The following is a 72,089-nucleotide window of genomic DNA, read 5'->3' as shown; positions in this document are numbered from 1 at the left end:
TCCTTCTCTTAGATAACAAAATAACCTAATACCTTTATTTACTCAATGGCAGGTACTATATGCCACATTTCAATTCGTCAGAAAACTTAACATGGTGGATTACACTACGCCAAACAAATAACTTCACAACTACATGCCTCATTCTTAGATCCGCTAAACTTGGGGTGTGACAAGTACTAATTTGTAATATTTGTGATTTGTATAGGCTAACCATGAGCATAGACTTTATCCTGCGAATTGGTATAATCCATGCTTTAGTTGTTTTCTTGAAAAATTGGTCAGTTGAGTTAATTTTAATATGAGCTTACTAAGCAATAATTGCTTACATCCGTCCTGTTAGATTCTTTTTAGATAATCGAAAGTCATTGTCGATTGGAAGTCAAGTCCGAGCTCACACAATCAGTTTAATGACTCGGTAGAATTTTGACCATTTTTGGGTAGGTTATAAGTTCCATGTAGTAGGTGTTTTGATTTCATATATATATTCAAGTTGTGGTAGGGTTTGGCTATGTGAATAATGATGAGGTATTTTGCTAAGTTGGTACTTTTAGTGATTAAGTATGTACATATTTAAGGATATTTTGGCCATGTTTTGTATGGTTTGTTTTGGTATATGATTGATGAAATGGTTCAAATATTAGGCATATGTTTTATGAATTGATGGTTGTTAAATATGAATTTGAATATGTTTGAATTAAGGTGTCAAATGTAGCATATTAGTTAAACACTTAGGATGTATGAGATAGATGTTGTTTTAGGTATATTTTGATGACTTTGAGTAGGTTTGAATGATGGTTTAATATTGCTTGTGGCCTAAGGAAATTGAATTAGGTAACTTGTGGAGAAAGTGTCATTTAGGTGCACACGGTCATGTGCCATGCACGGGTGTATGCCATGACCGTGTGGTCTATGTGATTTAAGTTTCAATTGGCACACACGACATCAGTTAGTTACATGGTTTGGAGACATGATCGTGTACCTCCTCCCACACGGTTAGTCAATACGACCATGTCCTATAGATTCACACAGCTGTGTGATTTTCATTTTTACCTCACTTTTCTCAAATGTTTCAAATGAGTCCCTACTTTGTTTTAAATTGTTTTATAGATTTGTTGAGCTCGATTTAATACCGTTAGGATATGAATGACATGATTACAAATTTGATAGTTAACAATTGTTTGGGAATGTATTGCATTGATATAGCATAATTATGTTATGTATTGTATAGTAGCATCTCGTAACCCTAATCTAGTAACGGAGACAGGTGAGGGGTGTTACACAAACCAAATCCCCAATTATGTTATCAACCTTCTTAGGATTTTTGCATAGTTAACATCATAAGAGGCAAATTGTGTACCTAGATCTAGAAAGCCACCTTAGAGAAATCAATATCTTGAACACCCATATCTGGTTCCCACTTCATTAGGACAAAGAAACACCCCATCACCAACCAAGGACTCTCACGTAAAGCCTTCTCCATCCAAGCTGAACTTTAAAAATTTATCGTATACAAACTAATCCCAATTTCTACAACTGATTCCACTTCATTTGAAGACCAAATATTTTGCAGCACATTACTGACACTCCTCCGATACAATTTCTTATCATAAATAACCTTACCAATCAAAGTACAACTCACCATACGGTCAACCTCCGCCCTATCTTCTTTTAAATTAATAGAGAAATCACTCTCCATAACCTCTACCCTCTTGACCCATAATGAGTTAGAAAATTAATGAAGTGCAAGCCTTCTGTAACCCTTGTTAAAGGCCAATAACACTGCCAACTTCCACAAAAGGAAATGAAAGAAAAACCTACAAAACAATAAAACAAACAATCGAAAAAGAAGAACGACCAAATTCTTAAAAACAAACTCAAAAAGTCCTAAAGGAAAATCCTAAGAAACCAAAAACAAGACAAAAGAAACAAAAAAAAATACTCGAGATCTTACTCGAAACAACTCACAAAGAGAAAAAAAAACCTTTAAAGAAAATATAGGCTAAATTTTTAATAGGATCCTTTGTTTTTAATATACTTTTCTTATTTTATAAAATATTTATTCAAATGAAATAATACAATTTAAAATACTAACATTCTAAAATTCAAATATGGCTTATACTTCCTACAGTGAAACTAACCCTAAATATCAGATTTTTTTTTGTAACAAGAAATAAAAAGCTTCAATTACAAGCTAATAGTAATATCTATGCTGGGTAGCATAACTCGTCTATCTGTCTATAATTGATCATCAACCTGTGAAGGGGAAGCATGAAATATTCTTAAGCCAATAGGAGCATCTTTCATCAAACCAGCTAAAATATCAGCAGTCAAATTCACCTCTCTTGGTACTTATTTAAAGAGCACTCTCCATTCGCGTTGGCAAAGTTCCTGGATTCGCACAACATCTTTAATAGCTTGCACACTATTTTTCTCAATAATAACATTTGCCCATTAGGCTTCCCAGGCAAAACAGAGGCCATCATATATTGCCCAAAGCTCAGCTTGTAGTACACTACATGTACCAATACTTCTTCCTATTCCCCACATCCAATTACCATGCTTATCACGTGTCACCGTTGCTGAACCCAAACTCAAGTTGCAAGCGCCATCTGTATTTATTTTAAAGAAACCAATAGGTGGAGGGGCCCATCTTTGGCTTCTTATTTGATTCCCATTACTCCTTCTCGAACTTATCTATCTCTACTTAATGGACCTTGCCCATAACCACGAAGAATGAATCAAACTGCTTATGTTGCAATGGTCATCTTGAAACACGCACACATTTCTCTGTTTCCAAATTTTCCAACAAACAATCCCAAACAAAGATGGCCAATCCGCATCCTAGAGAGTAACCTCAAGTTTATTTTCCATGTTTAAAGTCAGCCAATCCTCTAAGGAGTAAGTGAAAAACTTATCTGAATTCTGTGAGGGATTAATTGATTCCACACTTCTTTTTCCTTAGGAAAATCTTATAAAACATGAAGACTAGATTCTTCTGTATTCCCATAAATCTTACATGATGGTATTTTGACAATCCTTGTCTACACCTTTCCAAATTAGTAAAGAGACGTCCCTTATACACAATCCAACTAAAATGTTGAACACGTTGTAAGACATTCAAATACCAAACAAGATTCCATTTTTCTTCTTGCATTTTCAATGAGTTAATTGTTAGCTTACTGTAAGCCTCATTGATGCTAAATTTTCCATTAGCTGCCCAGCTCGAAATAACATCATCATAGCCTGTTAAAGAATTCAGAGTCAAAATTCCTCTGATTTAAGATAGAATATCCTCATTTAAAAAACACCTCAAGTATTTCCAGTGCCAAATACCTTCTATATCCACCGCCTCATGAAGCATAATAGAAACATCAACCAGAGAGGGAACCAAATCATGGTTTATAAGCGGCCCTATTTCAGAAATCCAATTGACAGTCCAAAATTTTATACAATTCCTATCACCAACTGACCAAATAAAATTTTAACGCAAATTGGGTCAAACCTTCGCAAGCAATCTCCAGACAAGAGAACATTTGCTTCGAGAAATGTCTTTAGAAAAATCCTCCAAGAGCTTGTACTTAGAATGGAGTACCCTTACCCACAAAGCTTGCTCATTGGTTAGGAGATTAAATCCCAAATTAAGCAAAAAAGAATCATTTTGTTCCTTAAGTCTCCAGATACCTAAGCCCCCATTATGCAAAGGTTGACAACAATCTCCCTATTTTACCAACACTGGTTTTTGAAAGGTTCCATAACTCCCCCAAATAAATCACTGAGCAATTTTTTCAATTTCTGTACAAATACTAAACGAGATTTTCACAGTTTGCATAAAATAATTAGAAATCGACAATAAAACTGGCTGAGCTAAAGTTACTCATCTCACCACAGATAGTGTTTTTGGCATTTCAACTGTCCAACTTTCGTCTAACTTTGTCCACAATGAATTTGAAAGAGTTCACTGTTATTCATCAATGAATGAGAGGTAGTCCCAGATAAATCCTCAAATCATCAGTCTGGCAAAAACCAAAAACACTACAGATGGCATTAGCATGGTTGGAGTCTATGTTGCTAGAGAAGAGCCAGTGGTTTTAAGTCTATTGACTTCATGTCCCAAAACGTCTCTAAAAGTGTTGAGAACATTTTTTAAGACCTTAGCCTAATCAATATCTACTTCAGCAAACAAGAACAGGTCACCAACGAATAAAAGATGTGATAAAGGAGGCCATTCTTACCCTGAACAATTGGTTTCCACAGTTTATTCTCAACATTCTTATGAATTAAATGACCCAATTTTTCCTTACAAAGCACTAAGATATAAGGAGACATTGGACATCGGTAACACCCCTAACCCGTATCTGTCTCTGAAATAGGGTTACGAAGCATTACCGAAATATACAGATCAAGTAAAATGATATTTAATTTTATTTCAAGTACATTTTCATGATAATTCGTCTCGAGTTCAGATTATTTCATGTCGGAACTTTGCCCATTGAATCATTTGAAATGTTAGTGTCACACGAGTAATACACTCAAGGTGTACAAATCTATAATCATGGATGAACATATTTATCAAACAAATTCCATGTTCATATATTATCATCTCGTATTTCCATATATCATGTATCATCATTTTCATGTATTTCAGGTAGATACGTGTTTTAATTCATTTCATGTTCATATTTTCTCATGTCAGGATTTTGCCCGTTGAATTTATTTGAAATATCGATGGATACACAGGTAGTACACTCGAAGTGTACAAATTAGAAATCTGTCAATTCATGTTCAAGAGTGCTCTTTATAGCACATAATCGAGAAATCTTCTCTTAAACCATATAACAGGAAGCTCGCAAAGAGCCATTAATTGGGAAGCTCATAAAGAGCCTATCAGGAAGCTTATCCAGGCTATATAACAGGAATCTCATAAGAGTAATAATCAGGAAGTTCATAAAGAACTTTTAATTAAGAAGCTCACGAAGAGCTTTTAATCAGGAGCTCCGGATAACCATATATCAGGAAGTTCAAACGAGCCATATCTGGACGCTCATAAGGAGCTGTGTTTGTGTTCGCAATATATGCAGGATCACAACCGATCATATAACAGGACGATCACAATGAGCTGCGGTAGTCCGCAACACATGCAAGATCACTATCGATCAGGATGCTTGTAGGAACCATATAACGGGAAGCTTGAGAGGGCTTATAACAGGATGCTCGTAGGAGCTGTGGTGTGTCCGCAACACATGCAGGACTACAACCAATTGGGAAATTCTGTATCCATCGAATTCCATTATTCAAACGAGATTTAATATTTATCGGGCTTTTTCGGATATGTAATCAATTTCATATATTTAGCATTTATACAGTTCACATACACAACATTCAATTAAAACATATTAATATACATAATTTAGTTACACGAACTTACCTCGACAAATATTCGTGTACGCAAAATTTACTAATCCAACATTTTCTCTTTTCCTCGTTCTAACTTCGAATTTGGTCTATCCGAATCTATATGATGAATTTAACATTAATTCATGTTCATTTCAATTCAATCCATATCTCAGAAAAATTACCATTTTACCCCTAAAATTTTAATTAATAACGATTTCGTCCCTAAGTTCGAAAAATGAAATTCATGCAATTTAATCCTTATTCCAAGCCTAGCCGATTTTTACATTTAAAATTTACAGCCCATGTATTTCATAAAATTCGGAATTTTTTCATGAATTTTATATCTTTTCAATTTAGTTCCTAAATCATAATTTCATCAAAATTCGCTTTACAAAAGTTGTTTATCAACAACCTTTCATTTTCTATCATAAAACTTCATAATTCATCTATGTTCATCCATGGAAAAACCCTAGTACCTTGATAACTTTGCAAATTAATCCTGAAGATAGCTAGATTAAGCTTTTACGATATGAGAAATATAAAAATTATTAAAAACGGGCAAGAATAATTACCTAATCAAGCAAAATAAGTTGGCTTGAGCTTAGGTTTCCAGTGCTAGGGTTTCCATGCTTTTAATTTGGGAAAGATGATATAAATGATGATATTTTTATCTTTTCATCATTTATTATCTTTTATTATTTCACTTTCTAATTTCATCCTTTTCTTTATTTTATTTTCCATGGATGAATCATCATTCTTAATTACTAAGTTTTTTTAATGGTCTATTTACCATATAAGGACCTCCAATTTAAAGTTCTATAGCTATTTAATCCCTTTAGCTATTAGAACTCAACTTTTGCACTTTGTGCAATTTGGTACTTTATCAAATTAAACATGTAATCGGTAAAATTTCTTTACGAAATTTTTATATGACATTACTATCATACTATAGACTATAAAATAATATAATAATAAATTTTTTTCCGAAATTGGATTTGTGGTCCCGAAACCATTGTTCCGATTTTATCGAAAACGGGCTGTTACAACATCCTTGTCTAATGCCTCTCCTTGGAACAAATTAGACTGAAGGTTTTCCATTCCATAATATCTGCATGAAAGCCGAAGTACTACACTCCATAATCACCTCGTTTAAATTCGAAGGAAATCCAACATCCAACAAAGTATCACTAATGAAATCCCACCGAATTCTATCGTAAGCTTTCTCTAAATCCACTTTAATTGCCATCCAGTATTTCTTCCCCTTCTTTATTTAAATATCAGAAATTTAAAATTATAGTAATTAACATGGTGGAAAGATCTCCCCTGTCCTTGTCAAATTCGATATTGATTAAATTGATTCTTCTAAAAAAACAAAGTAGTTTAATCTCTAAAAATTTCAAAATTGTGCAACTAAGGACGATCATTTTTTTTGCCAGCTTTTAATAATTTTAATTGGTATAATAACAATTTTAGCATTTAATATTTTCATATTTTGTCAAATTGGTTCCAATTTAAAAAAAAAAACAAATTTAACCCTTAGTATTTACACCTTCAATCAATTTGGTTTTGATTCTAAAATGAAAAACTATATGAGAATAAAATATATATAAAAAAATAAACTTCAAATATATATAAATTTCAAATTTTCTCAAATTTAAAAAAATATATTTTAAAAATACTCAAAATTTCCAACTATGTGTTTCAGGCAATTTATTCGAAATCCTGTTAGATACGAATGACCCATTGGAGGTGAATGCTGGAAGCAATGGTTTAGATCCGCAATTGTTGGTAATCAAGACATATTATATTATTTCACTTCCCTTTGCTCTCTAATTTTGGAAAAAGAAAAGTGCTGCTGGTTTGAGTTTGGGCATGATCCGATGGTGGTAAAGTTAAAATGTTTCCAATTTCCATTCCCATATTGAATGCTCTTCTTTTTACATATATAAATGGCGTTGAACCTATCTAACGGAGGAACCTCAATTTCTCAAAACCCATCCAATGTAGAATTCAAAACCCAATTTCTCAAAACTTTTGCTTTGTTGAGATGGGCAACTAAGCCAAACCCAGACAAACACCTCAATTGATTAAAAAAAATTACTTTTATGGGATTTCTTAACCTCAAGAAGGGGAAGAAAAAGGAAAAGTAAAAGCAATTAATATGGGAATGGAAACAGATTAATTATGTTGATTGGAACTAAATATGAGAAGAAAAATATAGTCGATGGAGGAAAATAATAAAAATAATCAACGACTTATTACAAAAGAGGTTGGATGTCGATGGAATACATTACCGTCTTAAAGTGAATCTAAAGAAGCTTCCTTGAATCTTTACGATTTTCAGATATTAAGAAGAAAAAAGAAACATTATTTGTGAAAGTATTTAGAGCTTTAGAATTCAAAAATAAGATGGAAGGATCCAAAGATAGGAGGCAGAATTGCTATGGGTGCTGAAGATTAAATTGTATTTTTTATTGATTTTTATATATTAAATGTTAAATTTATTAAATTTTTAGGATTAAAATTAAATTGTTAAAATATGTAATTATTATATTAATCAAAATTATATAAAATTAACCCTCAGTTACTATTTCCCAAATTGAGTGGAGTGAAAGAACTTTTTACCGTAATAACGCATTAAACGGAAGTGTTTAAATCTTTGATAGTGAAAGCCCATCAAGAACCTGATGGAAATAAATTTCCCGTTCTCAACTTCCCGACAAAATCCGTCACTCATGCTCCCAACTCCTCCAACCTTCACTAAAATGGCGTCCATGGCCTTCCCCGTTGTTCAATCTCCTAGAAACTCAACCCCCATTTTTTCCAGTAACAAAGAGCAAACCCAGAATTGGAATGCCTTGAAATTCGTCAGAGGCAAGAAACTCTTGAAGGATCTTAGCACTTGGGGCATTGGTGGCCCTTGCAATTACTTTGTTCAAGTCTTTCACCAAACCCATCTGCTTTCTGCCATCAGGTTTCATTCTTCTTGCTATCTTCAACCTTATCTTAATAAAGTAGAAATGGTAATTTATTTGAATTTGATTCTTTTGACAAGGCTGAAAGCTCTTTGATTCAATGACCAACATTTTAGATTTCAACTGATACGTAATGCAGATATTGTCGTGAGTTTTCCATTCCATACGTTGTGATTGGCAAAGGCTCAAATTGTCTGTTTGATGATCTGGGTTTTGATGGTTGTGTGCTTCTAAATCAGATTGACTTCTTAGAGAGGATGGAACCTGGAGTTTATAGGGCTGGTAGTGGTTTTCGATTTAATCACTTGGGAAGTCTGAGTTGCAATGAAGGATTTACAGGTCTTGAGTTTGCAGCAGGCATTCCTGGGACTGTAGGAGGTGCAACTTACATGAATGCTGGAGCAAATGGTCAGGTATGTCTCTAATTCTTAACTCCAATTTGGTTCGGTCATTGTCGAGCTCTAGAATTGGAGTATTCTAATTTGGAGTTCGAAGCTCGAGCAAAAATAATTGAGTTTGAAGTTGAAGGTAGAGAAAAGTTATTTGATATATAAGTTTGAAATAGTTCATCATACTCGATTTGGATTTTGGGTTGCGAATTTTGAATGGAACTCGAGTTCAGACTTCAACTTATCTTGAGATTAAACCCTAACCATTAATGGATTTTTGTTACTTTTCGTGGTTGAAGAAGCTAAAAAGGATCATTTGTTTTTGAAGGAGACTGCCAATGTTATTGAAAGCGTAGACATTGTTACAACTGAAGGAAATTTTCGGACACTGAACAGAATTGATCTCACTTTCGGCTACCGATCATCATCGTTTCAGGACATGGACAACTTGGCAGCAATCGTGGCTGCTACGTTCCGGTTAGAGCGCTCAGGGTCAGCTAAGAAAAGGCAACAAGAGCTTTTGAAGAGGTTGCCTGTCTTTTAAAGTCAAAACCTGTGTATGAAAAAGGTTTGCTTACTGATAAACAATTGTTATTTGCAGGCGAAGAGCAACTCAACCAGTAAATGAACGCAGCGCTGGGTCAGTGTTTCGGAATCCGGTGAATTTGGGTGTTTCAGCAGCTGAGTTGATTGATAAAGCTGGATTGAAAGGGTGTAGCATAGGAGGAGCAATGGTTTCCAATATCCATGCCAATTTCTTAGTTAATAATGGTGCCTCCACTTCTCAAGACATGCTCAATCTCATTGCTTTGGTGAAGGATAAGGTTGACAGCAAGTTTGGAGTTCAACTTGAGGAGGAAGTACTCTACTTTCACCCCTACTGGAATTATGCCAACTGGGAAAGGTAACCATTCATGTATTTGCTTTCATAAACCTGGAGAAACAGAGACTTCAGTAGCTCTAAACAAATTGGTATTTTTCAACAATATTGTTATCAAATTATCATTAATAAAACAACGCTTGTTCACTGTTATAAGATTGAGCAGTTTGAATATCCCCAAAATTCCTCCCCTCTTGTCCTCTATCCAACTCCATCCCCCGGATCTTCCCTCAGCCAGCAACTAGCAACCGGCACCGCCCTCTGCGGTGAAGCCCACAACGAGCTATCCCAACCAAAAACCACCTCCTGTGCTCCTAGCATTAATCTAACAGGACAAAATCCTTCCCCGTGGCCCAACCTACCGCATAAAAAATAGAACAAAGTAATCTTCTCATATTGGAACTGTGCATCTGTGGATCTATTATGCTAAAAGACTACACGCTTCTTCCTTTTCAACGGAACCAGGACATCTAATTTAACCCTAATACGCATAAACTTCCTTACTCTCCTTGTTATTAACGCAACATCATACTCTAGAAATTGGCGAATAAAGTTTCCAATCTACGCGCCATTCCTTCGAACATGAAACCCATCGGCAAATTATGCGCTTACACCCAAAATAAGGCATGAATGAGAGGGACTTGCAAAGGATCTTTCCCCCTTCTCTAGTTAATGGAAAATAATTAGGTGTATGTTAAAAAACCAGGGCATTCCATCCATCACCCTCCTCAGATCTATCATATTGAAAAATCAAAACAGGACTCGCTTTTCCCCAATATCCGTGCTGGATACTCCCCCCAACAGATGCCACAGATCTACCAAAATATTCCTCATAAATGGGAAATGAACCACACTATTCGTTAATACCCGCCCCACCAAACATAGGCTATAATACTCTTCTACCACATCTTTATCCCCCAAAGCTTGCACCGGCTCTTTCTTATCTTCTGCTATATTGAGATTCACCATTTCTTCCACCATTTTACAAGGAGACAGAGAGAAAACCAAACAGACATGCTACAAGGTAGACTTTCTTTTTCTTTCTAAATTCAACTTATTTTAATTCAAGAATTAAAATTATTTTAATTGGACTAACTTACCAATAAATGTCAAAAAAATTACGTGAATAGGCCGATTTTAGGAAAAATTACGGGAATAGACCATTTTTTGGAAAACACTTCCAGTTGGAAGCATTTTCAACGTGTTGCCTGAAAAACGTTTCCAGTTGGAAGCACTTTCTGCCAAGTCAACTGAAAACACTTCTAGCTAGAAACATTTTTCCTCTGATTTTTCCAATGCCAGACCTTTTTAAAATTAGGGTTATTAGTTTTTAGGGTTAGGGTTTTGGGTATATAAAGTAAGGTTTTTTGAGTTTAGGGTTTAATAATTTCTTTTTTTTTGAGTTTTTTAATTATTTATTTTGTAATAATTTTTTGAGATGTTAAATAATAACTATTTATTTCAAAATTTAAAACATCGTATTTACACCAATCGTATATTCAAATTGGAAAATTGAATTGGATTCATAATCGAAACCTGGTCTACTCGCGAGGGATGAAATATTAGTTATTAATTTTTTCGCTTTCTTAATATTTGTTTGATCCAATTTTTTAGTAAATTGTTTATTCTCTTATCTATTATTTTCAAATAGTTAAGTTTAGAAAATATATCTCAGGAATCCTGGGATATATGATGAGTTTCTTGGAATAAGGCTGGGGTTGAAATTTATAGAGAGAAAACACTCCAAGTAGGACGCACTTGTAAGAACACTAGTACACCCCATGGTGCAACCGAAAAAAATTAAATTTGGCGATCACATCCAGGGATCCATGTGCGAGAAACGAATCGGGGTGAGAAGGGTATGAACGATTACTTTTAATCGTCTGAAAAACTACAGATAATTGTTGTGAAATTGATTACGCAATTGTATGTCGATTCCAAGCCGCTACAAAAAGTTTCGGTCTCTACATAATCCACCTGGTGTCGCAACGAACGACAAGAACTCTCTTAAAATTTTCAGAGAGAATTCACTATAGAATGGCTGCAAGACCTCACTCTTTTTATTTCAAGTATATTAGGTTTTCTTAAAAACCCTATATTTCCTAATCTGGGAATAGTTGATATTTTTAATATGAATCAAAATTCATTATAATAATTAACCGAATGTAATAATTATAATTACCATAGTTATAGTAATGTTTGATCGAAAAATTATAATTACAATAATTATAATAATATTCGATCGTAAATTATAATTACAACAATTATAACAATGATTTCGATAAATTATGTTTAGTTAAATTTTATACAAATCAAATTCATTTATATTAATTTAATCATGTTCTCATTATGTGTACAACATGCTTGTACATATAATTTGTTCGATATTTAAATGCTCAATTAAATTAATTCTATAATCAATTTAATTCATGTGACAGCTAAAAATATTACCAACTATGTTTGGATTCCGTTCGTTTTAACCATAGAGTGTGACCTTGTATGTTCTTGTAGTGTTAGCAGTAATACTAGAACGATTCTAATATTACAAATAATGAGTGGCATCTAGCAATGCATCATTGCTACCTAAGTTATAAGAAGTCATGATTCAACATAACCTCTCTGTGATTAACCCTTCATGTATTAATCCTTTTGTTCTTTCTATCTAGAATGGACACAAGTTATGGAATAGTCACACTTGCATCGTCTATCGAATGTTTCTTGATATCCTGAGTAGACTATGATAAACAAATAAGTATGATATCTCATATCAACTTATTCGAGCATGGTCATGCATTTATAGTCTCATTCAATCAAGTAGCCTAAGATATTGCTCCCATTATGTAGGAAGGGCAAATCTTATATTGATCAACCATATCCCACTACATAGATTGTAGTATATCCAACATCAGCCTTTATAGAACAACCAGTTACGGTGGATGTTTGATTGTATCAAAATATACGACTCATGATGTTAAGATAATGATGATTTTAAGTTTGAGGATCGTATACATAGTAATCACTATGAGTAACGTTGTGACTATTACATAATAATCCAAGAAACATACTCATAGCGGGTTAGTCCAATATGTTGTTCACACATATACTCATGTATTGATTTTGACATGCCATGTCAATGAAAACACTTTGTCATTAATAAACTACACGTTAGTCTTAATGCATTATTGTTGTCCAAGCTCACAATAATACTCGACTAAGGACCTTCTAAGAATAATCATATTATTCTTAAGATATTATTATAAAATAGTTTATTTATATACATAGAAAAAACTGAAATAATAATGACAATGCCTTATATTAATAAACGAGGTAAAATAAGTAAGTTATTGCAATCATATCATGATTGGTCTTTGGGCATACTCTAACAACACTATCATTAGAAACATTGAAAGTGTGCCCACTTGAAAGTGTTTTCAGACAGTGCATCCTACTTGGAGCGTTTTCTCTTTACAATTTTTAACTCCCCACTAGGCCTAGAGAATTTTCTGAACCAACTGCAAGTCGCCTTTAGTTTATAAAACCAAATTAATTCAACATCGAGTGGCATAATCCATTTACGAGTAAAGAAAAATTGTAAGAAGATCATAAGAGGAGAAGTTCACATATAAGGCATAAGTTGGAGCAATTATATAAAGTAGCATTGATTTTTGTTGTTCATATTTAATTACAACACTATTTCTCTACATGATAATTTTGTGTCGAACATGTGGAATAGGTTATCTAGATCTAAAAATGAGTGGACGAATGAATGCTTTTGTTTACTACGATGGTGAAGTGCATGACACCGAAAATGGTGTCATTTTTTTATCAGAGAACACAACGCGGTTAGCTTTTAACTAGAACATAGAATTGCCATAACTTTGGAAAAGAATTAGGCAAAAAATTATCAGATCCAACCAGATTAGAGTATTGTCCCTTAAATATCAATTTTGTGCTTCAGTCGACCCTATCAGATATGACGCTTTCAAAATCAAAGGTGCGAGGGGGTTAGAGGCGATAGTGCAGACGCATATTGGAATTGGATCACCATTTCTCGAGTTATATGTGGAGTTTACAAGGACATATAAGGTCCTCGGAGGTCGACATATGTTCCTATTCGAGAGGCTAGAATGGAAGAACAAGTTGAGAGTCCAACGACACAGTTGTGTGGTGGGTTCACCTCTCAATTAGAAAATTTCCATTATGATATCCAGAATCATAAATGGGAAGACATCCATCTGTTTCAGCACTAGTTTTCAACTACAGCAGTCAGAACACCGATCAATCGGGGTTTTGTGGTAGGACCCCTGCACAACACTTAGTTAGTGGTTCTGGTTTAAACTTCAGTTAGCTAGTGTTCAATGCTAGGAACACTTACAAGGGAATGACACGGAAGATGTTGGTGCTGATGGTTCAGAAAATGCATTATTTTCTGAATTAGAACTGATTCCAACTGAACTAAAAGATAGAGGGTTCAAATGGTAAATGTCTCAGTAATGATGCTGAAAAAGATCCATGGTTCACGGCGTACTCACCTCCAGTCCACATGCATAATGTGGACCTATTTATAGATGATGGAATGGAGTTTGCAGAATTACTACCCAGAAGGTCGGGCCAAACGATTTCTTCGATGGATTCGGGTGATTTAGAAGTGGGGAAAGAGTTCTCAACTGAAGATGGTTTTATCGTTACAGTGAAGCGATACAAAATTAAGAACGGGGTAAACTTCTATGTGGTTAAATCCTGATCTGACAAGTTCAAGGTGAAGTGCGCAATGCGAGACAGCAGATATGCATGGAAAATCATGATATCTGTTAAGAGAAAGACGGGGTTATGAACGATAGAGAAATTTGTCGCTCTGTTTACGTGTGTTGTCACGGATACTGCACTAATACTGGTTTAGTGTATGACACGATTGAATTGCTAATCTTAACGTACTCGTGTTGTTACAAGTATTTCACGGGACCATTCGAAATTGGATTCAAAGATGATCGCATATATAATACTCTGTAGTCAAAGCGAGTCCTAAAATTGTTGTGCTAGTTCTAATTGTAAATTTTTGTAGCCAGTTCGATTACACGTTTTCGTACTGCAAGGCGTGGATCGTAAAGCAGAAGACATTGGAGAAGGCATAGTGGGTGGAATACGTCGTATAATGAGATATGGCAGTGGTGTCAGGTCTTGAAGATGTACGTATCAGGTTGCGTACTACAACAATCGGTTGCTCCATGGATCCCGAGTGTTCAAACATTTGTTTTGGACTTTCATGCAATGTCGAGAGGCATTCCAATACTGTAAGCCACTTGTACAAACGAAGGTACTTTTATGTACGAGAGATATACCCATTGGTTGTTGTTGGGTGTGGCACAGTACGATAATTGAAAAATCCTATCGATTGCCTTTGCAATCATGCTTGGAGAGTCAACAGATGATTGGAATTCTTCCTTTCTAAGTTGATGAGGCATGTTTTCCCCCAACTCGATATTTGCATCATCTCAAATTGAGGGCCTAAAATTCTAGCCATATTTGGACGACAGGGAAGCCTTTGGGACCACACATACCATAGGTATTGTCTAAGGCATGTTCATCAATTTACCATAGATAATACGACTCTACTGCTCACGAGCACAAGTGATCAACATGGGTATATAATTGCCACTATTAATTATTCTTTGATATTTAACCAGTGAGAAAATGTTGGGCATTATGGATAAACTATTATTCACTTTTGTTGATAGGGTATGAGTTCTTCAAAGACTGTTTCTGTGAAATGCTGAGAAACTTACAGGCCATTAATGATGACGGGGCGGACTACCTCGGTAACATGCCCTTTGAACAATAGACACAATCCTATGATGAGGGTCTATGGTTTGGGCACATGACAAAAAACCTGGCAGAATGCATCAATTCTGCTTTGAAGAGAACGTATCATTTGTTGGTAACCTCGGTTATCAAAGTGACATACTTCCGTTTGGCTGAAATTTTTCCAAAGCGAGCGGCGAATTATGTTGGGCAGATACAGGGCGACCATGTTTGGAGCGAGGACATACTAAAAGAAATTAGGAAGGCAACAACACGAGTGAATTGTATGCATCTAGTGTGTCACTCGCGTGAAGACTTATGGTTTTGGGTAATAGAATTCGAAAGACCCAACCAAAAGATTGTTGGGGGAGCGTACCATGTACACCTCAGATATTGAACCTGTGACTGTGGGAGATTTGACGCACTTCGATTTCCATGTGCTCATGTAATTGTAGCATGTAGCAGTCTACGTTTGGATCTAATAAGATTTGTGGATGAAGTCTACAAACAGGTAAACATGTACAACGTGTGGAGAAATGTATTCCCATAGGTCCCTAATGAACGCAAGTGGCCATCTGTATCTAACGCTCTATTCAAGTTGTTACCCGATAGATTATTTTGTCACAAACCAAAAGGTCGACCGACGTCCACTTGGATATGCGATAACATCGATATCCAAGAGAAGCCACACCAACCAACGTTATGTGGGTGGTGAAGGCATCCGAGGCATACAATGTCATCATGTCCACACCGAAGGGATGGTACAATTACAACACCTCATGAATAGACCTATTAAATTGTTTATTGTAATCAACTTATTGTACTTTGCAAAAAAAAAACATTTTTGCTACACAATACAAATTAATAATTTATAACAAAGGCCAACTTTAATGAAACAATTATTTTTATTTTAAAAAATAAAGATGTTTGACATCGATGCAATAAACATGTTTGATATTTATTGAAATGTTAACATGATAAGTACAATAATAAAGTAAATCAACTATTATCCCGTGTCAAAATGTGTGCCACATCCGGGTGTTTGACGGTCGCGAGCCAAATTCCTTCTTGGTTGTGTTAGGAAATATGCTCATATTGTAGTAAACATGTAATTATTTTTTATGTATTTGAACGGTGAATAAATAAAGTTCACATTTTACTATTATGTCTTATGTATTTCTGTCTTTCATATTTTGCATGCATAGTGAATTTGTGACAAACAAATATTAACTTATTGATTATCTAAGTTCAAATTGATTATAAGTTGAATTATAAAAATGTTTACGTGGCGAGAAAGACAACTTACTTTAGTAGATAATATAAAAGAGTTTGTAATCCCATAAAAGAATCAAAGTGAGCATTTGATTCAAATACTGAGAAGGATTATTATGTCGTCTACAATTCCAATAGAGGTGATGACTAGTCCTGGTTATCAGAGCAATTTACTCCACGAGTAGAGACATAGATGTATTCATTGGTAGAATGATACATTGGATTGACCCAAGATGAATTAATTCACTTGTGACATTTATGGTGTGATTTAACAAAATCTTGAGTTAGTCAATGACCATGCATATGTAACTCATGTGCTTTGATATAAGTGGAGGCTTATGTTGTAAAGATGATCGATCCGTTAGTTGGTATGTTGGGTACATGACTTGTGTATGGCATGACTTTATTAGCAATAATGAAATTTATAGCTCAATTAAAGAGTTAACGATATCCTCTCATTGGTGTTGTGTGCATTGATAAACATGGAACGTGACCACGGTTACTTGTTCTCGAACGAGCAATTTATCACAGCCATTTGTTAACAGTGATCATGTTAATCATTAAAAAGACACAATGGTGACAATGGGATAAAATAGGATTTTATTGAGTGAACGGATTTAACTCATGACATGAACCTTGTTACGTATTGAAATCACGAGTCATGACTATTAAGTTCCCATTCGTTCTTGACAAGATATAACTCACGAACTTAAAATGAACAAAAATGAACCAACGTTATAAAATAACACGACCCGATTTCTATATGGTTGTTTAAAACTCAAGAAGCTTAGAAAGAAAGAAGAACCTTGACCCTCTATCTATATAGAGATAAGAACCAATGGTATAGGGTTGACTGCCACACTCCGGAAAGATAAGAAGGGGTGTGATAAGATAAAAAATGGGAGAATGCCACAAGAACGAATTCTTGATAAGTTAGAAATAAGTTCTTAAGGAACAAGAGAATAATCTCACAATATTGATTCAAAGATGTCTAACCTTACAAAATAACATGACTAAAATCTTTATAAGCTTAGGTATGCTAATGGCCACATTCGGTCTTAATGTGAAAGATATGAAATGTTACTTTAAACTCAAGTACATAACCTTAGTCGTCCATGCATCTTAGCATTGAATATAGAGGTTGCCATTAATTACATTGGGGAAGAATTCAAGCATGCTAAATGGCTAAGCAATTCTTCAAAAGGCTTATACTTCCCCCTTGGTGGACGGCGGCTTTATGAGGCATGGAAAAACCCAATAGACATTTTCTAGAAAAGTTTCCAACAACCATGTTCAGCCCTCATTTGGATAGTGGCACTTAATGAAGCACTTGTTGGTTGAATGGTCACTTTTCAAGCTGAATTGAACAGGTGTGAACGCGCTTGATCTCTTTTAGCCAAGCGAAAAATCCCTTAGCTTCTTAAGAAGGCCATTAGATTTCCCTAGGGCACGTTAAACACACCATTAGGACACAATAAACATAATAACAATGTTGTAATAAAATGGAACATAATAATGACACCATAACATATTTTAAGACACATTAAACATGTAGCAAACTAGACATTCTTAAGACTCTATTTAAAACAATGTAATAACAACGACACAATCATGACACATATTAAATAAAATTAAAATTATAAATTGTGGAATTAATTAAATAAATAAAGTGGATGGTTAGGGCCTTAAGAGCCCACAAATACTTATTTGAATCCTTTAGCTTTAGCCTGCGTCATAGTCCCAAATAGGATGGAAATGGCAGCTTAGGTTTCAGCCTATTTAGCAAACCCGAGAACACATCAACTCAAAGGAATCAAGGATATCATATGAGGCAAACATGATGAGGTCATTGGGCAAAACAGTTGGATGAATTACTTTCGTAAAGAGTATACAATAATGAGTTTTCAATCATAGTACTTATTGTGGACTGGCTCCATGATTATGTAATTGTGAATTATCAGAACGGTGCTTCTGGACATAATTACAATTAATAAATCCTAATTGTATATGTTTGATTGGTCCGTTTGCTAGCTCAACAAAAGCTCAACTGGACTGCATTTGAATTAGAAGTAAATTTTACGACTTTATAAATAATTTAATTGAGTCAATTTATTCGATGTTGAAATAAATTGGGCGGTTGTAAGAATTGTTCAACTAAAGAATTTGATTAAAGAATTTTCTTGCAAAATTAATTTGGAAAATCTAAATCATTTTTGGAAAAATTTATTTTGATCAAGTAAAATTAAATTAATAAAATTAATATGATATTTTTGGAAATTAATTTTCAACTCAAACAGTTGGACCAATGGGTAATTGAACTTGAAAATTGGACCTGATATCGTAAATTGGGCTCGGGAGACCAAAATCAAGACCAAGACCCAAAAACTGGTCGAACCGGGCTTGGATGTGAAAACTGCTTGGACCGGACCGATCTGGCTATCATTGGCTCGGACCGAACCGCTAGAAATCGAACCAACTCGAGGCATCGACAGCTATGACGACAACATTCCAGTGGTAGGAATATGGTCAACGACGGTGGTTCTCTTCGGTGGTTGAGTAGTGGAAGAATTATACTCCTATTGGGATTCTACTAGAGAATTTGATTTCAGATTAACTATTCCAAAAATAATATTATTTTAATATATTTAATATTAAATTTAATGTAATACTTATTAATAGTATTTTATTAATTTAATATTAAAGCTATTATCTTAATATTAAATTTAATTTAATGTTTATATTGTAGATAAATATTCTATTAATTTAATAAGATTTAATATTAAATTTAGACTAATATTTATCTTGATTAAATATTAGGTTAAATTTAATATTAAAGTGATTAAGTTTAATCATAGTTGAACTCTCTAAACTCTCCTTATATAAAGAGAGTCTTGGGTCATTATTTTCACACACTTGAATTCAAGAGAAAGTTGTAGAGAGAAAATTCTATAAAGAAATTATTTAAGAAAATTTCTAAACATATTTTTTATTTACAACTTATCCCAAAAGTTTAGAGAAATTGAAAAATTATCCTACTGGTACTTTTGTGAAAAAATTTTTGATTCGAAGCAAGACCACACTCGGAAAACGTGAGCTTGAGGATAACAGAGAAGACTACTATGTCGAAGCGTTCATCCTAGACGAATCGAAAAGATACAATTTTGATTAAGTGTTTATTACTTTAGATATCACAACCAAGTTCTTTTTTGGAGTTTTTTTTTAAAACTAATTTTTCCCTAAATTTATTTTCCATTGCATTTTCCAAACTCGATTTTCCAACAATTGGTATTAGAGTCAGGTTGTGTTTTATCTGTAAGTATAAGCAGATAATCAATATAAATTTCTCTTCTTCTTGAATGATTTGATTACATATAAAGTGATATTCTTTAGATCTTATGCATGTTTTGAGTTGTATATGGGAATGGATGCAATATTATATATTTGTTATATAATTTTGTTTTCCAAGGTTGTGGTTCTTAGGAAATAGACTGTTGACTATCATCTCCACATAAGAATTTTTCTTTAGTTCATAGAATTCTTGTGAGCCAAAAACAGATATAGGACTTAAATGTAATTTTTTCAAAAGAAGTCCATAATGAGGAGAAGATGGAGCGATGCCAGTTGAAGGCCCAAGGAATGCCTTGTGGTGAAAAATTATGTAATTTTATTTTTTTCATTTATTCTGGAAATAGAACCATAGAAACATTAATGGACACTGTTTTATAATTGTTTCTAATATTTATATTATGTAATGTTATAATTGTGATATATATATGAGATGATCTGTAGTTGATCGAATACAAAATAAGAAGTGTGATAATGAGAAAATACTTGTGTTGTATTGTTCTAGTCACTTCTTTAGGTTATTCGATTACTGTGAGCAGTGTGGTAATGAGAACGTGCATGTCTAGGAATGATTCTAGCTAAGAAATACTTGGTTTTTAAGCGGTCAAATTTGACTCGCCTCTTTTTCCTAGGACCCTACCTAGTGCATGGTTTACATTCACTTCTCCTGTTGTTCCCTCAAAACAAAAACTGTGGAGAATCAAAATTGTTTGTTTTTTGGTTAATTGATTCTTGTGATAAAAGAATGTAAATATTATAAAATTTTTATAGCATACCATGCATATATTGGAAGCATGACATATAGATTAGGTAAGAATGCCACTAGGACTATTGCATGATCATTCTTGACATATGGGATAAAAAACCTTGCATGCTATTTTAAAATATTGAGTGGGAGAAAGTTCTTGAACAAGACCTATGACCTCCATTAATGGTCCCTAAGTGATAGCATGATAAAATTTTGAGTTGGTTCCTACCTTGGCCGGACCCCAATGTAAATTTTATCATGTGAATTCACTGGATGAGATTTCCTTTTCAGGAAAACTAGTCATGCATGACTCTCTATGAGATTGTCCCAAGATGACTCACAAATGAAAGTGTGTTCATAATGGATGTTGAGACAATGGTTACATACTCAAGATATTCTCTTATTAAATAGTTTCCCCAAAAATTATATTTAAGCTAGAGATGATGACCAAACGTTAAATGTGTTAGAGTATGCCTAAAGAACAATCATGAGATGGTTGTAATAACATACTTGATTTATCATGTTTACTAATATAAGGCGTTACCATTATTATTTAAGTTTCTTTTCTGTATGTATAAATAAGCTGTTTTATAATAATGTCCTAAGAATAATATGATTATTCTTAAAAGATCCTTAGTCAAGTATTATTGTTGGATAGGACAATGATAATGCATTAAGACTAACATGTAGTTGATTGATGATAAAGAGTTGTCATTGACATGGAATGTCAGAATCGATGCATGAATATGTGTGTTAGAGAACAACATATTGGACTGACCCATTATGAGTATGTCTCTTGGATTATTATGTAATTGTCACGACATTACTCATAGTGATTAATATGTATATGATCCTCAGACTTGAGATCATCATAATCCCAACATCGTGAGTAGTATATTTTGATACAGTTAAACGTACACCGTAACTAGTTGTTCTATAAAGGCTGATGTTGGATATATCACAATCGATGTAGAGGGATATGGTTGGTCGATATAGAATAAGTCCCTCCTACATAATGGGAGTAATATCTTAGGCCACTTGATTAAGTGAAACTAGAAATGCATGGCCATGCTCAAATAAGTTGATATGAGATGTCATACTTATTTGTATATCGTAGTCTGCTTAAGATATCAAGGAACATGGAATGGACTATACAAGTGTGACTATTCCATGACTTGTGTCCAATCCAGAGATAAAGGACTTAAGGATTATTGCATAAAAGGTTAATCATAAAAGGTTATGTCGAATCATGATCTCTTGTGACTTAGGTAGCAATGATGCATTGCTAGATGCCACTCATTGTTTGTAACATTGGAATCGTTCTAGTATTACTGCTAACGTTACAGGAACCTACAGGGTCACACCCTATAGTTGAAATGAACGGAATAAACCATAGTTGGTTTTATTTTTGGGTGTCACTTGAATTAAATTAATTATAGAATTAATTTAATTCAGTAATCAAATCTCCAACACATTATGTACAAGGTTGTTGTACGCATAATGAGGACATGAATTTGATTAGCATATGAATTTAAATAAATATATGGTTTACCGAAATTATATTATAATTAATGTAATTATAATTTTCGGTTTAAAATATTATTTTATTTATTTAATTCCTAAAAAACCCTAAAAATAAAAGGGATATATTAGAATCCCGTTTTTCATTATTTTTAAGGTCTAGCAGCCGTCAAAGAAATACAACTCTCAAAACTGTTTTGGGAATTTTCTTCCGTTCGTAGTCAACTGGGTGGATTACGTAGAGGTCAGAGTCTCAATAGATTGTGACTTGGTTTGACTGTAGATCAGACTACACATTGTTGAGAAGTTACTGTCTTCTCAATCGAAATATTAGGTAATTTCGTAATCTTTTCACCCCGATTTGTTCTTCACACATGGATCCATGGTTAGGGTGCTGCACCGTAGGGGTGCCGGCGATCCAAAAAAATGGTCATTGGTTCGTGTAGAGTCTTGAGAATTAAGATTCACGAACTAAATGGATGTAATTCGTATTCTTTCTAGTTAATCATGGGACCCCAAGATGACATGGTTGATGGGTATGAGAATGATCGTAGCAACAGAAAAATGGTTTTTCAAGGTTTTAATACAAGACGCATGCATCATATTGCATTCTTGATATGTTTCTGAAATGAAAATATTTGCTTAATACAAAGATAGTAATTAGTGAATCTTTATTTTTCAGTTCAAATATGTCTCTTACTCCTCTTATTAGCATTCTTACTAAAAATAAATTGGATGGATAACTTTCGAGAATAGAAACGAAACTTGCTAATAGTTCTTAGCTGTGAGAAACACAAATTCGTTCTTGATGAAATGTACCCTTTTAAAGCTTAGCCCAAAGCGAGAAATCGTTGGAGAGATTCTGACTCGTTTGCTCGATGTTATGTGTTAACAAGCATGAGTAATGTGTTACAAAACTAACATGAGAATTTTCGTACTACTAAAAAGATTATGAAAAAATTGGAGGATTTGCTCCGAGGCCAAGTCGCATTAGCTCGAGAATCCGCTATTACAAATATGATGAACTCTCAACAAAAATCCAGCACTCTAGTCAAAAAACATATGCTTAAGCTTATGGGAATCTTTGCGGAAGCGGAAGACAATGGGGTTGAACTAGACGTGAACACTCAGATTGAAATAGTGTTCAAATCCTTAACTAAGGAGTTTGCTGGTTTTAGGGTTGCTTATAACTTAAGGAACAAGGCGCTTACCTTGACTCAGCTCATGAAGGAATTACCATCCTATTAGTTGATGTTGAATGGTGGAAAGTCGGTTCAGGAGAAACCTGAGGCAAACTTAGCAGTGGGTCTTTCATCCTCTAAATGAAAGCAAAAAGCTAAAAGAAAGAATAAACCTACTAAGTCTTCGATTCCACCTCGTATGGATAGGAAGAAGGCTAAGAAGTCAAAATATCCTAAAAAGATCAAATGTTTCTTCTGCAATAGAAAAGGGCATGTAATATCCCGTTGTTTAGTGGTAATGGAATAGTGGTTTCGGGACCACAAATATCGATATATGAAGTTGTGTTTTATGGTTTATTCAATGTTTGTGGAGTTACATTAGGGTCGTATTAAGTTTCAGTGAAAGAATTTTAATGTTTACTTAGTTAAATTAAGAAAAATGATTAAGTTGTAAAATGTTCAAAATCTAGACATAATTGAATTATAATGATTTGATAGCTTAACTATCAAATAAAAGAGGACTTATAAAGTAATTAGTCCATGTGATTTTGGATAGATAGTTAAGGGCCTTTTTAGTTGTTAAATTATAAGCTTAATTCTAAGGGTAAAATGGTAATATAATAAAACTAAAGTAAAGTAAAATAATAAGAAAAGAAACATTGTCATCTTCCACCATCCTTAGCTGAATTTGAGAAGAGAAGAAAGCCATTTCTTTTAAAGTTAGGTTTGGCCATTTCCATTGCTTGCATATCAAGAACCGGGACAGAAAGACTTAAATCGAGGAAAAAGGAAAATTACAGAATAGATCCCTGTGATTAAATCGAAAGTGTTGTAGATAATCGTTGCTGACTTTTTGGAATGATCAATCAACTAGCTCACATCTAAGTCGGTACTTTTGCATCTTAATTGGGTAGTGGCATGTATATATTGATGAATATATGAGTTTTGAGAATGTTGATAGATTTAGTTAATGAGTGAGATCTGTGTTTTACTAGAGTACATTTTGTAATGATGGAACAGGTGTATATATATGTAATGCATAGATGAATACATTGATCTGTAATTGTTGAATGATGTGGTTTAGAGTTCTGGTGTGATGCTTTATTTTGTAATGACATATATAGGGAGGCCTTTTCATTATTTTTGAGACTATGTTTTGGTAGGTTAGCCTATCTAAATGTTTTGGTATATATTTTAGTTTAATGTTTTATTAATATATTAGAAAATATAAAATGTGGTACTAAAGAGGGTACATTGGTTAGGCACTTAAGATGATTGTTTTGGCATGTTTTGAGCATGTTTAATTGTGTTTTGAATAGGTTATGGCTAGTAATTGGATTGTTTAGTGTTCAAGTAAGCATGATTTGGTAAACTTGATGTTTAATGTTCATTTTGGTGCACACGAGCTGCCACACGGCCATGTGCCATACACGATCTGGCACACGGTCGTGTGTATTTAGTTAGAGAGTTACATGGCCTGACACACGGTCTATGACATGACCGTGTGATCAAAGTCAGTGAGTTACACAGATAGAGACACAGGCTGGGACACGGCCGTGTGTCCCAACCTCGAATTCCCACACAATTTGGGCTATGTCACACAGTCTGGACACATGGCCATGTGACCCCTGCATATCAAATTTTCATGTTTATCTCAAAAATTTATAATTTGTCTCAATTTGATCCATGATTATTTTTAATCTAATTTTAAGGCCTTGTAAACCCGAAAAAAGGCCCATGTGCATATTTATTATATGATATGATATGATATGTATTGATATGATATGATATAATATGATATGTGTTTTTAAATTAATTGAATACTTGTTATGGAATTAAGATAAATTGTTTTGGTTTGGTTCTATAACACTCCAATCCATAATCCGGCAACAGAGACGGGATATGGGTGTTACGGGGCATTTCAAAGCAAACTGTAAAGAGTATTTGATTTACCTAGCCGAAAATGGCAAATGTATGGAACTCTTTGTGGTTGAAACTTGCTTAAGGGAAGAATCAATAGACAACTGATTTATTGATTTTAGAGCCATTAACCATGTATGTGCTTCTTTACGGGAGTTCAGTGAAATGAGATGTTTACGTGACAAGAGCCTCTCATTGCAGATTGGAGATGGGAGCTATGTTTCAGTCGAAGTAGTGAGAGAAGTTATTTTACATTTTGATAATTTTAGGAAGATTATTTTAAAAAACATATTTTATGTATCTTATTTTAAGAGGAATTTATTATTTGTAGCATGTTTATTTTACGAAAGTTATACAGTGACATTTAATAAAGGGATTATTATTCACAAAAATTGTTCTTTAATTTGTAATGGATGGATGGAAAATAAAATCTTAAAACGTCTTACTCTAATGAGGGATACCTATGCCACTTAAGATTTGGTCATATTAACCAAGAAAGAATCACTAGAATCATGAAAGATGGTCCCTTAAGTATGCTTAAGGAAGTTAGTCTTCCACAATGTGAATCTTGCTTGGAAGGTAAAAATGACTAAGTAGTTTTCTAATGCGAAAGGTACAAGGGCCAACCAACCTTTAGAACTTGTGCACACTAATGTATGTGGTCCCATGAGCATCAGTGCCTGAGGAAGTTATGATTATTACTTGACTTTTATTTAAGACTATTCTCAATATGGATATGTGTATCTAATGAACCACAAAAGTGAAGCATTTGATAAATTTCGAGAGTTTCGTGCAAAAGTGGAAAAGCAATTAGGTTTATCCATAAAGAATCTTAAATCTGACCGAGGTGGGGAATACTTGTCTGACGAGTTCTTAGGATACCTCATAGAAAATGAGATTTTATCCCAGTTGACTACGCCGAGCACTCCACAGGATAATGGTGTAGCTGAGAGAAGGAATAGAACTTTGCTTAACATGGTTCGTTCAATGTTAAGCTATTCAAAACTCCTTACTCCCTTCTAAGGATATGCGATATAAATAATTTGCTATAGTCTGAATGATGTGCCAACCAAGTCTGCTTGTAAGACACCTTATAAACTGTGGCATGAAAAGAAATCAGTTCTAAATCACTTTAGAATATAGGGTTGTCCAGCACACGTTTTGGATAAGGATGCAGAGAAGTTGGATGCATGGAAAGAATTATGCATGTTTATAAGATATCCAGAATGAGCAAAGGGTGAATTATTATACAATCTAAATGATAATACGATCAAAGTTTCTACTCATGCTATTTTCCTCGAGGAAAGCTACATGGATAACTTTAAGGCTCGAAGTAAAGTGGTACTCGAGGAGTTGTAGAACAATAACAAAGTTTAATTCTCGAGATAGTTGTAGAACGACCTGCAAACAATCAACAACATAGGGGAATCATTCGTAGTTGGAGAACTTTTAAGAAATTAGACTTCTTCACCTATGATGGTAGTATTTATAATATAGAAGTCAATCATGAGGATAATGATCTACTCACTTACGGTGAGGCTATGCAGAACATTGATTCCAATATCTAAAAACAACCATGGATGTTGAGATGGATTTTATGAAATCCAATATGGTGTGGGAACTTGTAGACTTACTGGTTGGGATTAAAACTTCTAGGGTGTAAGCAAATCTACAAGAAGAAGAGAAATGCGGAAGGGGAAGTGGAAACACATAAAGCTAGACTTGTAGGGAAAGACTACACATAGCAAGAAGGCATCGATTACGATGAGACATTCTCTCTGGTAGCCATTTTCAATTCTATTCACATACTCTTATCCATTGCCGCTGCTCTTGATTACGAGATCTAGCAAATGGATATCAAGACAACATTTATTAATGACTATCTTTGTAACAGCCCGTTCCTAGTGAAATCAGAACAGTGGTTTTGAGACCACAAATTCGACAAGTAAATTATTATTTTATAATTATTTTTAATGTTTATGGAATGTTAGTAAGGTTGTATAAAATTTTTGTCAATAAATTTCAATGTTTGCATGCTTAATTAAGTGAAAAGGACTAAATCATAAAAGGTGAAAAATGGAGTTCTATTAGTAAAAAGGGTCAAATGGCTACAAAACTTAAATGTGACTGGACTTAAATGGTAATTAGACCATTCATAATGTTAGTGAAAAAGGATGGGCATGAATTAGGTGTTTTATTTAGTTAATTAACAAGGTTATTAAGGTAATTTAATAATTAAGTAAAGAAAAATAACATAAAATAAAAGTATCATCTTCTTTAGTTCATGTTTCCATCGAAATTAAAGAAGGAAAACATCCATTTTTCATCTTGAAGGTTTGGCTATGTTCAAGTACTGCATTTAAGTGATTTTACCTCGTTTTTAATGATTTTTATGTTTTTGAGATCTTTGTAGCTTAACTTAGCTATCTCGAGGATCAATTTGTAAAATTGTTAAAGATTTAGGGTTTTTCCATGAATGTTCGTGCATTATTCTTTATGTTTAATGGTAGATTATGAGTTTTTGTTCATAAATAAACAAGTTTTATAAGGTGATTTTTTTATGAAAATTGTAATTAGGGACTTATTTGTAAAAAAAGATAAAATTTCAACTTAAATCTATGAAATGATGGTTTGTATGAGTTGATATAGGTCCCTAAAGAAATCGGCTAACTTGAGAAAATGATGAAAAAGCTTAGATTTTAATTTATCAGCTTAAGGACTAAATTGTAAAAAGTTAAAATGTTAAGGGAAAAATAGTAATTTCGTATAAATATGAAATATGGACTAAATTGAATGCTAGGGAAATTTAATGAATTATATTTTCTATTTAGATCAAGATAGGCCACGAACGGATCGAGATCGGGGAAAAGCTAAAGCCTCGGATTAGTAGATCCCGTTTTTACGCCCTACTCGTCGAGGTTTTGTATGTACAGATTATTATGTTCATGATGTCTAATTATATGTTATTATGTATTAAAAATGCTATTGAACAATGTATATCCAAAATCATGCTACGACGGTTATCGAGTCCCAGTTGAACTTTAAGAATTCAAAGGATACAAATGACATGACATTAGGATTTTCATGTTTAGGTGCTAGTCTTGAATGTCATACCAATACAGAGGTCCTGAATTTGTTTTAGATACTCCACAGCTTGTGTAAGCAACATCGTCTAGCATACATTTCGACCCACAACTCGTGTGAGCAATCTCATTTCACAACTCGTACAAGCAGGCCTATTTCACAGCTCGTGTGAGTAACAATGTAAAGGAAAGGTTACGATTATATGTTTAAGCACAATTCGTGTGAGCTTTCCCGTGTATCTGATGATATTCTAAATGGTTCAACGGGCATGAAAAGGAAAGGAACGGTAAGTGTTCAAAATGAACTATATCATGTATTTAAGAAAAGGATTGAAATGGTAAGTTTCCAAATAGAAGTATGCTTATGTTCATGAAAATGAAGAATGAATCAAATGATGTATATTTCCATGGAAATGGATTACCATATGTTAAATTCAATTGAATTATGTATATATGCACTAACTTGTGTATTGATGATGGTGATTAGGCTTGTGCCAAGCTTGTGTTGCATTGCATTATACTTGTACTTAATGTTATATAAGGAAATGGTAAGTTATGTTCCATGTTTTACGAACTTACTAAGCATTATGTGCTTATATAGTTTTCTTTCCCATGTTTTATAAATAATCAGAAGCTCGATCAGTTTAGAAGCTTGTCGGAGATCAATCATACTAAGCATAAATATCGGTAGTTTTTTATATTTTGGCCAAGGTTATAATCGCATGTATATGTGGACTTGTATTGGTATCTAGTTGAATGTTAGTTGATGATTTTGGCATGTATAAGTTGTGTTGGTACCATTTGATGTTGGTTGGATTGTGTCACTTTGGTACTTATGATGCATCAAGGGTATGACTCAAACGGTAAGTTTATGTTGAAATGCTAATGGTCATAATTATGGTATGATTTGTAGGAAGATGAACTATGTTTGATTGTGGAAATGTGATCAAATGTGTAAGTTTAGTGTTTGCTTGTGAGGTGCCTTGAAATGGCATATTGGTTTAATGGTTTAAAGCTATTGAATATACATGTTTTGGTAAGGTTTTGATGTCTTGATTATGTGTTTCCTTGATTTGGTGATGGAAATGGCTTGTTTGTGGGAAAATTCATGTCTATACGGCCTGAGACACAGACATGTGACTTAGCCATGTGTGACACACGGCCTGGCAACATGGCCGTGTGTCCCCTTTAGGTTCTATTGCATACAAGTCAGGGAGTTAGACGGCCTAGCACATGGCCTGGCACACAGGTGTGTGTCTCAGCCGTGTGACCCTACTCAGAAAGTTACATGGGTAAGGACACGGCTGTGTGTCCTTATTTCAATTGTTACACAGCTTGAGACACGGGCGTATGTCTCAGTCGTGTGAGGCACATGGTCGTGTGACCCCTACAGTCAAATTTTTCTAACTTTTTCTTGAACTTTCCAAATGCTTCAAATTTAGTCCCAAATTTTTTAATGTATTTTTAGGGCCTTGGCAGCACGATTTAGAGATGATGTGTATGTGAATGAATATTTTTTGTTAAATTTATATTAATGTATGAAATGTATGTTATAATGTTTTATTTGTATAGTAATGCTTCATAGCCCTAATCCGACGATGGATACGGGTTTGGGGTGTTACATTTAGTATTATTAGAGCTACGGTTTAGTCGGTTCTCAGACTATGTTTTCAAATAGATAAAATGTCATCAAATTAAACTGATTCCGATGAAGTAGAAAGTAACACGCAAGCCTCCGTTCACGGAGCAGCGTCTAGTGGTAATAGGCCCGTATCTGAGGGTTGGGGAGGAAAGGCTAAGGAAGCCTTCCCCCAGATTATGTCTGAATGGTTCTCCAAGATTGTGCGACCAAACCCAATGCCTCAATGACCTCCACCCCCACCTGTACCCCAACTGATCCCCGTAGTTCCTCAGGGTTGGAACTAGTTCGGGCGAGCAAGCCTCCAGTTGATAAAATTCATAAGTATGGGACTTAAGAGTTCCGAGGAATAGTTGAAGATGATCCAAAGAGAGCCGAGTTTTGTTAGAAAACACTGTGAACGTTTTCGATGAATTATCATGTAATCCTACGAAATACTTGAAATGTGTTGTTTCATTATTGAAAGACTCAGCTTATTAGTGGTGGAACAGCTTAGTTGTATTTGTGCCGAGAGATCAAGTAAACTGATAATTCTTTTAGACTAAATTCTGAAAGAAATATGTGAGCGAGATGTTTTTAGACAAGAAACGTAAAGAATTCCTTGAGTTGAAACAAGGTTGTATATCTGTAGTAGAGTATGAGAGGGAATTTGTTCGACTCAATAAGTATGCCCGAGAATATATACTTATAGAGGTTGCTATGTGCACAAGGTTTGAAGACTAGTTAAACGAAGATATCAAGCTATTAATAGGGATCCTTGAGTTGAAAGAATTTGTAGTTCTGGTTGAAAAAGCGCAGAAAGCTGAAGAACTTAGCCAAGTGAAAAGAAAAGTCAATGAGGCTCATGACTCTGGAAAGAAGCCTATAGAAAAGTCATACTCATCACCATCAAAGAAGTCGAAAGAATATCATGGTCGTTCGTTAGCTTTAGTGGTTAATTCTGGGAAAGATTGAGAAAATTAGCATTCGAGCTCGAAACCTTAGGCTACGTTTGCAGCAAGTGTAGGCAGTGTCAGAAATAACAAGCCCAAATATCAGCAATGTAATAGACAAAACTTCGATGAATGTAGATTGAAAGATGATTCATGTTTTAAATGTGGTTCGTATGAAAATTATCTTAGAGATTGCCTTGAAAATTCTGACAAAAAAAAGGCTAAGACTACTCAACCGAGTAATACAACTGCGAGAGGACGACCACCACCCTGGAACACTGGTAATACGGGTAATAGTCGTAGTGGGACGAAATATTCTACTATGAGATTTGAGGCACCAACGCTGACTAGAGCTTATGCAATCCATGCTCGACAGGAAGCTTCAGCACCAGATGTTATCGCTAGTACATTTTCTATCTTTGATACTATTGTTAATGCTTTGATTGAACCTGGGTCAACGCACTAATATGTATGCACAACCTTAGTTTCAAATAATAAAATACCTTCTACTGAGTTTTTGGTTAAAGTAATGAACCCTTTAGGTCAGTTTGTGTTAGCTGATAAAGTCTTTAAAAACTGCCATTTGATTATTCGGGGTTGCAACTTTCCGGCTAATTTGATGTTACTACGCTTTAATGAGTTTGATGTGATTCTGGGTATGGACTAGTTAACTCTACTTGATGTTGTTTTGAACTATAGACGAAAGTATATTGTGTTAAAATGTCAGAAAGATGAAAAGCTTCGAATTGAATCAGACATATTATATAGTGCATTTGATGTTATTTTGGTTATGTCGGCACAAAAACATGTTAGAAAAGGCTTTGAAACGTATCTCGCTTATATATTTGATTCTGGAGTTTCAGAATTTAAGTTAAAATCAGTTCCAATTATATGTCAGTATGCAGACGTGTTTCCAAAAGAATTACCAGGGTTACCACCGACCAAAAAAGTTGAGTTTGCTATTGAATTAATGTCTGGAATATCTCAGATCTCGATAGCTCCATATAGAATGACACCTATAAAATTAAAAGATTTGAAAGCTCAGTTGCAAGAGTTATCAGATAGGGGCTTTGCTCAGCCCAGTTTTTCTCCTTGGGGACGTCCTGTGTTATTTGTCAAGAAAAAGGACAGATCCATGCAACTATGTATTGATCATCAACAGCTCAACAAAGTCATGATCAAGAACAAGTATCCATTACCACATATTTATGATTTGTTTGATCAATTGAAAGGTGCGACAGTATTAACAAAGATCGATCTTCATCCTGGTTATTATCAGTTACGGGTTAAAGAGTCTGATATGTCGACAACAATATTTAGAACTAAGTACGGACATTATGAGTTTCTTATGATGCCATTTGGTTTGATTAATGTACCTACCGTGTTTATGGACTTGATGAATAGAATATTCAGACCATATTTAGATAGATTTTTTGTTGTGTTTATTGATGACATCCTGATCTATTCACGAGATGAGATAGAACATGCCCAACATTTGAGAACTGTTTTACAAACCTTACGCGAAAAACAACTACTCGCTAAGTTCAACAAATGCGAGTTCGGGCTCCGAGAAGTAGGATTTTTGGGACTTGTGGTATCAGCAGATGGTATTAGAGTTGATCCAAGTAAAATTTCAGCTGTGGTAGACTGGAAACCTCTGAGAAATGTATCTGAAGTCAGAAGTTTTCTGGGTTTAGCCAGATATTATAGAAGGTTCGTCAAGAGATTCTCGATGATTGCTATGCCGTTGACGAGATTGTTGTAAAAAGATGTTAAATTCGAATGGTTTGAGAAATGTCAGCACAGTTTTAATCAGTTGAAAACTTTATTAACCGAGGCACCTATGTTGGTTCAGCCAGAGTTCGGTAAAGAATTTGTGATTTATAGCGATGCTTCATTGAATGGTTTAAGTTGTGTTTTGATACAAGAAGACAAAGTAATAGTGTATGCTTCTAGACAGTTGAAACTGCATGAAAAGAATTATTCGACTCACGATTTAGAGCTTGTAGCCATTATGTTTGCTTTGAAGATCTAGCAACACCATTTGTACGAAGAAAAATGTCATATTTTCACGGACCATAAAAGCCTAAAGTATTTGATGTCACAAAAGGATTTGAATTTAAGACAACACAGATGGCTCGATTTATTGAAAGATTACGACTTGATCATTATTATCATCCGGGAAAGGCTAATGTTGTTGCTGATGCATTGAGTAGAAAATCCATGTTTGCTTTACGAGCATTGAACACACGATTGACGTTGATTGATGATGAATCAATTTTGGCAGAATTAAAAGCTAGACCGATGTTTCTGCAACAGATTTGTGAAGCTCGGAAATGTGACGATGTTTTGATCACTAAATAGAAATAGATTGAGATGACACCTGAATCAAATTTTCATGTTGGTTCTGATGACAGTTTGTACTTCAAAGGCAGAATTTGTGTTTCGAGAAATTCTGATCTTATTCAAAAAATTTTACAGGAAGCTCACAGTAATAGCTTGTCTATTCATCTTGGTAGCAATAAAATGTATGGCAATTTGAAACACATATATTGGTGGTCAGGTATGAAACAAGACATTTTAGAGTTCGTACTGAAATGTTTGGTTTGTTAGCAAGTTAAAGTTGAACATCAGGTACCTTCTAGTTTGTTACAACCTGTGATGATTCCAAAGTGGAAATGGGAATGTGTCACGATGGATTTCGTATCGGGTTTGTCTCTATCTCTGAGAAAGAAATATGTTGTATGGGTCACTATTGATTGTTTGACGAAGTCCACGCATTTCATTCCTGTGCGTATAGATTTTTCACTCGAGAGATTGGCAAAGTTATATGTTACTGAGATTGTTAGATAGCACGGTGTGCCAGATTCTATTATTTCTGAAAGAGATTTGCGGTTTACGTCTCGATTCTGGAGCAAGTTACACGAAGCTCTTAGTACTTAACTGTATTTTAGTACAACATTTCATCCCTAAACAAATGGTCAATCTGAGTGAGTGATTCAGATACTCAAAGATATGCTACGATGTTGTGTTTTATAGCTCGAAGGTAACTGGGAGAGATTTCTGTCGTTAGTTGAATTTGCATACAACAACAGTTATCAAGTGAGTATTAAAATGGCACCATACGAAGCTTAGTATGGTTGGAAGTGTCGAACTCCTTTATACTGGACTGATCTGAGTGAGAAAAAGTTATTCAAGATTGATTTAATTTGAGAAACTCAAGAAAAGGTTAAAGTGATATGTGATAGCCTGAAAGCAATTTCGGATTGACAAAAATCTTACGTAGATTTGAAAAGAAAAGACATTGAATTTCAAGTAAGCGACAGATTATTTCTAAAAGTATCGCCTTAGAAGAAAGTTCTTCAATTCAGTCGAAAAGGAAAGCTTTGTCCACGATTTATTGGGCCGTATGGGATCATAGAAAAAATTAGACCAATAGCTTATAGATTATCTTTGCCGTTAAAGTTAGAAAAGATTCACAATGTATTCCATGTTTCGATGTTACGATGGTATCAATCAGATTCTGCACACGTGATTTCACCTGTTGATGTTGAGATACAGCCAAATATGACGTACAGTGAAGAACCGATCAGAATTTTAGCTTGGGAAGTTAAAGAACTGAGAAATAAATAGATTTAGTAAAAGTTCTCTGGAAATGTCAAGGTTTAGAGGAAGGTACCTGGGAACTGGAAGAAATTATGAAAGTACAATACCCAAACCTCTTTTCTGGTAAGATTTTCGGGGACGAAAATTCTTTTAGGGGGAGAGTTGTAACAGCCTGTTTTCAGTGAAATCGAAATTGTAATTTAGTGACCACAAATCTGACAAGTAAATTATTATTTTTAATGTATATAGAATGTTAATAAGGTAATATAAAAATTTTGTTACGAAATTTCGATGTTTGCATGCTTAATTAAGTGAAAATGACTAAATCATAAATGTGCAAAAATTGAATTCTATTAGTAAAAAGGGTCAAATGGCTATGAAACTTAAATGTGAGTGGACTTAGATGGTAATTAGATCATTCATAATGTTAGTGGACAAAGATGGGCATGAATTAGGAGTTTTATTTAGTTAATTAACAAGGTTATTAAGGTAATATAATAATTAAGTAAAGAAAAATAACATAAAATAAAAGTATCATCTTCTTTAGTTCATGTTTCCACCGAAATTAAAGAAGGAAAACCTCTATTTTTCACCTTGAAGGTTCGGCTATGTTCAATTATTGCATGTAAGTGATTTTTGAGCTTGTTTTTAATGATTTTTATGTTTTTGGGATCGTTGTAGCTTAACTTAGCTAGCCCAAGGATCAATTTGCAAAACTGTTAAAGATTTAGGGTTTTTTCATGAATTTTCTTGTATGATTCTTGATGTTTAATGATAGATTATGAGTCCTTGTTCATAAATAAACAAGTTTTGTAAAGTGATTTTTGATGAAAATTTTATTTAGGGACTTATTTGTAAAAAAGATAAAATTTCAAGTTAAATCTATGAAATAATGGTTTGTATGAGTTGATATAGGTCCCTGGATAAATTGTCTAGCTTGAGAAAAGGATGAAAATGCTTAGATTTTAATTTATGAGCTTAAGGACTAAATTGTAAAAAGTTAAAATATTAGGGGTAAAATAGTAATTTTGGAAAAATATGAAATATGGACTAAATTGAATGCTAGGGATATTAAATGAATTATATTTTTTATTTAGATCAAGATAGGCCACAACAGATCTAGATCGGGGAAAAGCTAAAGCCTCGGATTAGTCGATCCCGTTTTTACGCCTTAGTCGTCGAGGTAAGTTCGTATGTACGGATTGTTATGTTCATGTTGTTTAATTATATGTTATTATGTATTAAGAATGCTATTGAACAATGTATATCCAAAATCATGCTACGACGGTTATCGAGTCCTGGTTGAACCTTAGGAATCCGTAGGATACAAATGACATGTCATTAGGGTTCTCATGTTCGGGTGTTGGTCTTGAATATCCTACCGATGGTTGAGGTCCTACATTTGTTGTAGATACTCCAAATCTCGTGTGAGCAGCATCGTGTAGCTTACATTTCGACCCATAGCTCGTGTGAGTAGGCCTATTTCATAGCTCGTGTGAGCAACAATGTAAAGGAAAGATTATGGTTATATGTTTAAGCACACTTCATGTGAGTTTTCCTGTGTATCCGATGATATTCTAAATGGTTCAACGGGCATAGAAAGAAAAGGAACGATAAGTGTTCAAAATGAACTATATCATGTATTTATGAAAAGGATTGAAATGGTAAGTTTCCAAATGGAAGTATGCTTATGTTCATGAAAACGAAGAATGAATCAAATGGTGTATGTTTCCATGGAAATGAATTACCATATGTTAAATTCAATTGAATTATGTATATATACACTAACTTGTGTATTGATGATGGTGCTTAGGCTTGTGCCAAGCTTGTGTTGCATTGCATTATGCTTGTACTTAATGTTATATAAGGAAATGGTAAATTATGTTTCATGTTTTATGAACTTACTAAGCATTATTTGCTTACGTAGTTTTTTTCTCTTGTTTTATAGATAATCGGAAGCTATATCAGTTTGGAAGCTCGTCGGAGATCTATCACACTATCCAGCATACATATCAATAATTTATGATGTTTTGGCCAAGGCTATAATGGCATGTATAGGTGGACTTGTATTGGTATCTAGTTGAATGTTAGTTGATATTTTGGCATGTATAGTGTTGGTACAATTTGATGTTGGTTGGATTGTGTCATTTTGGTACTTATGATGCATGAATGGTATGCCTCAAATGGTAAGTTTATGTTGAAATGCTAATGGTCATAATTGTGGTATAATTTGTTGGAAGATGAATTATGTTTGATGGTGGAAATGTGACCAAATGTGAATGCTTAGGTATGCTTTGGTGTTTGCTTTTGAGGTGCCTTGAAATGGCATATTGGTTGATTGGTTTAAGGCTATTGAAATGGTCACTATATGCATGTTTTGGTAAGGTTTTGATGTCTTGATTATGTGCACAAAATGTTTTTAGGTATATGCTTGATTTGGTGATGGAAATTACCTGTTTTGGGGCAAATTCATGTCCACACAGCCTGAGACACGGGCGTTTGACTCAACCGTATGTAACACGTGGCGTGGCGACATGGCCATGTCTCCCATTTAGGATCCATTGCAAACAAGTCAGGCAGTTACACAGCCTAGCACACGGCTTGGCGCACAAGTTTTTGGGGCTATTTTGAGAGTTACACGGCCCGAGACATGGGCGTGTGTCTCAGTCGTGTGAGGTACATGGACGTGTGACCCCTGCAGTCAATTTTTTCTAAATTTTTCTTGAACTTTCCTAATGCTTCCAATTTAGTCCCAAATTAGTTTTAATGTATGTTTAGGGTCTCGAGGGCTCAATTTAGGGACGATGTGTAAATGAATGAATAATTTTTGTTAAGTTTATATAAATATATGAAATGTATGTTGTAATGTTCCATTTGTACAGTAGTGCTCTGTAACCCTAATTTGGCAATAGATACAGGTTAGAGGTGTTACATTTAATGGTATCAAAGCTACAGCATAGTCGGTTCTCGCACTAAAGTAGCGTGTATGAGTCTAGAAATACATGCCTTTATATAACCTGTAATAGTGTGATAACTCCTAACTATATTTGAACTATGTTTTCATATAGATAAAATGCCATCCAATCAAGCTGATTCCAATGAAATAGAAAGTAACACGCGAACCTCCGTTCATGGAGCAGCGTCTAGTGGTAATAGGCTCAAATCTGAGGGCTGGGGAGGAGAGGCTAAAGAAGTTTTCCTCCAGATGATGTCTGAATGCTTCTTCGAGTTTATTCGAATGAAATCAATGGCTTAACGACCTCCACCCCCACCTGTACCCCAATCAATCCTCGTAGTTCCTCAGGGTTTGGAACTAGTTCGGGTGAGCAAGCTTCTAGTTGATAAAATTCGTAAGTATAGGGCTTAAGAGTTTCGAGGAACAGCTGAAGATGATCCAAAGAGAGCCTAGTTTTGTTAGAAAACACGGTGAAAGTTTTCTATGAATTATCATGTACTCCTACGAAATACTTGAAATGTGTTGTTTCATTATTGAAAGATTCGGCTTATCAGTGGCGGAACACCTTAGTTGCAGTTGTGCCGAGAGATCAAGTAAACTGGGAATTCTTTTAGACTGAATTTCGAAAGAAATATGTGAGCGAGATATTTTTAGACAAGAAACGTAAAGAATTCCTTGAGTTGAAACAAGGTCGTATGCCTGTATTAGAGTATGAGAGGGAATTTGTTCGACTCAGTAAGTATGCCAAATAATGTATACCTACAGAGTTTGCTATGTGCACAAGGTTTGAAGACAAGTTAAACAAAGATATTAAAGTGTTATTCGGGATCCTTAAGATGAAAGAATTTGTAGTTCTGGTTGGCAAAGTGCATAAAGCTGAAGAACTTAGCAAAGCGAAAAGAAAAGTCGAGGAGGCTCATAACTCGGGAAAGAGCCCTATGGAAAAGTCATACCCATCACCATCGAAGAAGTTGAAAGAATATCATGGTCGTTCATCAGCTTCAGTGGATTATTCTGAGAAAGATTGAGGAAATTAGCATTCGAGCTCAAAACCTCAGGCTACGTCTACAACAAGTGTGGGCAATATCAGAAACAACAAGCTCGAATATCAGTAATGTAATAAACAACACTTTGGTGAATGCAGATTGAAAGACGGGTAATGTTCTAAATGTGGTTCATATAAAAATATCTCAAGGATTACCTTGAAAGGTCCGACAAAGAAAAGGCTCAGACTACTCGACTGAGTAATACAGCTTCGAGAAGGAGACCAGCCCGGAACACTGGTAATGCGGGTAATAGTCGTAGTGGAACGAAAGACTCTGCTGTGAGATCTGAGGCACCAGTGTCGACTAAAGCTCATGCGATCCGTGCTCGAGAGGGGGTAATAGTCGTAGTGGAACGAAAGGCTCTACTGTGAGATTTGAGGCACCAGTGTCGACTAAAGCTTATGCGATCTGTGCTCGAGAGGAAGCTTCAGCGCTAGTTGTTATCACTGGTACATTTTTTATTTTTGATACTAATGTTAATGCTTTGATTGACCCTGGGTCAATGCACTCATATATATGCACAACTTTAGTGTCAGATAAGAAAATACCTTTTGACTCTACTAAGTTTTTGGTTACTATATGCATGTTTTGGTAAGGTTTTGATGTCTTGATTATGTGCACAAGATGTTTTTAGGTATATGCTTGATATGGTGATGGAAATGGCTTTTTTTGGCAAATTCATGTCCATACGGCTTGAGACACGAGCGTGTGACTCAACCGTGTTTGACACATGGCCTGGCGACATGGCTGTGTGTCCCCTTTAGGTTCAATTGCATTCAAGTCAGAAAGTTACTTGGCCTAACACACGGCTTGACACACGGGCTTGTGGGGCTATTTCGAGAGTTACACAACATAGCACACAGGCATGTGATTTGGTCGTGTGATTTGGCCGTGTAACCCTACTTAGAGAGTTATACGGGTAAGGACAAAGGCTGAGACACAGCAGTGTGTCCCTATTTTGATTATTACATGGTCTGAGACACGGGCGTGTGTCACAGCCGTGTAAGGCACACAGCCATGTAACCCCTACAGTTAAATTTTTCTAACTTTTTCTTGAACTTTTGAAATGTTTCCAATTTAGTCTCGAATTTTTTTAATGTATTTTATGGCCTCAGAGGATCAATTTAGGGATGATGTGTATGTGAATGAATAATTTTTGTTAAGTTTATATTAATGTATGAAATAATGTAAGAGAATTGTCATCAGTTAAACTGTGGTTAGCTCAACAATTAACATAAAGGACATGGGTGAAGCTAGTTATGTTCCTCGAATTCGAATCCTTAGGGATTGAAAGAATAAAACGATAACTCTATCACAAGCTTTATACATCTATAAGGTACTGAAACATTTTGCAATGATTGATGTGAAGTTAGGCACTCAGCCGACCTCATTAGGTTTTCATTTTTCTTTAGATAACTGTCCTAAGGTAATAGAAGAAAGAGACCATATGAGTAGGGTTCCATATGCTTCGATAGTTGGAAACCTTATGTGTGCGATGCTTTCCACACATCCAGATATTTATTTTGCAGTGGGAATGGTTACTCGATATCAGACGAATCCTGGTTTCAAACATTGACAAGCTGAAAGCATATATTAAGGTATCTTAAAAGAACCAAAGACTATATGTTTATATATTCTAGGGAGAACTTTACTCCTATCAGATACACAAACTTAGACTTCCAAACCTATAAAGATGCGAGGAAATCAACATAAAAAAATATATTCATCTTAGGCCGTAGAGCCATAGTATGGAGAAGTGTAATACAAACTTGTGCTACTGACTCTACTATGGAGGCCGAGTATGTGGCTACTTCTGAAGCAACAAAGAAGCAATATGGCTTTGAAAGTTCTTAACCGATCTTGAAGTTATTCATGGTATGGAAAAAGTTATAACACTGTATTGTGATAACTATGCTGCAATAGTTAATACTAAGGAAATGAGAAGTCACAAGAGGAATAAACACATTTATCAAAAGTATCACTTGATATGAGAGGCAGTAGTCGAAGGAATTATAGATGTGGTGAAAGTAGCTTATGAAGATAACCTTTTAGATCTATTTACTAAGACTCTTGTAACTAAGAGTTTTAACAAACACGTTAAGGATTTGGGACTGTGAAATATGACACATTTACTTCACTAGAGCAAGTGGGAAATTGTTGGGAAATGTGCACATATTGTAGTAAACATGTAATTGTTTTCTATGAATTTGAACAATGAATAAATAAATTTCACATTTCACTGTTATGTATTTTGTATTTCTGGCTTTCATATTTTGCATGCATAGCGAATTTGTAACAAGCAAAAATTAGCTCATTGATTGTCTAAGTTCAAAATGATGATAAGTGGCATTGTAAGAACATTTGCATTACGAGAAAGACAACTTACTTCACTAGATAATCTAAACAAGTTTGTAATTTCGTAAAAGAATCAAAGTGATTATTTAATTCAAATACTGAGAATGATTATTATGTTGTCTATAATTCCAATTGAGGGGATGACTAGTCTTGGCTATCGGAGTAGTTGACTCTACGGGTAGAGACATAAATGTATTCATTGGCAGAATGATACATTGAACTAGACCCAAGATGAATTAATTCTGAATTCATTTTTGAATTAATTCACTTGTGACATTCATGCTATGATTTATCAAAATCCTGAGTTAGTCAATGACCATGCATATGTAACTCATGTGCTTTGATATAAGTAGAGGCTTATGCTCTAAAGATGATCGAACCAATAGCCGATATGTTGGGTACATGACTTGTGTATGGCATGGTTTTACTAGAAATAGTGAAATTCATAGCTCAATTAAAGAATTAATGATATCCTCTCATTAGCATTGTGTGGATTGATAAATACGGAATGTGGCCACGGGTTGCTTGTTCTCGAATGAGCAATTTATCACATCCATTTGTTGACAGTGATCATGTTAATCATTAAGAAGACAGATGGCGACAATGGGATAAAATAGGATTGTATTGAGTGAATGAATTTAACTCAGAGGAATCAAGGATATCATATGAGGGTAACACACACATGACGAGGTCATTGGACAAAGTAGTTGGATGAATTACTTTCGTAAAGAGTATATAATAAGTAGTTTTCAATCATGGTACTTTTTGTGGCCTAACTCCATATTAAATAATTGTGAATTATAGGAACGATGCTTCTGGACATAATTGCAATTACTAGAACCTAATTGTATATGTCCGATTGGTGCCTCCGCTAGCTCAACAAAGGCTTAATCGGACTCCATTTGAATTAGAAGTAAATTCTACGACTTTGGAAATAATTTAACTGAGTCGATTTATTCGATGTGGAATTAAGTTGGACGGTCGTAAGAATTGTTCAACCAGAGAATTTGATTAAAGAATTTTCTTGAAAAATTAATTTAGAAAATCTAAGTGATTTTTGGGAAAATTAATTTTGAACAAGTAAAATTAAATCAATCAAATTAATTAGAATTAATATGATATTTTTGAAAAATTAATTTTTCAAGTCAGACAATTGGCCCAATGGGTAATTGAACTTGAATATTAGACCTGAGATCATAATTGGGCTTAGGATCCCAAAACCGAGACTAAGACCTAAAAACTAGTCGAACCAGGTCTGGTATGTGAAACTAAGTTGATATCCAACTGGTGGTTGGATCGGACCTATCGGACTGTTAGTGGTCCGTACGGAACCGATAGAAACCAAACCAGCTCAGGTGCCGACGGTTACGACGACAGCATTCCGATGGCCAAAAAATGGTTAGCGGCAGTGGTTCTTCGGTGGTTAAGCAATGGAAGAATTACACTCCTATTGAGACTCTACCAAAGAATTTGATTTTTGATTAACTATTTAAAAAATAATATTATTTTAATAGATTTAATATTAAATTTCATTTGATACTTATCTTAATAATATTTTATTAATTTAATATCAAAGTGATTATCTTAATATTAAATTTAATTTAATATTTATCTTGTAGATAAATATTCTATTAATTAAGATTTAATATTAAAATTAATATTAAAGTGATTAAGTTTAATTATAGTTGAACTCTCTAAACCCTCCTTATATAAAGATAGTCTTGGGTTATTATTTACACACACTTGAATTCAATAGAAAGTTGTAGAGAGAAAATTCTCTAAAGAAATTATTTTAGAAAATTTCTAGAGTATTTTTCTTATTTATAACTTAGCCCAAAAGTTTAGAGAAATTACGAAATTACTGCACTAGTAATTTTTGTAATTTTTTTATTCGAAGCGAGCCCACACTCGGCAGACGTGAGCTTAAGGATAATAGAGAAGACTACTAGGTTGAAGCGTTCATCCTAGACGAATCAAAATTGTACAATTTTGATTGAGTGTTTATTACTTTAGATATCACAACCAAATTCTTATTTTGGATTTTTTTTAAAACTCTGGTTTTTTCCTAAATTTATTTTCCGTTGTGTTTTCCAAACCCAATTGCGATCGATTTTCCAAACTCTGGTTAAACCTCTGACACAGGTTGTGGTATAGGCCTTTTCTCTTCTTCGCCTTCATCCGTAGTTGATTGCGATTAGTTGCTTCTTGGTTGCCATCGTGCATCCTCCGATCTAGGAGTAGGTGGTTGGGGAGATGATTCGCCTTGATAGAACAATGATCCTGGAGGTGTTTGCATCACCATCAGTGTAGGGGTATAACTATATTGTGTTTCGTACATTGGTGACATAACAATTGGACTCTTGGTCGGTGGTCGAAACATGGATGGCCTATACGTCGTCATCGGCATCATCGTCGCCAGAATTATGGATGGCATCGACGTGTAATATACTAGGGACCAAGGTTTGAAAACAAAACCTGACATCAAAGTAAAAGTAGAAAAATGTGGTTGAATATATGGTGCTTGTGTGAAAATGACGGTGTTCGTATACGAATCAGAATAGGACTACACATACTGATCAGGGGTGGTGTGGGCACCGATGTCGGCTCTTGAGTAGGTGCAACCGATGGACCTGCCTCGCCAAACCTTGGATGTGTTGACGGTCGTCGTGGCCTCCTCGTATGCGTTTGCCAACTCCTATATTCTTCGCTCAACAAGCATGGCTTGCCAAAAAGCCTAAATCAAGGCATGTAATCCAAACTGCAAGCTAACTCTAGAGCGATAATAGCATTGCGATGAGGTAGAAACTCATATCGATTATTCCACATGTGTTTATATATTAATGTGGAATCTAATTCAATTCTCATCCGACCTCCCCCACAAGTTGATAGGATGCAGATGATCGAGGTCCTAAGGTACCACTAGAATCGATTGTCTGAACCCGATTTGCTGCAACACCCTATCCGACTCATGCATATACACAATAGCGTACACTACCAATGGCACATTTACATGTCAAATGTTGGGATTCACCAGGATTTCGGATGGGATGCATTATCGAATTGTCAGATCCTTGTATGGTGTCCATTTAAACTATATTAAAATAATAAAAAAATTAGTTATATATATACTATTAAATATCAAATCAAATACATTAATATTATATAATTCAAATTTAAAAAAATACTTACCTTTGCTTCAGACCGTTGGTCTAACAGAAGTCGTATATCTCATAGCTCTTTCGATATTCTCATGTAACTTGACCCATTATTCCACCTATTGAAATAATTTGTTAATAGAATAATTTAAACATTAGATTATTTTATTGCAATAAATAAATTATGTAATGAATTTGTAAAGGTAGTTTGCTTCAAGACAAAAATGGCAGCTGATAACGCGCCAATGACTGCAATAGTAGCATACAACCACCAATTTTAATTTTTCGTGGTTGCGTCGCTCGACACATCTCTTGGTACAAGGTCGCCAACACGGTGGACCCCCAACTAAGTTGGAGGAGCGAGTAGATTACGAATATTGACGAGTTTCAACAACCACCTTAAATGGACGAAATTTCGTGACTTATCCGGCATTATGATACCCTCTATTAACATAAGGATGTAATCCTGAACGTGTTGTTCTCTTTCGACTTCAATTGAATCCTCATCAAGCTTACTGAAATTTCTTCTTAACCAAGCCATTGCTATCCGACCTCCAAAAATTGTCTCTGAAACCAACCCCAAAAGTTCATCGCATACCATTTTCCAATTGGTTGTGTGAACAGTCCCAGTCACTGCAAACCCATCCACTAGTAACCTAAGTTGTAATTGCATATCTTCCAAAGTGATAGTACACTCGCCACATGGAAGATGGAAAATGTGCATCTTCGATCTCCACCTTTCCATTAACGCGCTTACGAGTGTTGGGTCCAACTTACACCCCTTACCTATAAGGGCCACGTGCGAAAAATCGACTTCTCTCAAGTACGGTTTGATCAAGGGTGATGGAGGAGCGAGTAGATTACGAATGTTGGCTTGCAAAATTCAATCTCTGCCTATTTAAGGAAAAAATATACAAAATAATAAATTCAAATATAAAAAAATATATAAAAATTATGCCACATTAAAATATAATAAGAAATATTATTACCATTTGCAATTGATTGACGAAAATTTAGTTCTTATCGTGACGAATTAGAGAATTTGCCATTGATAATTTCGAAAAAAACTGAATAATTTGTATTAGAAGAATAATTTAAGAAAATGTTAAGATAATTTAAATAAAAAAATAAAATTGAGAGAGGTAAAAAAATTAGTGAATTTAAGTGGGTATTGAGAATGTGAGAGAGAGTTGAGATTGAATTGGAAAAAATGAAATGGGAGAGGGTTATAGGAAAATAAAATTTGACTGTTTGGGGGTGTCTAACGAGTAATTAAATAACTATTATTTTTTACTGTTGGGGGAAAAACACTTCCAACTGAAAGCATTTTCAAGTGACTTAGCAGAAAGTGATTCTAACTGAAAGCGTTTTCCATGCAATATGTTAAAAATGCTTCCAAGTGACTTAGTAGAAAGCGATTCTAGCTGGAAGCGTTTTCAATGCAACATGTTGAAAACGCTTCCAAGTTTCCCTGCAAATTGGAAGTGATTTCCAAAAAATAGCTTATTCCCATAATTTTTTTAAAAAAATTGATCTATCCACGTAAATTTTTTTTGGCATTTATTGATAAATTAATATTTTAATTGACCGAAGTTAAAATAATTTTCCCAAGATTCAAAAAGAAATTATATTTAAAAAAAAAGTGGAGGAGATTGTTTTACAATGGTAAAATGGGCATTGTATATAATTTCCCTCCTGGCCTCCATTAAGACCTTTTCCTTCCTCGTCTCATCCACCATTTTTCTGCTTTTTCTTCTTTCAAAGGGATTCCTTCAGGTAAATCTCAAAAATCAAGTTTCCCTTTTTTAAACTTATTTAATCATATATAAGATTTCACTTCTCTGTATATATTTTGTAAAATATATTTTTAGATCTGTTTCTTTTTCTTTTTCTTTTTCTTCCTATTTTTTTGCTGTTAAAGAACAATTCTGTTTTTAAGTCAAATTTCAAAGTGTCTATTCAATATTTATGATGAGTTTTTAGCTGTAACACTTGAATTTCCCTTCTGGGTATTTCATTCTTATTTGTTACGTCTTAATTAATCCCTGATATTTCGGATCTTCTTTTTAACTCTCTGAATCTGATATATATAAATGTAAATTATAATATTTTTTACGCAGACATATAAATCCTAAATTTATTACAGTTTTACCTCCACAGCAACCCGTGATCACTGATTTTAAGGTCTGGGCCTAGATCTGTGTTTCTATTTATGTTTTCCTTTTTGGGTTTGACCTTTTTTTTTGGGATTCTGTGAAAATGAAGGAAACTAAAGGGGGAAAAATATAAATTGTCTGTTTCTATGTCTTAATTGAATCATTTTTCTTAGATCTGGTTGTTGACTTCTTTTTTGTAATTAATTATTTGAATGTTAGATTTTTGAGGAAGATGAATCACTACAATCTTCAGCAGAATCCCATTGCCGTTTCCGCTTATGAGGAGATGGGAGGGTTTATCTCTTCAATATCGGAGCATCATAGGGCCGGCCCCGTTGTTTGCCCTAAGCCTCGGCGAATTGGGGTTCTCACCAATAACCCTATCAAGCCTTTTAGATTGCATATGAGGTATTATTTTTCTTTTCTCTGTCCTTTGGGTTTTTCCCCCTTTTCTCTAATTGGAATTTTGGTTGATTTGATTTGCTTGCTTTTATTAATTTTGATTTTTGGGTTTCAATTCCAGTCACCAAGCCGATGTAAGTGAATCGAAAGCCAGTGCAGAACTTCTAGATATCATCCTCAACAAGGTAATCACTGAATCTCAAGTATTTTAAAGAAGTGAAAATACTAATGTTATATACATATTGCTTTTTGATAGTTGCTATGGTTCTTAAAAGTATTTGCGTCTTGCACTTCTATCCGAATAAACGACTATATGAAAATGCTTCTAAAAGTCGGATATATTTTTACTTCCAATTTGGAGTAATATAGGATGTTTGCATTTCTGAGGTTTGAGTTATGTGTGTTAATGTTTTTGTTTCTAGGATGGACTTGTTTTATCGTGTTGTTTTGTTTCGGTTTTTGTAGGGTGATTTATGGGCAGAGCAATCTGCAGCACAGGTAGCATCTTCACCCCCATTTTTTTGTGGTTCGCCCCCAAGTAGGGCCACGAACCCAGTTGTGCAAGATGCTCGATTTGGTGACGAAAGAGTTGCAGCCCTTTCAGCATCGCAAAGTCCATCTCCGTCGCCATCGGCACATAAAGGGGGATGTGTTAGGATGTCGTTTGGGCTAAAACCAGCGGCAATTAGAGTAGAAGGATTTGATTGCCTTAACAGGGATAGCCAAAATTCCAGAATCCCTGCTATGGCTTAGATCTACAGTGTACATAGAAGGCCACCGTCCGGGAGGACAAAGTAGGGATGAATTAGGGAAATATGGATTATTTTTGGGGAGAAAGAGATTAACTTGTGTGTACTAGTGTATATATGATGTGGTTTTTGGTCTGGTAAAATCTATTTGATTGCTGGGATGGAAGGGAAGGCAATGTGAAAGGATTGAATTTTCAGGGGATTGAGCAAATGATGATGAATCGTAATATAAATGATTTGATATTTTGATTTTGTAAATCACCATGGAGAAGAGCAAGGGAAATTGTGTATAGATCCTATTGGTAATTGAATTTTGTTCTGTAATTTATGATTCAATAATTGTCAAATTTTCTTCCTATGACGTATTGAGCATCATATTTATGTTTTATCATATGATAGCAACCGACATGGTTCCTGATGATGGTCATTGCATGCACATCCCCTCTGTAATTCCCACTGGGAGAGCAATTCCCATTTGCTTCATGACTGGTTTTGACCTTAGCAGCTACACAAGAACCCATTGCAAAACCTTCCGAATCCCTTATAGCAGCAGCTATGATTGAACATGATTTTTTGTCACTTTTTAGTTTAATTATACTTTTGAAATTTAGTGCTTTTTTTTTAAATTACTCATTCTATTTTTTAAAATTTAATAATTAAAATTCAGTTAATAAGGCGGTTAAGGAATTTCATTAAATTAGATAACATGCCATTTTTAAAATGAAAATGGTTCATTTGGCTGGTTGAAAGAAGCGTAGAAATCATGTAAGCAAAATAAATAAATAAATAAATAATAAACTTTTAATCTCTTTCGTTGAAAGAGTCTGAAGAAACTTATCATCTTTAATTTAGAATCGAAACCTTATAACTCCACATTTAATGTTTTTTTTGCTTATTTATGTTTGCAATATTAGATACATGAGTATTTTTAAAATGTTATATATCTCACATTCTTTTAATGATATTTTTAATTGATTTTCAATTATTAAATTCCTAGAATTAATATTTGTTAGAGATTGACTTGTATAAATATCGAAATAGAAAAGTTATAGAAGATCGAACACATAAATATTTACGTGGAAAACCCTCATTTAACAGGATAAAAATCACGGGCAAAGGAGGCTTCGACTTTTTACTAGATGAGTAAACAAACGAGGGTATAAGATGAAGAAAATAAACTTAAATGTATTAATGTACATACCCAAACCTTGAAAACAAAGTCTTAACTTGAGAACTAAATTCTCTCCATAGTTACTACGAAAACTCTCACTAAAACTCATTTGCAACTCATATTGTCGTCCCCAAAAGAAAAGCTCTATAGTACTACATCTTTAATTGCCTTTCTAAAATAGGGATACAATGACCCCTTTAAATAGACTAAGTTTAAAAGGTTGAAACGACTAAAATATCCCAGAAGTAATTAAATTTCGACTAGGAAAAGATAACAGAGTTTAATTAAGAGAAGAAACTCGGTGTTTGTGGGAAACATGTCGCCATGTCACAACATCATCATTTGCGTCGTCATGAAGTCGTTCATCGTCACAACGTTTGGAAGCTTCTCATCGTGACGTCGTCAGCTGACTTTGGTAAGTGCCTACAAATTATCCAATAAATACGAGACACACCCTACAAATCTTCACCTTGACTCGTATTTACCGTACCTTCTTCTCCAGGTCCCGCCACAAGCAGAACTTGATCTTTGCAGAATGTCAACCAAGCCCAAACCGTTCTCGAACTTGGAAACCGAAAGACTCCTAGTCTTCAAATCAAGGTTGTATAATGCAACCAATGCCAATGATACCTGAACGGATGTGTGCTTCACAACAATAGAGAAAGCATTGAGGAAATCAACTCCCTCCACTTGATTGTCACCCTTTGCGACCAACCTTGCTTTAAACACTTTACTTTATCCGAAACTGTTACAATATGAAATCTATGATTTCATTGAACTTTTCAATATCAAAATCGTTGTCATTATACTTGAACGGGTCGATTGCAAAAACATAACCTAGCTCTGATACTAGTTTGTTGAGGATCGACCCATATAAGCAACGAACAAGAAAATAGAGAAGATCAAACATACAAATATTTACGTGGAAAACCCTCAGTTAAGAGGATAAAAAGGACAGGGGCAAATGAGACTTCAACTTTTCACTAGATGAGTAAACATACGAGAGTACAAGATAAAGAAAATAATCCTAAAAGAGCAAAACTCAAAAACCTAAATACAAAGCTCTTTCCAAAACTCTCCCCAAAACTCTTCATCAAATCTCACATAAGAGATATTCTATATTAACTCTCTAAAATAAGGTTACAAAAACCATTTAAATAGGCTAATATTAAAGTCATAATATTACTAAAATATCCCTAGAGTAATTAGAGTTCGACTGGGAAAAGATAACATAGTTTAATTAGGAAAAGAAATTCGATGTTTGTGGGAAACACGTTGTCACATCGCAACGTCCTCATTTACGTCATCATAATGTCGTCCGTCATCGCAACTTCGAGAAGCTTCTCGTCGTGACATTGCTGGCTGACTTTGGTAAGTGTCTGCAAACTATCCGATAAATGCGAGGCACACCCCACAATACTTATTATATAAAAAAGTCACTTGAAAATAATTCAATAAACAATTGAGTTCTCAATCAAAAGCAACACTCAATTGAGTCCTTAATCAAACTTAAGCACTCAATTAATCATTCAAATCAACACTTTCTGTGGAAGCCCCTACACAACATTAACTCCCCCATGTGGCACAATAGAGTTGTGCCACGTAGCGAAATTTGGTAATTTAATTTTTTATAAAAAATCATAAAAAAATATTTTTAAAAATCTAAATTTTTTGAAACTTTTAAAAATATACAATTTATAAAAATTATTAAAAAAATGTTTTTTTTATAAAATCATTAAAAAGCATAAAAAATTCTAAAATATCTAATTTTTTAAATTTTTTTAAAATTTTTAAAATTTTTAAATTTTATTTTCTAAATGATTTCTATTATTTTTAATATTTTAATATTTCCATTTTTTATAATTTTTAAAAATTATATTTACAATTTTTTATGATTTTTTTATAATTTTTCTAAATTCTATTTTTCTAAATTTTTTTCTAAAATTTCAAAAAAAATTATGCTTTTTAATGAATTCTATTTTTATAATTTTTAATAATTTTTTTAAAGTCTATTTTTTCTTTTAATGTTCTAAAATTTTAAATGCCTTTTTTATTTTTTTAAATTTTTTATTATTTTTAAAATAAATATAATAAAAATTACCAAATTTCGTTACGTGGCACAACCCTGGCATAACACGTGATGAAGTCATTGACAAGTTAACGATGTTAAAAGATGAGAATTTAATTAATTGCTTAAATTCGATTGAGGATTCAATTGAGTAGTTAAATTTAATTAAAAACTCAATTGAGTATTATCCTATTTGAGAACTCAATTAATTATTGAAATATTTTTCAATGGAATTTTTAATATAATAAATATAAAATTAAAAGTAGGATTAAAATTTAAGCGAGCGAACGAGATCAATAAAGAAAGGGGAGGCAAAGGCAGGGTGGTTGGGAGATAGTAATGGAATGGTTGAAGCAGCTAAGAGTCGGGACATTGGTAGCTTCACATTTGGATAACTCTTTTTCATATTATTTTGGAAGCTGATGTGGCTGTGGTGTGATGTTCTAAATATAATCAACTCAATTCACTGTCCACCGTTAACTTTTATGTTTGGTTTAGTGGTTAAAAGATATTGATTTATATAATTTTTTAGATTTAAAGAATTGGGTAAATTTTTATTTAGATAACACTCTTTGAACGGAGGGTGTGCATATATAGTAGACCTGTCCATGCCCGGCCCGGCCCAATGCCCCGCTCGAAATATGGGCTTGAGTAAAAAAATAAGGCCCGTTTAAAAAACGGGTAAGGTCTCGGGCATCACTTTTTTGGTCCCGGCCCGGCTCGACCCGGCCCGAATATAATAAATATATATTTTTTATTTTTATTTTTTAATTTTAAAATACTTTTAAAATTTTTTTATTTTTTATTTTTAAAATAATTTTTTAATGTTTATTAAAAATGGGCCGGGCCGAGCCGGGCTCGGACTTATGATATTTTTCTCAGGCCGGGCCTGGGCAAAATTTCATGTCCATATTTCGGGCCGGGCCCGAGCCTAAGAGGCGGGCCAAAAATTTTTCCGGGCCCGGCCCGGCCCATGGACAGATCTAATATATAGTGTGAGTATCCTTTTTGCAATAGTTTATAATATTGGTAGTAATAATATTTTATTATGTAAAAAAATTATAATTATTTATCAAATAATTGTATTGTAAAGATAAAATTTTTATATATAAAATTATCTAATAAAATTATAATTTTATGTAAAGTTATATTATAAAACAATATAATCTTATAAAAGGGTGTTTCATTAAAATATATATCCTTATGAAAGGATATATCACCTATTGGATGTTTATATAAATGGATTTTTATTAATATTTTTATTATTTTACTTGAAGTGCTGATGTAATTTAAAAATATTTTAAAGTTTTAAGAAAAATGTTTTACATGTTTTAAACCATTATTTTATTTCTTATTTTAGTATTTAATTTTTCTAACATATTCCTTCCACGTGTGTATCAACCTAACTGTATAGAGTATATATATAAGAAAAACAAAAACAAAAACAAAAACTCGCTCAGCACTACCTTGATCGATCTATTATACAGCCACACCCCATAAGTAGCTTTCGACAGTTTTGACTCTTACAAGTTCGTGAAAGCATAATTTAGGAGAGATTTATATAAATAGATAGAAATCTGGACATTACATATATAATAATAATAATAGTATTATATATTATTATATATAATAATAATGGTAATTACATGTTATTATTTATTATTTTAATAGGTTAGTTTAAATTAAAAGTGATTTAATTTGGTTACGGTTTATTGGGTTTTAATTATTAAAAAAAATATGGGTCAAATATGTGTAGATACTCTAGTAATTAATTTTTAATTGATGATGAGTTGATTAGAAATTAGGGCTAATGTGTCAAAGTTATATATATATATATTATGGTTATGGTTTCCAAATTACATACAATGTAACATTTCTAATATCCCATCTTTAGAAAAGGGAGAACCATATTCTCTAGATTATTTGTGTGCTAATTTGGAAGACCAAAACCCCAAGTTTCGTAGATTTCAAGAAATCGATGAATTCAGCTATGCTTCCGCATCTAGTTTTGTTCTTGATTTATTCTTATGATTTGACATGACAGATCCTGGTTTATAGTTCTAATTTTATATTAGATATTATTTACGGTTCTAACAAGTGGCATTAGAGCTTGTCATGTTGAATAATAGGGAATGAATTGATTCTTTATTATTTTTGGATTGATTCATTTTTCTTTTTTAAATTTATGGATTTGATATTTTAATTATATACTATGTTAAATCTTTGAGATTCTTAATAAAATTTTTGGGTTTTGATTCTTTAAATAAAGTTTAGGGTTTTATAAATATAATCTAGTTTAATATTTGCGTATGTTATTCGAAAGATGAAGGTTTATTTATTTATTTATAATCAATTGATAAAAATAGATTTGTGAGATTTCTTTCTCTTCTTTTCGCACACTTATTTTATAAATTTTGGTTAAAGTTATTATTAGATTAAAGTTACAGACTTACAACTTTTTGCAATTGAAGAATTTCAATTGGGTTATATAATTGGTTTTGAATAGTAATTCACTTGATAATCGAATAAATAAATGTTGTTAAGATATTTTTTTCTGCACTATTTATTTTAAATTTTCTATTTGTGGTTAAATGTATATGGAATTATCATCTTTTGTCTTTATTCATGATGAATTATATTCACGATTGAATTCAATTCATATATACGAATGATTACTTGGTTTCTGTTATAGTTATTTTATATAAGTTTCTTATGGAACCCGACTAAAATTACAATATTTGGGTTTTTTTTATGGTGGCTATAAATTTTTATAAGTAGTTGCGCATATGAAGGCCTTTATATAATTTGGGATTGTTTTTATATTTGGTGGTTATGGATTTTTTTAAGTGTTTGTGCGTATAAATAAGTTTTATATATAAATTTGAGTTTACATAAAATATGTAAGGCAAGCCAGTATTATTTTTCTATTATTATATTGTATATATATTATGCATATCAATGATTTTCAGGATTAATACATGATTATAGTTTGCGTGGATAGGTGTTTATAACCATTATTCAATAAGATACATTTTATAGTTTAATTGGTGACATTAAGTTTTGATGGATATCGTTGACGTTGTTAATTTTTTTTTCTGTTATGGTTATATATTCAATTTGACAGGTGTTTGATGCAAATTCATGTAAACTATGTACATGTTTAAATAATTTGGTTTTAAGGTTGGTTCTACAACATTAGATTTTGGCATTTTATGGTTCCAAATATTTAGTTAAATTATGTTGATATGGTCTACAATATGAACTATGAGATATATTAACTATTATGATTTTATTTTTTGAGATTTATTAGCTTGAATGTATTTTTCAAGTATTCATGCAAATCTCTGTTTAATCATTAATACAATTTTAGATTTACATTATATATGCATGATAAGTTTTTTCTATCTGATTTTGAATACACGTATATGCGTGAATTGCTTTGGTGTTTTTGTTTATACCAAAAGAGAGTCACATTCTTTAGATTACTTATATGCTAATTTGGAAGATCAAAACTCCAAGATCCGTAGATTTCAAGAAATCGGTAAATTTAAGTATGCTCCCGCATCTAATTTTTTTCTTGATTTATATTCTTGATAATTAGACATGACAGATCCTAATTTACAATTTTAATTTATATTAGATATTATTTACGGTTCTAACATAAATACCACGGAATATTTTGCAAATAACATAAAATTCTTATATTTTTACCCAACACAAATTTAACATCTTTTTTCATTCGAATTTAACACTATATTTTATATGAGTGAAAAAATTGGGATTTATATAAATATACAATATTATGAGTTATAAAAGTATAAAAAGAAAACAAATGCAATTATTGGTAGGTCTACGTTTATGGTCCCGAAAATAAATTTATAGGAGCCTTAAAAACTTCTCATGTACCACTTGGGAAACCATTAGTGTAAATGTGACGCCACTCATTTTCTTACAACTATTATTTTATTTTTTCTCAGTATTCCATTGGATGGATTTATTCTGGTTGGTTTTTCTCAAATATTTAAGATATTTCAGTAACCTGCGAAATATATATATATTTTCAAATTTGATATATTTTTTTTGTACTTACAAGAGATAATTTAGTAATATTTTTTAAAAGCGCTTTGGGTTAAAAAGTATTTTTGAGTTAAAGTTTAAATTTCCTCTTACTTTTGGTAAAGAAAGTACTTTTTTAAAATATATTTTATCTCAAAAATACATTTTATCTTAAAAAATACTTCTAAGAAGTAATACTAAACAGGCCGTAAGATATAAATAAAAAATTTTAATGATTGAGAATGTTTTAGTGTGTATTTTAAAATTTTAGATAATTACTATCCAATTTAACAGAATAAATACTTTAATTTCTTTTTTTTTAAAACATATCTTAAAATTTAAAAAAAAAACAATGACTTTTATCGTTCTTTTCTTTATCTTTTACGTATTGCTTCTCTAATCTTAACATTTTTAGGCTACACATGGTAGAGAAACAATTATGAATTTTGTTAACATCAGTTATAATGTTAGTTGCGACTTAAGGAAAGGCCAAAAGTCGACAAAATATTATAATTTACTTAACATGTATATATTTATATATTTTTAAGTAAATTACAATATTGAAAAAAATTGAATGAAGTGAAAAATTTTAAAGAATCTTTATGTAATATGCCTACCTCATTTAAAAGAGATTGATTTAAGAAAATCTCTTTTATTATATTTTATAATAAGTTATTTAATTGAAATGAGATTTCCCATATTCATTTTGATCACATTACCATTTTAAAAATTACCATAATGCCTATTTAAATGTATTTTCGATTTTTTTAGAGGAGTTGAGAGAGTATTTATTCTGTTTATATTAGAAATCTATCTGAGTGTAAATTCTTTGTAAGTAATATATTTTTATCGATTAGTTTATAACTAAGCTTTTTTTTTAAAAAAAATTTAATGAGAGTGAGTTGAATTTAAATTATATTTTAATGTTTAAGTAAGACCTTATAAATGGAAAATTTTTTTGAACCGTGCGAACAAATTTTTAATGTCAATTTTTGAGCAAAACCTTATAGATGGTGAAATTTTTTGAATTACGTTAGTGTCATTTTTTATATTTTCTACTCCTAATTACTTATTCGAATTGCAATTTAACCAATATTTAAACTAATATCTGATAGGCAAAATTTTTTTTCTAGAATTGCATTTTTAGAGCTCTATTCCAATTATTGACGCACTTCGACTGAGAGGGAGAGGGAGACAATTCTTATCTGAATTTCTCTATCTTTTGGTTCCTCCACAAATGTAGCTATCCTTAATATTAGGGTTTTTTTTTATATAAAAAAGAGAATGGAAATTATAGTCCACTAATTAATCACAAATTAGAAAACAAAAAATCCTAACCCTTTGAGTTACAATTTTTGTAATGAAATTGAGTTTAAGAACATAGAGCTACTAGTATTATTCAATATTATAATTAATAAGCATTATTATGGTTTTCCTTTTCCATGTTGGGTTAAAAACTAATAAAGAAAATCATAATTATTATTTTTAAAATAATAATAAATTCAATACTTTTTTAGTATTTTAGTTTTATTTTATTTTTTTGGATATTTTACCGTCAACCTTGAAAATTAGTTAAATTGCTTTTTTTAGATGGAAAAAGTGACTACATCTTTTAAATTTAAATGGCATTGATGCAATAGTTTGCATGATGTAATTTATAAAATTAAAAATAATATTTTAAAAAAAATTGTAATTTCTTTTAAAAAATTATCTACATAAACAATGAAATATATGTAAACTGTCATATAAATTGTCACATGGTGTTATTAAAAATTTAACAGTTTCTTCAATTTTTCTATTCAAAACAAACTATTATTTGACTTTAAAAAAAATTTAGGGTGAAAATGATAAAATAAAAATATATTATGTATTAAATTCATTATTATTATTTTTAAATTAAGCTCGAAGATGTCAACTAAAACTTATGTAATGCAAATCATTTATCACTATACCAATAGTGATTTTAATATTTAACGAGGAAATAGATTGAATGCAGAATATAGCAGAATATATATATATATATATATATATTTGAATTTAGCCTTTTTAAGTTGTTATTTTAATAATAGAAACTTGTGATGTCATAATAAAACAATTTAATAAAAATGGTTTCTTTGGTGTATTCCTATGTACTAAGATAATGAGCCTCCAACAGCACAGCGTTGCTTGTCCACAAAATCTTTATCCTCTTATTTTAAAGCCAGACCACCCAATCACCTTTTTTTCTTTTAATTTTTATCCTATCTTAACATGAATATCTTAGCACTGAAAATGGAGGAAGAACTGGATTCATGAAATATGGCAAGAAACTACCTTTTTATTCATTAGTTCTCAGCCGTTCCATTGGAAATCCAAAAACAAAACAAAGAGAGACCCCAAGCCAAATAACTCAACTAAAAAAGAAAAAGAAAAAGGGGGGGGGGTTTGAGGGGCTTAATTTAAGTACAACTTTGAAACAAATGGAATTCCTAGGAGGGAAGTAAACAACTTAGTAGCCTTCAGGCTTGTAGGCAATGAAACTAATGCACTGCACTTGACGAACGTTGTCGAACCCAATGATTCTAATGAATGCATTGGGGTATTCCTTCTTGCATTCCTCAAGCTCCTTCAACACCTGAGCCGAGTCGGTGCACCCGAACATGGGCAGTTTCCACATGGTCCAGTAGCGTCCATCGTAGTACGTGGGTAAGCTCGAGTACTTACGGTGCACGAATCCCTCCTGCACATACATATAAAACACACTTAATCAACTCAAATATCCCACTAAAAAAATTAAGAGGAGGAATGGAATAATTTAGAGCTCCAAAATACCTCTAATTCGAATTCCAAGCAAGGAATCCATTTAGAGCGAAGAAGGTAATCTACTTCCTTAGCCAACTGTACGGGAGTAAGATCGGGCAGGTATGAGAGAGTCTCGAACTTCTTCTTCCCAAGAGGCGGCCACACCTGTACTCAAAAGCCAAGATATATATTTGATTCAATTTATGTAATTTGTTGTGTTCAAACACTTGGGGTAATTTAAGTGGTATTTATGCATCACCAAGTACCTGCATGCATTGCACTCTCCCACCGTTGCTTGCAAGAGAAGTGATGTCGTTGTTGGCCTTCCTGGTGACTGGGAAAGCAGAGGCAGATTTGAGGCCGGTGAAGGGGGCCACCATGTTGGCCTGTGCCGGGGAGGAGCGGTTCACGGTGGCAATGGTTGCCGATGAGATCATGGAGGAGGCCATTGCTATTACTGCTTACTATTACTATATGCTACAGGTATACAAAAGAGTCTCACTGATCCCTTAATAGTGTCACTGCCTTGGTGCAATCCCCTATATATAGTCATAAAATTTGGTCTAAGCTCACCACATTTAGAGATTGGTTTGGGAGACAGGGTGACCGTTGGATCCTAAATCAGATGACATTACAACCATAATGACCACAAAGAGGGTGGAAACTTTTCTTGAATGGTAAAGCCTTATCTTTGGCAACCTGCCACGTGGAAGAAGCACAGTGATCTTATCTCATTTCATCCAATGGAAACCGTGAATGCCTGATTTCTCCTTTGTCACCTCTTCACGGTCCCATTTGGTCATTCCCGATTCAAAAAAATCGATGTCCATACCTTGTTTGCTTGGTCATGCTTGCCTTTTGTGTTTTTACCTTTCGCGTTATCTTCAAATATGGTAACTCGGTAACCAAGTGTTAATTCTTTCATATAATTTTGATGTCGATTATAGGAATTAATTGTTAACATGAGCGCAGCTACAGTTGTAGTGGCATGATTTAAAAAAAAAAACTGTTTAAAAGGAGAAGGTAATATTATTCTGACTAGACCTTTCTGATGATTATAAACTGTTGCAGCTAAAAGATGGAAGCATTTTTTAGGATTGGAATGTAAGAGAGAATTAATGGCAAGTTACTGAAACAGGCTCTTCAAGACCCCGCAAGATTGAAAGCCTTCCAACAAAACAAACAGTGATTTTGGCAATCATTAGCATGCAGTTGTAGATGGCACTTTTCTTTCTCCCTTTTTTGTATTTAAATACAAACAAAAAGGCTTGTATCCCCAAAGAATCTACAACAAGGATTGGGGAAGAATCATATATATGGATTCCATGTTTGATTGCCTTGAGATACGAACAGGACCCTGTAATGTGAGGGGTGAACCTTTGATAAACGAAAGGAAGTTTGATGTCACCATTTTCGAGGATATAGTTTTGGAAGAAAGAGGGGGAGAAGGAGAGTTGGCACCATTTTCTGGTTCTGCATCATGACATGATTGTCCATGTTCACTGCGGTGTACAAATATTAGGGTATTACAATTACAATTTCCAACTCTGGAAATATTTTCTAAATTTGGAGGTCAAAGTGTGGTCCGTTAGTCTCCAAACAGATTATGATGAAGCCAACCATTGTTTTATATTATGCCACACTTGAAATGCCAATAATTATATTCAGCATGTTCGGAGAATGAAGAACGGCACACATTTATTTACCCACAACCACAGCTAATTTATACAAGACCAAAATCCAACGGATTCCTGTACAAAACATTAATACACACTCAATAAATAGAATAATACTAAAGTAAACCTTTTAATCTTGAAGATATGAATTATTGAAAGAAAAAGCATATCACTATAATATTTGACAATTATTGAGAAGCTATAGTTTGGACAAAACACCTTAGTGAACAAATATAAATATAAATATTTATATTAAATACAAGATCTTGAACAAATAATATAAACAAATATTTATATTTATGTAAAAACACCGGATCTAAACAAAATCAATTAAATAAATATTTATATTTATTTAAAACATCATATCTAAAAAATAATTAAATAAACAAGATCTTGAAAAATTAGAAATCGAATAAGAGAATCGAATTTTACTAGATGTTGAGGCCTGTTTTCACAGTTTCCGTAAGATAGACTCGACAGCTCCTATGGTACTTGGAGAAACGTTGATCGTCTGTCTCCCAAGAAACAACAACAAAATGATCATGGGAGTAGTGCTTCTGCAGTGATCAATAAATAAATCTTTCCTTCTTCTATCACCAAACATTTGAAAAATTTGGAGAGAAAATGAATAGAATTTTCGAGAGTGAAATAAATTCGTTGTGCGTCTCTAAAGAATTCTGCAATATTCTTTAGGCTTTTATAGACATTCAATGTGGAGGAATTTTTAGAAATTTTCATGAATAAAGATACAAATCTGCATTAAGGGAGCCTTTAAATCAATTTGAATAAAATAAAATCAAATTTGATTGGAATCAAATCAAAATGAGATATTTGTTCTTTTAAAACAGATTCTGTATAATATCTGCTCAAAAAAAATAAATACGTATTGGGCTAAAATATTCGCAGGCCTAAAAGGGCCTGATCGATCCGGACATTTCGCGTTACCCACGTCGTGCGGGTGTTTCCCAACCCCGATGGGTTTGAATTTGCACCCCCTGCGCGCGAGGGAGAGCATTAGTTTACTCATTCAATAACCACTAAGTTGGTTTACATATATATAAAAGTTCCACACTTGATTCCAAATCAATGTGGGACTAATGCTTTTTCATTTTTCCTCAACATAATTTCCAAGTAGCTTACTTTGAGCATCAATTTCTCATTCATCACTCAACCATTTTGAGCATATGATATCCCGTTGTAAAGGTCTCATGAGGTAGAACATAAAATCATAATTTTATGATTCAAAACTCCTCATTTACCAATCGAAAATATGCCTCAAAGATTCCAAAAAATCATATTTTTCCAACAATACCCCACATGAATGAAATTGGTAGGTTTAATGAAAAACATTGGCTGGATGTGGTGATAGATTCTACGATTGATAGTTGCATATGATAGGCAGACATCAACCCTTGAACCTTCCATTGTGAAAGTATATTTATTTTACTAGCTGACTAGTTGACGCAATATCCTTGAACTGTTCTGTCGTTTGTGTAAACAATGATATACCTTACACAACTACCTCCCTAGCAAGGTCTTCGTTCTCATAGGTATGTTTATATGACCATGAACATTTCCTGGTTCTGCAAGATTTTGAGAGAACTATGCACAATAGTCTCCTCGAAGCGGCCCCACTTCACTCTAACATAGGTGACTTATGTTGCTTGGCTTTCCGAAACACACAATGGTCATTAAAAGCTTTACTTAACCTATCTCACTTTAAATTACTGTTTATTTCATAGGAACGGACTTGGAATAAGAACCCCTATAGTGACCTCACAAGGCCTATGCAATTAGGTTGTCCCTTTTGAACCTAGATTTTGGGATCTCCAGTCAACTAGGTTGGGTTTTCCTTTACATAGCGCCTTTAATTTCCATGGGCTTTAGTCCTATTCCTTTCGATGTTTTATTAACCTGATCTCGATTTAAGCATTTAGTTAGCGGATCCACAATGTTATCTTTTGATTTTACAAAATCAATAGAGATAACTCCATTTGAGATCAGTTGTCTACAAGTATTGTGTCAACGACGCATATGTCTTGACTTACCATTATATATTACATATTGTGCTCTACCAATTGTTGCTTGATTGTCACAATATATACATATTGTGGGCACAGGCTTTGGCCAGTCAGGAATATCTTCCAAGAAGTTTCGAAGCCCCTTTAGCCTTTTCTCCAGATTTGTCTAGAGCTACAAACTCAGATTCTATTATGGATCTGGTTATAATCGTTTGTCTTGGGGATTTCCATGACATAGCTCCTCCTCCTAATGTAAAAACATATCCACTTGTGCCTTTGGTATCTTGAATATCAGATATCCAACTGGCACAGGAGAATCCTTCTAAAACAATAGGATTTTTGGAATAATGCAATCCATAGTCCCGAGTATATCTAAGATATCTCAGTATCCTCACAATTACTTTCCATTGGTTTTCCCCTGGATTGCTTGTGAATATGCTTAAACTGCTCACAGTGAAAGCAATATCTGGTCTAGTACAACTCATAAGGTACATTAGACTGCCTATGACCCCTGCATATTCCACTTGGTCAACACTTTCACCTTTATTTTTGGACAAATGTTGGCTTGTATCTATTGGAGTTTTGGCTATACCGGAATCATCCTCTTCAAATTTCCCAAGAATCTTGTCCACATAGTGTGGCTAAGTCAATATCAGACCTTCATATGACCTCTTAATTTGGATGCTAAAATCACATTTGCTAGTCCCATATCTTTCATGTCAAACGTTGAATTTAACATGTCTATGGCACGTTTTACCATTTCATTGTTACTTCCAACAATGACTATGTCATCAATATATAAGCATAGGATTATATATCCAATATCGGTAGTTTTGACATACACACAATTTTCACATTCATTAATCTTAAAGCCATTTGTCATCATGGCATTGTCGAACAGTTTTAATGCCATTGTTTTAGTGCTTGCTTAAGTCCATATAAAGACTTCACCAATTTACAAACTTTCCTTTCTTGTCTTAGAATTACATGACCCTCAGGTTGTTCTATGTAAATTTCTTCATCAAGATCTCCATTTAGGAAAGTTGTTTTAACATCCATTTGATGTACTTCTAGATTCTATAAGGCGACAATTGCAAGTATCATCCTTATAGAAGTTATCCTGGATATTGGAGAAAAAGTATCAAAGTAGGCCTTCTTTTTTATCTATAACCTTTTATAACCAATCTGACCTTGTACTTGTTAATTGTTTCATCTGCTTTCATTTTTCATTTAAAAATCCACTTAGAATTTAATGGTTTAACTCCTAGAGTAAGATCCACTAATTCTCATGTATGATTTTACATGATGGAGTCAATTTCACTTTTAATAGCATCTTTCCATGAAGTGCTTTTAGATGACCGTATAGCATCACCACATGTTTGAGGTTTAGCATCTAGCATAAAGGTTAGAAAATCTGATCCAAAAGATTTTTGCAGTGTTACTCGTTTACTCTTGGCTCTATCATAGTTTTAACCTCGTCTTGACTATTTTCTTCTATAGTCTCTGAAGTTCATTTTGTTGAACTTGAATCAACTTCCCTAGCTTTACAAGGGAAGATATTTTTAAAGAATAAAGAATTCATTGATTCCAATATAATATTCTTGTGAATGTCAGGATTCTTTGATTCATACACAAGAAACCTATATGTATTTCTATGATCTACATAGCCTATGAAAATACATCCACCGTTTTAAGACCTATTTTCATTTACTTTGGTAATGGAGCCATTACCTTTGCAAGACACCCCCACAGTTTCAAGTAGTTGTAGGAAGGTTTTCTACCTTTCCATAACTCATATGGTGTATTGTCCCTTTTCTTGTAGGGAACCTTATTTAAAAGGTAATTAGCTCATAGAATAGCTTCCCCCCACATGTTCTGTGATAACCCAGAGCTTCCTAGTAATGCGTTCATCATTTCCTTTAGAGTCTGATTTTTTCGCTCGGTTATTCCATTCGATTGAGAAGTGTATGGTGGTGTCACTTCATGAATAATACCATGTTGTGCATAGTATTCACTAAATGGTTCAACATATTTACCACCACAATCACTTCTTACCATCTTAATTATTAAGTTAGGTTTCAACTTCCTGTTTATAGAGAATAAATTTCTCTATAACTTCGTTTTTGCTCTGAAGCAAATATACATAACAATATTTTGTGCTATCATTAATGAAGGAAATAAAATATTTATTCCTTCCTTTGGTTTGAACAAACATTAAGTCACAAACATTGCTATGTATTAGATCGAGTGGTTCTGTATTTCTTTCAATAGTTTCAAACGAAAGCATTGTTAATTTTTCCTCAACAAAAGTTTCACATTTATGTTTATAACTAATGTGAAATGAAGGAATGTGCTCTAAATTAATTAATCTATGTAAAGTATCATAATCAACATGTCCGAGCCTACCATGCCATAAATTAAATGACTCAAGCATATAAACAGAAGAAGAAACAACACTCTTATTCATAGTTTTTGATTTTACAGAGATTGCTTTAAGTTTCCATATGTCATTTAATACATATCCCCTTCCCACAAACATTCACCCTTTAGACAAAACTAGCTTCTGGGATTCAAACACCGTCTTAAAACCGTGTACACTAAGGAGTGTCTCAGAAATAAGGTTCTTGCGTATGTCAAACACATACAACACATTTTGAAGCTTGAGTTCTCTGCCAGAAGTCATCTTCAAGACTATAGTACCATTCTCCTTGATCTTGGAAGTCATAGCATTGCCCATATAGAGCTTCTCCCTATCTTCACAAGGCTCCAACTCAGAAAAGAAGTCTTTGTCACAACAAATATGACGTGTGGCACTAGTATCAAGCCACTATTCTCTTGGATGTGAGTCAACCATGTTGACTTCAAAAATCACAGCACATAAGTCCATATCTTCCATAGCATTGGTGGGAGTTTCCATTTTCTGTTAAGATTTCAGAAACAAAACAAAAATTAGAAAAAAATTATCAACTTTTGCTAGACGATAGGAATTTAATAAAACTTGAAACAAAAGTTTACACGGTCTAATTGAAAGACAAAAAAAAATGTGCTAGGTAGGTAACCCTGAAAGAGAGGTGGTGCACTTGGCACGCTTAAATACCAAGTCTTTCAAAGAACCAATCCTAGACATGCACTCTCATATTGTCTTTTTTAATTCACCGTTGATAAATTTTTTTTTCTTTGATGTCACAAGTTTGAAGCTACAATTTAAGCTTTCACAATTTAAAGCCACAATTAAAGCCACAATAAATAAAAAATTTAATTTAAAATTTATATTACCCTTTGATTTTGTTAAATGGAAGAGTTAAAATTCTGAAATAAAATTAAAATCAATTTTGTTGGCCGACAGGATTAAATCTTGAAACAAAATTATTTAATTAAATCTTGTTTGGAAACAAAATCACAATCAAATAAAATCTGTTAAATGGCGGGAATAAATCTCGAAATAGAATTATTTATTTAATTATTGTTTGGAAACAAAATCAAAATAGAATAAAATCTGTTGAGATGCGAGAATAAATTCTGAAATAGAATTATTCAATTAATTCTTGTTTGGAAACAAAATAAAAAAGGAATAAAATCTATTGAACGACAATCATAAATCCCGAAATAGATTTTATTCAATTTAATTTTTTTCTTAGACAGAATATGTTTTTTTCGCCTTCGTGCCTCGTTCTACTCGGATTAGAGAATTTTAAAATAATAAAAATCTGTCTTAAGATTGTTGGACAAAACACGTTAGCGAACAAATATAAATGTAAATATTTATATTAAATATAATATCTTGAACAAATAATATAACCAAATATCTATATTTGTGTAAAAACATCAGATCTAAACAAAATAAATTAAATAAATATTAATATTTATTTAAAACATCAAATCTAAAAAATAATTATATAAACAAGATATTGAAAAAGCAGAAATTGAATAAGGAAATCGAGTTTTACTAGATGCTGAGGCCTGTTTTCACAGTTTTCTTAAGACAGATTCAGCTGCTCCTATGGTACTTAGAGAAATGTTGGTCATCTGTCTCCCAGGATACAATAACAAAATGATTGCGGCAGTAGTACGTCTGCAGTGATCAACGAACAAACCTTGCATTCTTCTATCACCGGACGTTTGAAAATTTTGGAGAGAAAAGGAATAGAATTTTCGAGAGTGAAATAAATTCGTTGTGTGTCTTTAAAGAATTTAGGCTTTTATAAGCATTCAATGTGGAAGAATTTTAGAAATTTCCATGAATAAAGATACAAATATGCATTAAAGAAGCCTTTAAATCAATTTGAGTAAAATCTTGGAAACGCCCATGTCGTGCGGGTGTGCCCCAACCTCAGTGGATTTAGATTTGCACCCCCTGCTCACGAGGGAGAGCATTAGTTTACTCATTTAATAACCACCAAGTTGATTTACATATATATACAAGTTCCACACTTGATTCCTAATAAATGTGGGATTAATGCTTTTTCATTTTTCTCAACATAATTTCCAAGTAGCTTACTTTGAGCATCAATTTCTCATTCATCACTCAACCATTTTGAGCATATGATATCTCGTTGTAAAGGTCTCATGGGGTAGAACATAAAATCATAATTTTATGATTCAAAACTCCTCATTTACCAATCGAAAATATGCCTCAAAGATTCTAAAAAACATTATATTTTTTCCAAAACTATATTAGTTACAAGTCCTATTACCACTTACCAAAAAAAATCAATAATAGATACTTTTAATTGCTTATGGTAGGGTTGTGTTTGGTGCTTTGGCAGGTGCAGGTTGAGGAATGAGAAATAAAGGAGTAAAGGTTTACCAGGGCAAAAGGTTGGACATTTGGTTAGCACGAATGCTGTGGCAATTCTAGGAAGACCGAGTCAACACTCAATGCATACCAATTTCAGCCCAACTGTAGTTTTACCAAAAAAATGTACCTAAAAGAGGAGAAGATAATCCTGGGATGTTTATTTTTATTCTAGAAAAAAAATTTTAAAAAGAGGAGAAGATAAACATGATTTGTTGGATTTACCCAAGGAAAAAAGCTATAAGAAGCCAAAGGAGGAAACCCTAAATGACGAACAAAAAGCAACAGATCCTTAGGCAAAAATAGAGGGTAGCGACTGAGTAGAGACAAAAAGAGGAAGACAAAAGTAGTCCCTCTTAGCCATCGCCTGAATTATGTTGTTGGAGTGTGAACATGACATGCAAAAATTGTATTCTCAAAGTCTTATACTTTTCTTCCTTTGTTCTTCCTTGAATGGAATGATGAAAATGGTGTTGGATGTTATTTTGGTTTTAAATTTTATGTGCCAACCCATGAGCTAAATCTCATAGGGTTGAGATTACATGATGAAACCTTTATTTTCTTTAATGGTTGAAACATAGATTTGAATTAATTTACTGTTTCATTTAATTATTTTTTTCTAAATTATAAGCGTGCAATTCCTAGACATAGAGACTGTGTAGCATGCACATAAACTAATTTAATTTTGAAAAAGTTGGATTAGTTGGACCGAAATTGAATGATATCAGCAAGTATTCAATAGATGCTTGTAGTAGACTTTAGATATAGAGCAACATTCATACAGAAAGAAATAGTGCAGGGTATCGTATTAAAGGCCTATTGTCATGGGTAAGGTAACTTGAGACTTTTGCTCTCGAAAGAAGCAGACCACTTTAGAACTCTTCTAAGTAGTAAATTAATTATGATTTTTTCGAGGCATCTCTGACAATAAGGGTAGATTCTTAGTAATTCCAACATTCCAAATCAACATCGTATATCCTTTGTTCTTTGCCATGGTATCTTTGTCACATCATTATTAGTTATTTATTTGTTCATTTACATAATATTCCCGTAGTAATTCTCATAATTTCCATTACATTTCTACTTTTGTTTTGCCATAACATTTCCATGTATTCATTAAATTCCACATATTACATACATCACTACTCCTTTATACTTATCGTTGTTTTTGCCATAGCATTAATAACACTCTATTATAATAACTTGACCACTTTTGTGCGTCAATCGGAACCTCATGGGAATGATACTCACTTATCACTTTATTAGTTGATCCAACGTGTATACTTGCACAATTCACATATCATATTCACACGCGACAATTTTTTGGCACCGTTGCCAGGGATTGACAATTTCCTAAAAATTGGTTTTGTTATTTCACTTAGCTCCATTAGTTTTATTTAACTTAGTTATATTTTTCTATAAGTTTTCCATCAGTACATGAGAAAAGATATTCCTGCTAACAAAGAGTATCCTTTTAACCCAGAGATCGAAATAACTTTACGAAGAAGGTGAAAAGAACTATGATGCTAGAAACGAAAATGATCCTAGTCTCAATGATAATTTGAATGGTCAGGATGCTAATCTTCATGTTCGTAGAGTGATAGATGACCGAGATAGACCAATTTGAGAGCATGTTGTGCTAATTTTGGATGATTTGAATCCAGAGATAGTCAGACCACAAATACAAGTTTAGTAGTTTGAGCTGAAACTGGTAATATTTTAGATGTTGTAAATAGTAGGACAGTTAAGTGGATTACCTAATAAAGATCCAATACTTCATTTAAGACTTTTTTTAGAGGTTTATGACTCATAGAGACAGTAGGGTGTGCCTAAAGACACTTTGCGGCTTAAACTGTTTCCATATTCTTTAAGAGATCGTGTGAGAGCATGACTGAATGCTCTGCCGTACTGAATAGTAGCATCATGGAATGATCTTTGCTAGAGTTTTTTTCTACGATATAATCCTCCAAATATGAATGCCAAGCTTAGAAATGACATCACATCTTTTCGGCAATTGGATGATGAAACGCTATATGAAGCTTAAGAGCGATTTAAAGACTTCATTCAGAAGTGCTCGATGCATGGATTTCAGCACTAGACACAGATGGAGTTATTTTATAATGGAATGAATGCGCATACGAGGATGGTAATTGATGCCTTCACCAATGGTATTTTGTTGGATAAATCTTATAATGAAGCATATGAGATTTTGGAAAAGATTGCCAGCAATGATTATCAATATCCTACCACGAGAGTTTGAACGGGTAAGAAAGCTGCTGGTACCATGGAACTTGATACAATCACTTCATTGACTACCCATGTTTCATCTTTAACTAATATGATCAAGATGATAGAGATACCAACTACAGTTCAGGAGGTGAAAGCTATTAGGCTAGCATGTGTTTATTGTGGTGATGACCACGTGTTGGATGAATGCCCACCAAACCCAACATTCCTGTGCTACATAGGTAATTTCAATTGGAATAATAATTCCTATTCCAACACCTATAATCCAGGGTGGGGACAACATCCAAACTTTAGTTGGAATAATCAAGGTGAGGGGAATTTTAACAATGCTACAAGAAGAATGCCGATAGTGCATCGCCTAGTTATAATCATCCTATGCCGAGGCAAAATGTACAACAAGGCCAGTCATTATCATCACCATCTATTGAAGACTTGTTGAAATAATTTATGGCCAAGAAAGATACCTTAGTCAAGCTATGTCCCTACGAGCTCTTGAGAATCAAGTGGGGCAAATAGCAAATGCTTTAAATTTGAGGCCACAAGGAGCATTGCCAACGATACCTAGAATTGGATAACATAAGGGAAAGAACAGTGCAAAGTGATCACTCTTAGAAGTGGAACTCAGTTAAATGATGTTGTTCAAGATGCCACAGCAGGAGAGGATAACTCAAATAACAACCATGTAAAGATCCCAAAGCCATCTGAAAAACATATTACACTTGAAAAGGGTAAGCAGAAGAATGCTGTGGCAGAACTAGATCAGGCTGCCAATAAAAACGCTATAGGAAAACAATATCAGAAACCTGAAGGGCGACCACCTCTATCTTTTCCTCAGAAATTACATAATTCTAAACAAGATGTTCAGTTCAAAAGGTTTTTGGAGGTCTTGAAGCAACTACATATTAATATATCACTAGTAGAAGATTTGGAGCAAATGCCAAACTATATGAAATTTATGTAGGATATACTGTCGAAGAAGCACAGAATGGGAGAACTTGAGACTATTGCTTTCACTTAAGGGTGCACAACAATGTTGATGAATTACCTCCAAAGTTGAAGGACTTAGGGAGTTTCTTTGTCCTATGTTTAATTGGAAATCATTATGTTGGTAATGCATTATGTGATTCAGGAGTATGTATAAATCTAATACTGCTGTCTATTTTCAGGAAGCTGGGAATTGGAAAAACTAGACTTACTACAGTTACATTACAACTGGCTGATCGATCCTATGCACATCCAGAAGGTAAAATTGAAGATGTGTTGGTAAGAGTAGATAAGTTTATTTTTCCAGCTGATTTTCTTATTTTAGATTGTGAAGCTAACAAAGATGTGCCAATTATTCTTGGAAGGCCTTTTCTTGCTACAGGCAGGACTTCAATTGATGTGTAGAAAGGTGAATTGACCATGAGGATGAATGATCAATAGGTCACATTCAATGTATTTAATGCACTGAAATATTTTGATGATATAAAGAATGCCATGCCATTGACTTAATAGAAATAGTAGTGGAGGAAGAGTTCATGATATATTGCCACATCAGTTTTGATAGTGATAAAGATTCATTTGAGCGGAGACCCTTATACACTTTGCTGGAGCAAAATAAACCTTTCAATTTTGATGAATAATGCTTGGTAGCTCATATATATCCCACATGGAGTTGTTGATGTCAAGTACATGAAAATAGGGGACACATTTAAAGTTAATGGACAACGCTTGAAACACTATTGGGGTGCTTATGTAGAGTGAGACAAATAGTCCTTTGATCTTTGAGATGTTTAACTTCAACATCTTGAAAATTCTTTTTATTTTTATTTTATTTTGTCGATTTAAATTTCTCTTAGTTATTTTATTTCCTTTGTTTAATAAACTGCAAGAGGGGATGGGGTCGGTGACGCAGAACCCATTGACAAATCCTACCAATTAAGAGAATGCACCTAAAGCATCAGAGGAAGAACCAGAGAAAATAAAGTTTGTCAGTATTGAGACTGACTGTGAGGATGAAGAGGAAGTAAAGGTACAAGGTTGCTGCTCATAAATCAACTCGTCAGACATAATGAAGTATCTACAATGTAGTCCAAGCAAGGAAAGTTTTCGTTTTATTTCAAACATATTGCATTGCATATATTTTGCCATGACATTGTCTGTACATAGATAGTTTGCATATATCTATTCATGCATTGAGGATAATGCATCCCTTAAGTTTGGGGTGATGTATTGTGCATTTAGGTTGCATTACGTATCTAGTATGTATGTTCATCCTAGTATAGTTAAGTTGTTTTCCAATGCCATGTGATTATTAAATACTGTTTTATCTGCGAGAAATTCAAACTGTACTTGTGATGTTCGATGATGAGCTTATATTCTTCAGTATATCTAAAACATGTGATAGTGGATGAGGCGAGTTTAGCTTAGGTTAGATTGCGTGAAAATTAATTCTTAAAAATGAGATGTCCTATACTTAGTTTTTTTCCCTTTTTGATTAATAGCAAGGGCTTTTTGATGAATTTAGGGTTTTTGAAGCCAAACTCAGTCATTTTGCCACGACATTACTTAAATAAAGGACAATAGGCACTCCAATGCTTAAAATTGTTGAGTAAGTTAGCACCATTTTATTTGCTCCACTGTGCTGTTGACTCGAAAGGTGAGTCCAAGTAATAGTGTGTAATAAAGAAAATGGGTACTTCACTATAGCAACAGACTGAGTAGCTAAGAAGGTAGTTGTTTACTTCATCCATCTTTTTAGTCAAAAACCTTAGCTTCACAAGTGATTTATATTTAAATTATGACATGATTGAGAGCTAGGTAATTTAGTGTATGCTCCATTGTGAATATCAAGTCAAAGAATTTTGTGACATGCTAAAAGAAAAAAGAAAAAAGAAAAGAAAAAGAAAATAATGATAATAAAGAAGAGAAAAAACGAGTACAAATAAATATCTTGAAAAGGTTGTGAGCAAGGGTAGCAAAGTAACTTGAGTTTATGTAACACTCCTAAGCTGTATCTGTCGCCAGAATAGGGTTATGGAGCATTAATATATAAACATAACCTAAAAACATTCATTTCCAAACATTACAATAATCATAGCATAATCCACTTACAGACATTTATATCGCCCCTTATTCGAACCCTCGAGGCCTTAGAAACACTTTAGAAATATTTCGGGACTAAATCAGGAACATTTGAAACATTGTGGAAAAGGTTAGAAAATTCAAAACTGCAAGGGTCACACGGCTGTATGACTCATACGGCTGAGACACACGCCTATGTCTCAGGCCATCTAACAATCGAATTAGGGACACACAGCCGTGTTCCAGCCCATGTCCATGCTCGTGTAATTATCTGAGTTTGGTCACATGGCCAAGCCAGCGGCTTGTGTGCCAGGCCGTGTAACACTCAAAATGGCCTCACACGTCCGTGTGCTAGGCCGTGTGCTAGGCTCGATATAGAGTAGCCTGAGGTTTTAAATTCGCATGCTATTTTCTTCTATCTCTACCAGAATGACCCACTGAAGCTAACGAACGATTATGATATTCTTTTGACTTCTTTGACGATAAATGAGATGATTTTCCCACCGATCTCTTGCTCGAATCACAAGACTCATAAATCAAATTTTCTTTTAGCTTTACTCAATTCTTCAGCTTTGTGTGCTCGGTGAACTAGAATAAAAAATTCTTTCAATTCTAGAATCCTGACTAACAGCTTCATGTCTTCATTCAGCAAATCTTCAAACCGTTTACACATGGCAATCTCAGTCAGTTTACATTCTCGGGCAT

General features: G+C 33.6%; 3 protein-coding genes and 1 non-coding gene across 5 annotated transcripts; 2 read left to right on the top strand and 2 right to left on the bottom strand.

Annotated features, from left to right (window-relative positions):
* Positions 1–8,072: 8,072 nt before the first annotated feature.
* On the top strand, positions 8,073–9,791 carry LOC107954796 (UDP-N-acetylenolpyruvoylglucosamine reductase). Its single transcript, XM_041097741.1, has 4 exons — positions 8,073–8,368; positions 8,509–8,782; positions 9,087–9,286; positions 9,360–9,791. Exons 1-4 carry the CDS (start codon positions 8,082–8,084, stop codon positions 9,664–9,666), a joined length of 1,068 nt encoding a protein of 355 aa, XP_040953675.1. The 5' UTR covers positions 8,073–8,081; the 3' UTR covers positions 9,667–9,791.
* A 36,045-nt stretch (positions 9,792–45,836) lies between these two features.
* On the top strand, positions 45,837–47,861 carry LOC107954795 (uncharacterized). 2 transcript variants are annotated; one of them, XM_041097740.1, is made up of 5 exons: positions 45,856–45,972; positions 46,317–46,380; positions 46,572–46,760; positions 46,876–46,939; positions 47,220–47,861. In XM_041097740.1, exons 3-5 carry the CDS (start codon positions 46,585–46,587, stop codon positions 47,505–47,507), a joined length of 528 nt encoding a protein of 175 aa, XP_040953674.1. In that variant the 5' UTR covers positions 45,856–45,972; positions 46,317–46,380; positions 46,572–46,584; the 3' UTR covers positions 47,508–47,861. The 2 variants fall into 2 exon arrangements, with proteins under 2 accessions (XP_016745956.1, XP_040953674.1); XM_016890467.2 differs by lacking the exon at positions 46,317–46,380 and having other exon boundaries at positions 45,837–45,972.
* A 9,225-nt stretch (positions 47,862–57,086) lies between these two features.
* On the bottom strand, positions 57,087–58,404 carry LOC107954794 (ribulose bisphosphate carboxylase small chain, chloroplastic-like). The gene is made up of 3 exons (XM_016890466.2): positions 57,846–58,404; positions 57,610–57,744; positions 57,087–57,517 (listed from the first exon to the last, which is right to left on the bottom strand). The coding sequence occupies exons 1-3, from the start codon at positions 58,026–58,028 to the stop codon at positions 57,287–57,289; spliced, it is 549 nt and encodes a 182-aa protein (XP_016745955.2). The 5' UTR covers positions 58,029–58,404; the 3' UTR covers positions 57,087–57,286.
* Positions 58,405–68,052: 9,648 nt separating this feature from the next.
* Positions 68,053–68,159, bottom strand: LOC121219779 (small nucleolar RNA R71). Its single transcript, XR_005916670.1, has one exon. It is a non-coding gene; the product is annotated as a small nucleolar RNA R71 (small nucleolar RNA).
* Positions 68,160–72,089: the final 3,930 nt, after the last annotated feature.

Source organism: Gossypium hirsutum, chromosome D07 (genome assembly GCF_007990345.1).
Source record: "Gossypium hirsutum isolate 1008001.06 chromosome D07, Gossypium_hirsutum_v2.1, whole genome shotgun sequence".
NCBI classification, from domain to species: Eukaryota; Viridiplantae; Streptophyta; class Magnoliopsida; order Malvales; family Malvaceae; genus Gossypium; species Gossypium hirsutum.
This window is presented reverse-complemented; position numbering and strand designations above follow the sequence as displayed.

Bases quoted from the DNA above. Each gene is read 5' to 3' on its own strand.
- LOC107954796 (XM_041097741.1), top strand. From the start codon at position 8,082: ATGGAAATAAATTTCCCGTTCTCAACTTCCCGACAAAATCCGTCACTC. The intron at 8,369-8,508 runs GTTTCATTCTTC...TACGTAATGCAG, and splicing joins CATCTGCTTTCTGCCATCAG to ATATTGTCGTGAGTTTTCCA. The intron at 9,287-9,359 runs GTTGCCTGTCTT...TGTTATTTGCAG, and splicing joins CAACAAGAGCTTTTGAAGAG to GCGAAGAGCAACTCAACCAG.
- LOC107954795 (XM_016890467.2), top strand. From the start codon at position 46,585: ATGAATCACTACAATCTTCAGCAGAATCCCATTGCCGTTTCCGCTTAT. The intron at 46,761-46,875 runs GTATTATTTTTC...TTTCAATTCCAG, and splicing joins CCTTTTAGATTGCATATGAG to TCACCAAGCCGATGTAAGTG. The intron at 46,940-47,219 runs GTAATCACTGAA...CGGTTTTTGTAG, and splicing joins TAGATATCATCCTCAACAAG to GGTGATTTATGGGCAGAGCA.
- LOC107954794 (XM_016890466.2), bottom strand. From the start codon at position 58,028: ATGGCCTCCTCCATGATCTCATCGGCAACCATTGCCACCGTGAACCGC. The intron at 57,745-57,845 runs GTACTTGGTGAT...TTTTGAGTACAG, and splicing joins GGAGAGTGCAATGCATGCAG to GTGTGGCCGCCTCTTGGGAA. The intron at 57,518-57,609 runs GTATTTTGGAGC...ATGTATGTGCAG, and splicing joins GCTTGGAATTCGAATTAGAG to GAGGGATTCGTGCACCGTAA.